The following is a 72,089-nucleotide window of genomic DNA, read 5'->3' on the forward strand; positions in this document are numbered from 1 at the left end:
AACTCCCAGAGTTCACTCAGACTCACGTCCATCGAGTCAGTGATGCCATCCAGCCATCTCATCCTCTGTCGTCCCCTTCTCCTCCTGCCCCCAATCCCTCCCAGCATCAGAGTCTTTTCCAATGAGTCAACTCTTCGCATGAGGTGGCCAAAGTACTGGAGTTTCAGCTTCAGCATCATTCCCTCCAAAGAAATCCCAGGGCTGATCTCCTTCAGAATGGACTGGTTGGATCTCCTTGCAGTCCAAGGGACTCTCGAGAGTCTTCTCCAACACCACAGTTCAAAGGCATCAATTCTTCAGCGCTCAGCCTTCTTCACAGTCCAACTCTCATATCCATACATGACCACAGGAAAAACCATAGCCTTGACTAGATGGACCTTTGTTGGCAAAGTAATGTCTCTGCTTTTGAATATGCTGTCTAGGTTGGTCATAGCTTTTCTTCCAAGGAGTAAGCGTCTTTTAATTTCATGGCTGCAGTCACCATCTGCAGTGATTTTGGAGCCCCCCAAAATAAAATTTGACACTGTTTCCACTGTTTCGCCATCTATTTCCCATGAAGTGATGGGACGGGATGCCATGATCTTTGTTTTCTGAATGCTGAGCTTTAAGCCAACTTTTTCACTCTCCTCTTTCACTTTCACCAAGAGGCTTTTGAGTTCCTCTTCACTTTCTGCCATAAGGGTGGTGTCATCTGCATATCTGAGGTTACTGATATTTCTCCCGGCAATCTTGATTCCAGCTTGTGTTTCTTCCAGTCCAGCGTTTCTCATGGTGTACTCTGCATATAAGTTAAATAAGCAGGGTGACAATATACAGCCTTGACATACTCCTTTTCCTATTTGGAACCAGTCTGTTGTTCCATGTTCAGTTCTAACTGTTGCTTCCTGACCTGCCTACAGAGTTCTCAAGAGGCAGGTCAGGTGGTCTGGTATTCCCATCTCTTTCAGAAGTTTCCACAGTTTATTGTGATCCACACAGTCAAAGGCTTTGGCATAGTCAATAAAGCAGAAATAGATATTTTTCTGGAACTCTCTTGCTTTTTCCATGATCCAGCGGATGTTGGCAATTTGGTCTCTGGTTCCTCTACCTTTTCTAAAACCAGCTTGAACATCATGAAGTTCACGGTTCACGTATTGCTTAAGCCTGGCTTGGGGAATTTTGAGTATTACTTTACTAGCATGTGAGATGAGTGCAATTGTGCGGTAGTTTGAGCATTCTTTGGCATTGCCTTTCTTTGGGATTGGAATGAAAACTGACCTTTTCCAGTCCTGTGGCCACTGCTGAGTTTTCCAAATTTGCTGGCATATTGAGTGCAGCACTTTCACAGCGTCATCCTTCGGGATTTGGAATAGCTCAACTGGAATTCCATCACCTCCACTAGCTTTGTTCATAGTGATGCTTTCTAAGGCCCACTTGATTTCACATTCCAGGATGTCTGGCTCTAGGTCAGTGATCACACCATCATGATTATTTGGGTTGTGAAGATCTTTTTTGTACAGTTCTTCTGTGTATTCTTGCCACCTCTTCTTAATATCTTCTGCTTCTGTTATGTCCATACCATTTCTGTCCTTTATCGAGCCCATCTTTGCATGAAATGTCCCCTTGGTATCTCTAATTTTCTTGAAGAGATCTCTAGTTTTTCCCATTCTGTTGTTTTCCTCTATTTCTTTGCATCGATTGCTGAGGAAGGCTTTCTTATCTCTTCTTGCTATTCTTTGGAACTCTGCATTCAGATGCTTATATCTTTCCTTTTCTCCTTTGCTTAAATAATCGCATTGATGCCCTCACTTTTAAATATCTTCTATGTTTTGATATAGACTTGATTTCTATCACCAGCCCAAAATCTGATGAACCCAGACTTAAGTATCCAAATGTCTCTTTAACATTTTGGTATCTCAAAATTAGCTGTCCAAAGCTGAGCTCTACATCTCTACCATATCTGAATGACTTGACTCCAATTTGCCCCCTCTCAGTAAATGATTCCACCATTCATCCAACTGCTTAGACCAAGAATCTCCTATAATTCTTCCCTCTCTCTCAAACCATGCATCCACCCCTTCAAGCCCTGCCTTCTTTCCTTTCCCCAAATTTATTTCTCATCTTTCCATTTTTTCCCACTACTAATATTGTAGTTTCAGCCGCATCAACTTTTGCTGAATTCCTGCAATCACAGCTGCTTACCTAATCTGTTTCCACTCTTCTAATATTTATTTATTTGGCTGTATCTGGTCTTAGTTGCAGCGCACAGAATCTTCATTGTGGCATGCAGGCTTCTCTCCCATTGTGGCGCTCAGGCTTAGCTGCCTCGTGGCACATAGGATCTTAGTTCTCTGACCAGGGATTGAACTTGCATCCCCTGCATTGGAAGGTGGATTCCTGACTACTGGACCACCAGGGGAGTCCCTCCACTCTTTTAAAATACAAATCATTTCATAGTACTCTGAGGATTAAAGGTCCTTTCCTAGCCTTGCAGTACCTGAACTCCTTTTCTGTCTGGAAGGCCCTGTGTGCTTAGATTTTGCCTACTTTCAAGAGGCAGATCTTCCTGCTCTTGCCTTTCCACTGGGCTCCAGCCACACCGGACTTCTTTCTCTCCCACGTGGGGCAGTATCTTTCCTGTTTCAGGGCTTCTGAACACAGAGCTCCTCCCCAAGCCTGGAACCGTATTCCCTTCACTCTCTCTTCAGCTCATTTTTAGTCTTGATGGCAGCTTACTGGCTTCTCCTCTGAGTTCTCTCTAAAACCTCTACCCAAATAGCTGCCTAGTTTTCTTCCTCACTTCACCCTGTTGGTTTCTTTCAAGACACTTGTCATAGTTAGCAACTATTTGTCTGCTTAACTTGTTTATTGTCTGCCTTTCTCAGTAGGTTGTATGACCAAGATCACAGCGATCATGTCTCTTTTAGTTACTGCCCTGTGTCCAATGCAATATACATACTCATTGAATCAATAGTAATGAATGAGATCCAAGCTAGGTGGTTGGACTCCTTGTTTGTTGCAGCCTTCCTATCAGTAACTGGAGAGGCTGAGGTTTTGGTTGCTTAGCACCTGAAACTCTTGTTTCATCTAGAAACACACCCAGGCAAGAGTGGATACAGCACGTTGATCTTGCTGGATCAGCAGTGGTTCTCCATCGCGTGGCCATAGTTGCAGCCTAGGAAAGGGCATGTGACCCAAGCCTGGCCAGCCTGAGTGCTTCTCCAAGCTTCTGCTAATTGAAGCTGGCAGAAAGACTTTCTTTCCTCATTAGCTGTGAGGCTATAAGATGTTTGCTTGAAGCTCCTGCAGCAGGGGGCCCAAGAGAACAAAGCCAGAGAAGGGAAGACAAGAGGCAGAGAATGGGGGTGTCCTACTGGTGTCTCCATCATGAGCAGCGCACTGAGCATGCGCCGTCGGGAAATGGCCACTGTGTGTTAGCTCGTTTTCCATCCTTGACTCATTACCTGTGTCACACAGACAGCTCATGGGCTGCAGGCTTTGGTCTAAAACTGTTTAAAGTGAAAACAGCTGCTTGCCTGAGCTGTCTCACCCCAGGTCCCCGGAGAACACAATTGGATCATGAAATATAAATGGTTGGACCAGGACTCTGGGGTGGAGGATGCGCTGCCTCCCTCAGCAAACATCAGCTGTCTAAAACCTGCTGCTCAAGATTTCTCCAAACCATTTTTCCCGTCTCCAGACAACCCCTCTTTGCTGTTCCAAGCATCTGAGAACTGAAATGTCCACATGAACTTGAATTTTCCTCTGGTCACTGCTACATGCATATAAGCCCCCTGGAGATGGCTGCTCCAGTGACTTCCATCTTTTGAGCTCCAGTTCCTCATCCTCTCTCACCAGTCACTCAATCTCAGCAGCTTCTGTCCTACAGAGCACTACCAGGTCTGAGGGGAGGGTCGTTTTGCCGACTTCCCAGGCCCTCATTTAGTCTCTTTCTCTTGCAGTGCCCCCATCCTTCTGCCCTGATCCCAGGCTCTGACCTTCAGACTCATTTTGACCCTTCTCTAACTTGCTCTACAGATCTAGGCAGCCACTGGTCCAGGTGACTTGCTGATTGATAGCTGTATCTAACCAATTACTCAGGACTCTCTTTCTCAAGTCTTGTGTAGGTGCCAGGGAGACAGAAAATAGAGCTGCTGTCTCTCGGTCTACTGCTTGGATCACTGAAGCAGAACAGCTCTGCCCCTAGCCCAAGACAGATTAAAGCTCCCTAAACTGCTTGTTTGTGCTTATTGCTCCTCTGGTGAGAATTCATCATGGTTCTCTGTCCTCCATAGAATGAAGTTCAACTTTAGTCTAGAGCTAGGCTGTCCAGTGGCATCTGCATGTAGCTACTGAACACCTGAAATGTGTTCACTCTGAAATGAGAGGTGTGATAAGTGTATAATACACACAGAATTTCAAAGACCTAGTACAGGAGAAAAAAAATAAGACTATGACATGCTTCATTAAGTTTTTTGTTAATTGCATGTTGATATTATAATGTTTGGATATGTAGAATTAAAGGATGATTCCAATTAATAATTTTTATGTTAAAATTTTAATAGAAATATTAGAAAAATCTAAAATTGACATGTGGCTTGCATTGTATTTCTGTTATCAGCCTAAGTCTAGAATATGAAGTTTCTCATAATTTAACTCTTAATGACTTAACATATTATCTCCTGTTATCCTTGCAATAGGCAAAGCTGGTTTGCATTTTTACACTGTCTAACTGTGTAAATGAGCTTCCTATGTGGTGCTAATGGTAAAGAACTCACCTGCCAATGCAGGAGACATAAGAAATATGGGTTCGATCCCTGGGTGGGGAAGATTTCCTGGAGCAGGATATGGCAACCGACTCCAGTATTCTTGCTTGGAAAATCCCATGGACAGAGGAGCCTGGCAGGCGACAGTCCATAGGATTGCAAAGAGTCAGACATGACTGAAGTAACTTAGCATGCATACAACACAAGTACTGTTTTACTGATGAAGAGACTGAGGTTCAAAGAGAAATGGGAACTAGATAGATGGATGTAAGGGTCAGCACCAGGCACACACACAGGCTTCAAGAGAGCCCTGTGTGGCATCACAACCACAATGCCTGTGTGCCATTGTCTTGTTACTTCTCATCCACCATTCCCCAGTGGGAAAGATACAGATGAGGACAATGAAATCAAGAAAGCCTTGATTGGACAGACCTGATGCTGGAGGATGTGAACTCAAGAAGAACATCTAATTGAGATCTATGTTGTGGGTACCATTTTGTGACTTAAGTTGTGAATGGATTTCTTGTGAATTCCAAGGGTATTATAGGCTATAGTGTTCAATATATATCAACCAGATCTAGGGTACATTTATGTTATTTAGGTCATCTATATACTGATTTAATATTTTAACCTACTTGATCTGTTGTAGATTAACAGAGGAACTAAAATTTTCCTACCCTATATATATACATTTTTAGCCCATTTCTCCTTGCAGGTGCTATAAATACTGTTTTGTTGTTGTTGTTGTTGTTGTTGACTGCTGCTTCTATGTGTCTGTAGCATTGATATTCATAACTGCTGTATATTCACTGTGAGGAGATACCCCTCGTCCAAGGTAAGGAGCAGCAGCTGTGCTTTGTTGGAGCAGCTGTGAAGAATACCCACGTCCAAGGTAAGAGAAACCCAAGTAAGACGGTAGGTGTTGCAGGAGGGCATCAGAGGGCAGACACACTGAAACCATACTCACAGAAAACTAGTCAATCTAATCACACTAGGACCACAGCCTTGTCTAACTCAGTGAAACTAAGCCATGCCCGTGGGGCAACCCAAGATGGTCGGGTCATGGTGGAGAGATCTGACAGAATGTGGTCCACTGGAGAAGGGAATGGCAAACCACTTCAGTATTCTTGCCTTGAGAACCCCATGAACAGTATGAAAAGGCAAAATGATAGGATACTGAAAGAGAAACTCCCCAGTTCGGTAGGTGCCCAACATGCTACTGGAGATCAGTGGAGAAATAACTCCAGAAGAATGAAGGGATGGAGCCAAAGCAAAAACAATACCCAGCTGTGGATGTGACTGGTGATAGAAGCAAGGTCCGATGCTGTAAAGAGCAATATTGCATAGGAACCTGGAATGTCAGGTCCATGAATCAAGGCAAATTGGAAGTGGTCAAACAAGAGATGGCAAGAGTGAATGTCGACATTCTAGGAATCAGCAAACTAAAATGGACTGGAATGGGTGAATTTAACTCAGGTGACCATTATATCTACTACTGTGGGCAAGAATGCCTCAGAAGAAATGGAGTAGCCATCATGGTCAACAAAAGAGTCCGAAATGCAGTACTTGGATGCAATCTCAAAAATCACAGAATGATCTCTGTTTGTTTCCAAGGCAAATCATTCAATATCACAGTAATCCAAGTCTATGCCCCAACCAGTAACGCTGAAGAAGCTGAAGTTGAACACTTCTATGAAGACCTACAAGACCTTTTAGAACTAACACCCAAAAAAGATGTCCTTTTCATTATAGGGGACTGGAATGCAAAAGTAGGAAGTCAAGAAACACCTGGAGTAACAGGCAAATTTGGCTTTGGAATACAGAATGAAGCAGGGCAAAGACTAATAGAGTTTTGCCAAGAAAATGCACTGGTCATAGAAAATACCTCTTCCAACAACACAAGAGAAGACTCTACACATGGACATCACCAGATGGTCAACACTGAAATCAGATTGATTATATTCTTTGCAGCCAAAGATGGAGAAGCTCTATACAGTCAACAAAAACAAGACCAGGAGCTGACTGTGGCTCAGACCATGAACTCCTTATTGCCAAATTCAGACTTAAATTGAAGAAAGTAGGGAAAACCACTAGACCACTGAGGTATGACCTAAATCAAATCCCTTATGATTTTACAGTGGAAATGAGAAATAGATTTAAGGGACTATATCTGATAGATAGAGTGCCTGATGAACTATAGAATGAGGTTCATGACATTGTACAGGAGACAGGGATCAAGACCATCCCCATGGGAAAGAAATGCAAAAAAGCAAAATGGCTGTCTGGGGAGGCCTTACAAATAGCTGTGAAAAGAAAAGAAGCGAAAAGCAAAGGAGAAAAGGAAAGATATAAACATCTGAATGCAGAGTTCCAAAGAATAGCAAGAAGAGATAAGAAAGCTTTCCTCAGCAATCGATGCAAAGAAATAGAGGAAAACAACAGGATGGGAAAGACTAGAGATCTCTTCAAGAAAATTAGAGATACCAAGGGAACATTTCATGAAAAGATGGGCTTGATAAAGGACAGAAATGGTATGGACCTAACAGAAGTAGAAGATATTAAGAAGAGGTGGCAAGAATACACAGAAGAACTGTACAAAAGAGGTCTTCATGACCCAGATACTCATAATGGTGTGATCACTGACCTAGAGCCAGACATCCTGGAATGTGAAATCAAGTGGGCCTTAGAAAGCATCACTACGAACAAAGCTAGTGGAGGTGATGGAATTCCAGTTGAGCAATTTCAAATCCTGAAAGATGATGCTGTGAAAGTGCTGCACTCAATATGCCAGCAAATTTGGAAAACTCAGCAGTGGCCACAGGACTGGAAAAGGTCAGTTTTCATTCCAATCCCAAAGAAAGGCAATGCCAAAGAATGCTCAAACTACCGCACAATTGCACTCATCTCACATGCTAGTAAAATAATGCTCAAAATTCTCCAAGCCAGGCTTCAGCAATATGTGAACCGTGAACTTCCTGATGCTCAAGCTGGTTTTAGAAAAGGCAGAGGAACCAGACATCAAATTGCCAACATCTGCTGGATCATGGAAAAAGCAAGAGAGTTCCAGAAAAACATCTATTTCTGCCTTATTGACTATGCCAAAGCCTTTGACTGTGTGGATCACAATAAACTGTGGAAACTTCTGAAAGAGATGGGAATACCAGACCACCTGACCTGCCTCTTGAGAACTCTGTAGGCAGGTCAGGAAGCAACAGTTAGAACTGAACATGGAACAACAGACTGGTTCCAAATAGGAAAAGGAGTACGTCAAGGCTGTATATTGTCACCCTGCTTATTTAACTTATATGCAGAGTACATCATGAGAAACGCTGGACTGGAAGAAACACAAGCTGGAATCAAGATTGCTGGGAGAAATATCAATAACCTCAGATATGCAGATGATATCACCCTTATGGCAGAAAGTGAAGAGGAACTAAAAAGCTTCTTGGTGAAAGTGAAAGAGGAGAGTGAAAAAGTTGGCTTAAAGCTCAGCATTCAGAAAACAAAGATCATGGCATCCGGTCCCATCACTTCATGGGAAATAGATGGCGAAACAGTGGAAACAGTGTCAGAATTTATTTTGGGGGTTCCAAAATCACTGCAGATGGTGACTGCAGCCATGAAATTAAGAGACGCTTATTCCTTGGAAGAAAAGTTATGACCAACCTAGATAGTATATTGAAAAGTAGAGACATTCCTTTGCCAACAAAGGTCCTTCTAGTCAAGGACATGGTTTTTCCTGTGGTCATGTATGGATGTGAGAGTTGGACTGTGAAGAAGGCTGAGCACCAAAGAATTGATGCTTTTGAACTGAGGTGTTGGAGAAGACTCTTGAGAGTCCCTTGAACTGCAAGGAGATCCAACCAGTCCTTTCTGAAGGAGATCAGCCCTGGGATTTCTTTGGAAGGAATGATGGTAAAGCTGAAACTCCAGTACTTTGGCCACCTCATGCGAAGAGTTGACTCATTGGAAAAGACTCTGATGCTGGGAGGGATTGGGGGAAAGAGGAGAAGGGGAAGACAGAGGATGAGATGGCTGGATGGCATCACTGACTTGATGGACGTGAGTCTGAGTGAACTCCAGGAGTTGGTGATGGACAGGGAGGCCTGGCGTGCTGTGATTCAGTCGGACACGACTGAGTGACTGAAGTGAACTGAACTGAGGGCTTCCCTGGTAGTGCAGGGGTAAAGAACCTGCCTTCTAATGCATGAGATGCAGGAGATGTGGGTTCGATCCCTGGGTTGGGAAGATCCCCTGGAAGAAATGGCAACCCACTCCAGTATTCTTGCCTGGGAAATCCTACAGACAGAGGAGCCTGCCAGTCCATGGGATTGAAAAAGAGTTTGACATGACTGAGCTATTGAGCACATGCATATGTATAACTGATTCACTTTGCTGTATACCTGAAGCCAATACAACATTATAAGTTACTTATATGCTGATAAAACTTTTTAAAATTAATAAAAATTTAAATATAAAGTAAAAAAAGAACAGTTGCAATTCTGACATTCAGGAGGACTTGTATTTTTGTTCTCAAGTTTACCTTTATAATTGAAACTTTATATAATATTGTGAGTGCTCTAGATAGAATTGCTTAGTTCTTTTGTATGAATAATGATAAAATTAATATGCTTCATATTCCTTACCCTCTCTTCCATCACCCACTTTTAATGTTTACCATTGTCTTATAAAGTTATTTACACATACGCCTTAACTTGGTTTGTCAGCTTTGAACTATATTCTTTGGCTCCCCTATTACAAATGTAACAAGCTGCAAACTTACCCTGCTTCTCATTTTCTCTACCCCTTCTTTCCATTTTTAATTACTTGTGTCATTTATACATTATAAAGGTATATAACATTTAAACTCTATCACCTCAACCTCCACCTTTGTTTAATAATTAATTTTTAAAAATTCATTTATTTATGGCTGTGGTAGGTCTTTGTTGCTTTGTACTGGCTTTCTCTAGTTATGGTGAGTTGGGGGCTAGTCTTTGTTGTGGTGTGTGGGCTTCTCCTTGCAGAGGCTTCTCTTGTTGTGGAACATGGGCTTTAGGCCCACAGACTTCAGCAGTTGCAGCGCACAGGCTCTGTACTTGTGGCTTGCAGGCTCCTGAGCACAGACTCAGTAGTTGTGGTGCACAGGCTTAGTTGTTCTGCAGCACGTGGAATCTTCCTGGACTAGGGATCAAACCTGTGTCCCCTGCATTGGCAGGCAGATTCTTTCCCACTGCGCTACCAGGGAACTCCAAAACTGTTTCTGTTTTTTTTTTTTTTAATGTTTTGGTACTTTGGCTATGAGGTATGTGGTATCTTAGCTCCCTGACCAGAGTTTGAACTCACATCCCCTGTATTTGGAAGCCGAAGTCTTAACCATTGAACTACCAGGAAGTCCTAATTAATCAATTTTTAATTGTTATTGAGCTATAATTGACATATAGTATTATGTTAGTTTCAGGTGTACAGCATAGTGATTCATTATTTGTGTATATTGCAAAATGATCACCACATTCAGTCTAGTTAGCATTTGATGTTTAATCTTAATTTTGTGGTTGTGGTCCATAGTACATAGTGCCCTTCACTTGCCTTTTTGTTGTTGTTTGTTTCCTCAATAATCACCTGGCTGGCTGAATGTTGATCTCTTGTACATTCCTGAAGAAGAGTTCATGGGACAACATTACATAAGTTGGAAGATTTCAAAGCTGTTAGCTTTGTTTGGTTTTGGAAGGACGTTCTTTGCTGGGTATAAAATCCTTGGCACACAGGTCTCTTTCTTTGACAATCTTGTAAATGTTAAGTACTTTATCTTCTTGTTTTGAACACTGAAGAAATCTGAGACATGTCTGAATTTCCCCATGTTTAATGGCTTGTCTCTTTGCCTAAACCCCCAGAAGAGTCTTTCTCTCTTTCCCTTCCTTTATTCCCTGCTCTCTCACTTTTCCCTTCTGCCCTCCCATCTCTCTCTCCCTCTTTCTCTTTCACCCTCCAACCCTGTGGGGTGTGTCTCATGGCTGACAGCTCCCATTTAATTTTCCCTGGTCCATGGTATACTCTTCTTCTTTTAAAAAATATTTATTTATTTATTGGCTATACAAAATCTTAAATGTGGCATGCAGGATCTTCCATCTTCTTTACAGTGTGTGAGATATTTAGCTGTGGCATGTAGGATCCAGTTCCCTGATCAAGGATTGAACCCAGGCCTTCTGCATTGGGAGCATAGAGTCTTTAGCCACTGGAGCACCAGGGAAGTCCATCCTCTTCTAATATGTAATATCAGGTCTTTTATGTATTCAGTTTCATCGTTTCTGTTTTCCTCTTTATGGACTTTGTTTTTGTACATGTTGGATCTCCTTTGCTGTTGTAGCTATCCTTTTCTTTTAATCCCCTTAAGTTCTATCTTTATTTCATTCAGTCCTGATTGCATTTCTTGTATCTGTCCTTTATAGTCTTTCTCGTAAACTTTCCAATTTTGTCTTAATTTTTCTGATGGCTTATTAAACTTTTGGTCAATCATTTTACAGAGTTCTGCTAGCTCACAGTTCATTTCCTCCTGTTTCTTGCTACAACTTCCCTGAATTCTGGTGTTTGTATTTTGTGATATTCTTTCAGAGGGATGGTTGCTTTATTAATTTTTAAAATATCATGGTGAAATATTTATGTGCTTTTTTACTTTATAGAAAGATTTTTGGGGATGAATGTGGTTCATCTGTTGGTAAATTTTGCTACTTTTCAAGTTTTTACCTTACAGCAACATTATATAGATGCAATGCCAGTTCATGTTAAAAAAAAATATCAATAAATGTGCTAAATGTTTTATTTCCAGCTATTTGCATACAGTTTTTGATGTATGCACAAATAAAAGCTTTCTTTGTTTTTCCCAAGATGGATTGATTGCTGGAAATATGGTTTTACTGTGTAGTCCTTTGTGTGGTCTTACTTCCCCTGTTTCTTTGAACCCCAGGGGTGCTCTTCCTATGCTTTCTGCTTCCCTTGGTCCCTGCAACTTGCTGCAAATAGGGTGGTAGCTTATACACTTCACAGTGAGTTGCTTGCCTTCAGGAATTTTATTTCTACTGGCACTTGTAAGATCTGCCATCATTATGTGCTTTCACAACTCAATTTTCCTTTTCCCCTTTCTTTCCATGTGATTTCTGTCTGATTTTAGTTGCTTTTGTCAACCTTTGAGTATATTTTGGAGTGTGCAGATTATATATTTGGTTTCATGTTTCACTGAAAATGGAGTTTGTGGATATACATTAGTTTCAATTCTGCTGCTCCTTTCACATGATTTTAATGGAGAAGAGGACAGCAAGCTGATGTGGGCAGCCGTGTTCATACCAAAGCCCTTACAATGACTTTATTTATTCTTTCAAATTGAAGTGCAGTTAATTTACAATGTTGGGTTATTTTACAGTGTTGTTATTTCCAGGTGTACAGCAAAGTGATTCAATTATGTATAAAAGCAGAGGCATCGTTGGTTATCCATTTTAAACATAGCAGTGTATACATGACCATCCCAATCTCCCTAGCTATCCCTTCCCCCTGGCAGCCACAAGTTTGATTTCTAAGTCTGTGAGTCTCTTTCTGTTTTGTAAGTAACTTCATTTGTATAATTTCTTTTTGGATTCTATATACAATGGATGTTACATGGTATTTCTCCTTCTCTGTCTGACTTACTTCACTCAATATGAAAGTCTCTAGGTCCATGCATGTTGATTTTGTATAGCACATGGAACTCTGTTCAACGTTGTGTGGCAGACTGGATGGGAAGAGGGTCTGGGGGAGAATGGATATGTGTGTATGTATGACTGAGTCCCTTTGCTGTTCACCTGAAACTATCACATTGTTAATCAGCTTTACCCTAATACAAAATAAAAGTTGTTTTTTTTAAAGAACCTACCTGAGCAGTGCATTAGGTATTGTGTCATCAGTTGCCAGGATAAGAGAAGTGAATCCCTGTTCTCCCTTCCATTTCATTCCGATCTTCTTAAGATGATCCTAAAAATTCAGCCTCACAAGGCTTAAGATGGGTACAGGTAACCAGCAAGTTGGGCAAAGCTATAATCAGACAAACAGATATCAGGTAACAAGAGGTGTGCCTCCAGATTGTTCAGAATGCAGGGACTGTGGGTGGGGAGAGGGACAATAAAAGCAGAGACATCACTTTGCTGACAAAGGTCTGTATAGTCAAATCTATGGTTTTTTCAGTGACACCAAAGAATTGATGCTTTCCGACTGTGGTGCTGGGGAAGACTCTCGAGAGTCCCTTGGACTGCAAGGAGATCAAATCAGTCAATCTTAAAGGAAATCAACCCTGAATATTCTTTGGAAGGACTGATGCTGAAGCTCCAATACTTTGGCCACATGATTTAAAGAGCTGACTCATTGGAAAAGACCCTGATGCTGGGAAAGGAGGAGAAGGGAGTAACAGAGGATGAGATGGTTGGATGGTATCACCCACTCAATGGACATGAGTTTGAAGAAACTCCTGGAGATGGTGAAGGACAGGGAAACATGGTGTGCTACAGTCCATGGGGTCACAAAGAGTTGGACATGACTTAGAGACTGAACAAGAGTGGTATACATATGTATATATTCTGATTGCTTCTGGTATTGGTGCTGATCTTCTAACTGCAGGGAGGTTTCAGCATTTCTGCTCTAAGTTTAGACTTTAAAATGTAAATAGACCTCTGCTTCAACCATGTGAAGCTGATCAACTGCTTTCTCTTCCTATTTGCCTTAGCAAAAGTTTTAGTGTCCCAAGAGAATGATGTATGTTATGACCAATTAAGTTTTCTTTGTTTTATTCATTTGTCCTTTAAGTATTTGTTGAAAGACTACTATGTGCTGCCATATTTTAAAAAATTGAAGTGTAGTTAATTTACAGGCTTCTCTGGTGGCTCAGTGGTAAAGAATCTGCCTGTCATTCAGGAGACTCGGTTTCGATCCCTGGTCCAGGAAGATACTGTGGAGGAGGGCATGGCTACCCACTCCAGTATTCTTGCCTGGAGAATCCTATGGACAGAGGAGCATGGAGGGCTACAGTCCATAGAGTCACAGAGAGTCAGACATGACCGAGCGACTGAGCAGCAGCGTAGTTAATTTGCAATGTTGTGTTAGTTTTGAGTGTATGGCAAAGTGATTCAGTTATACACATATACATTCTTTTTTACATTCTTCTACCATATAGGTTATTATAAAATATGGAGTATACTTTCTTGTACTATACAGTAGGTCATTGTTGTTTACTGTTTACAATGACTTTAAGGTTATCTCCCATCATGGATTCTTCTTGTTTGAAACACTGGAGCACTGAGGTCTTTGGGTTCTTGAAAGAGTCCCTATCTCTGCACTGACTTAATAATAAAGGAGATTACAGATTTTTAAAAGCCGCATATCTCTGGCTATCCAGAAAGTTAAAGAATATGTGTTTTAGCTAAATCTGAGTTAAAAATTTAAGCACTAAAATTTTCCACTGGAGCCATATTGGAAGGAGATCATTCCAAATACTAACATATTTTTTGCTTTCTTGGAGCTTAAAGAACCTACTCTATGAATATGATTGGATGCTAGGGGTTATTATGACTATATTGTACCAAAAAAGTTATTTCATTGAAGGAGTGGGAGGTATTGACATATATAAGAAGAGGCTCCAAAATGTATGTCTGGAGCTTTTGTCATACATAGTTTTTCCCCTTTTTTCTGGTGAGTAGATATTCTATGGGTGCCTTTTCTTATAGCTTTGTGTTTGCCTGTCATTGTCCTCCTTTGGATTTGATAAAGGCTCCGCATTCAGACAGGTTTTCCTGGTGGCTCAGATGGTAAAGAATTCACCTGCAATACAGGAGACTCCGGTTTGATCCCTGGGTCAGGAAGATACCCTGGAGAAGGGAGTGGCTACCCACTTCAGTATTCTTGCCTGGAGAATTACACAGACAGAGAAGCCTGGTGGACTACTAGGGTTGCAAATAATCAGACATGACTGTGCGACTAACACTTTCACTTTCAGCATTCAGACAACAAGGATTGCTGGAATTTTGTTGTTGTTGTTGTTTTTTAATTCCCTAAGTTGTGTCCAACTCTTTGTCTCCCATGGACTAAGCCTGCCAGGCTCCTCTGTGCATGGGATTTTCCAGGCAAGAATACTGGAATGGATTCCCATTTCCTTCTCCAGGAGATCTTCTTTACCCAGGGATCAAACTTGTGTCTCCTGTATTGGGAGGCAGTTGCATTACCACTGAGCCACCAGGGAGGAATTACATATTAATATATGGTAAAAGTAAATACATGTTGGGCATGACATGAGGGACTCTCCCATGAGGAAAGTGCACAGACTTGGTCATGTCTGCTTTATATCTGTTGCTTGGAAATCTGTTCTTGGATCTCAGCTGCCTCATTCCTCTTTGGGAGAAGAGAATTCCCAGGGCAACAGTTCATCAGAACGGCAGGTAGGAAAGTGAAGAATACACTGCAGCTGTGTAGGCAATGTAGGCTACATGGAGAAGGTCATTTGACCAGATTATGCCAGGTAGGTTACGTGTGTGGCCACTGCTAGGACCAAAGTTATCTTTGGCCAGGACATAAAGCAGAAAGGAAAGGTAGATGAATAGTTATATTTCTGACACATTGGATGATTTCGTGGTCTTGATTTTATATATGCTTCATGATATTATTGTAATTGAATATTGCAACTCTAATATAAAATGCCACCACTATATAGTCTCTTTTCTTTGGAAACACCATGGAAATTGCCTTACAGAGAAGGGGGTCTTTGTATTCTCATCTCCCTGTTGTCCCAGCGCTGGGGGAGGGGCAGATGTTTGCTATGCAGGCCAAGTGCACAGGGAGGGTTCTAAAGTTGTTAAGTGCAAGCTGCAAGATTCTAAGATTAATTGCGCTTCACTCTCCAGTGAGATTAGTGTATTATAAATCATAGAGGCATATCCCATCAATCTGGTGCCTGAATGCGGGGAACGTGATAACCCCTAACTCAGCAGAAATGTACCTTCATCCATTATGGCATCTCTCCTGGAATGAACCATGCAGTCCTCAGATAGGGCCAGGGCAACAGACAGCATTTTAAAAACATCTTTGAGATCACTTCCTTCTTTTATAACAGAGAAAGCATTTCTATGGCTCCTTGGTTTTATTCTACAATAACTTTAAAGGAGACAGATTTAAAGAAGTATTTTCTGGGTACTTAGTTTTGTTCAGCCCTTGGGCATGTTCTCTGGGGTTTTAAAATAAAAATATAAAGTAATCTCTACTCTCAACGAGCCTACCATTTAGTTGGGGAGAAAAGCCATTTTAATTATGATTATGTGATGTTGATACTAATTGCTATCATTTATTTGGCACTTACTATGTACATAGTGGGGCTTCCCTGGTGGCTCAGATGGTAAAGAATCTGCTTGCAATGCAGGAGACCCAGTTTGATCCCTGGGTGGAGAAGATCCCCTGGAGAAGGAAATGGCAACCCACTCCAGTATTTTTGCCAGGAGAATTCCAGGGACAGAGGATCCTGGTGGGCAATAGTCCATGGGATCACAAAGAGTTGGATGTAACTGAGAGACGGATCAACAACAGTGTGCATACCAATAGAATATACTAAGAAATGATTCATAGAACATATTTCAAAATAAATGCTGACAAGATCAGAAAAAGGAGGAATATGGATTAACTAGATTAGTCATGAAGGTCCCTAGAGAAGGTAGGTCTGTGCTGGGTCTTGTTCATAGGAAGGCTTTTGTGAGATGAGACAGGCTATATTTCTCAGTGTGAGGGTGTAGATTGCAAGAGAGAAGGTTAGCTGGAAGTGATGAATACCAGAAGAGGCTTGCAGGTGGCCAGTAGAACCACAAAATCTGCAGGAGTCTCTTGCTCTGCCCTTCTTTGCCTTTCCATGTTCCTTCTGCTATGGAAGTCATTTCCATTCCTCTTTGGAGCACCCTGCCTAGAGGAAGAAAATGCCCATGGGAACACCTTATCAAAATAGCAGATGAAGAGCTGAAGGCACTATAGCTACATAGACAGGCAGGCCACATGAAGATCATTTGATCAGATGATGCCTGCTAGGTTAAGTGTGTAGATACTGGTGGGGCCCAAAGTAGTGTGATGACGTTTGGCAGGGAGATTAAATAAGCTTTCCTCCCTTCCGCCCTTTTTTCTTCCTCCTTTCCATCCTCCTTTCTTTCTTTCTTTTTTTTTTTTAGTTCAATAAGTATTTATTAGACATCTGTTGTTGGCCCACCATAATCCGTCCATAATTCTTTTCTTGTCATTTACATGGTACATCTATTGTCTAACCATTGTCTTGGTTTTTGGTAAGAAATCAGTTTATGGTTTGAAAATTCTTGTTGCCTTTGAAGTAATATTGTTGGATTTTCTAATACATATTATCCTGAAATTTTCTTTAGCCTGCTCAATAGTAAATTTATTACTAGTTAAGAAAGATTTTAACTTCCTTGCCAGGATAATTTCTTGTTTAATAATTGACATATGGCATAAATTTTCTGAATCATGAATTAGATTATAAAATTTCTATTTATCCCTAACATGAAGCCAATAATCAACTATTTTTAACCATTATAATTATCAGAAGTTTCTTTAGTGGTGGTGTTCACTGACTTATTCTTTATTTCTTACATAAAAGTAAGAAAAACTGTCTATTTGCAATAAAAACAAAGGCAATGATTAATTATTTTGCTTAATTGCTCTCAACATAAATCAGTGAACTCTGTCTTTAACTGTTGAGAGTTTTTAAAATTCACTGCTCTTTATTTTAGAATTTTATTCTTTTCTTTCTTTCTTTTTTTTAATTTTTTCCTTTTAAAAGTTTTTTTTTTTTTTTTGATGCGGACCATTTTTAAAGTCTTTATTGAATCTGATACAATATTGCTTCTATTTATGCTTTGATTTTTTGGCCGGGAGGAATGTGGGATCTTTATTCCCCAACCAGGGATTGAACCTGCATCCCCTGTATTGGATAGTGAAGTCTTAACCACTGGACCACCAGGAAAGCCCCTATCCTCCTTTCTTATTGTGAATATTTCAAGCTTATCATTCTGTCCCCGCTCCTTTTAATCCCTCCTCTTCCTTCATGCTCAGCTCAGTTCTTTTAGCTACAATGTCATGATCACACAATGCTCATTCTACTTCATTCATATACTCACTCAGCAAGTGCTTATTGAGGATTCCATAGCATTTTCAGAAAATAGACAACCTTACAAGAGGATGGTTAGGACACAATTACAACATACTGTGACAAATACCTTGAAATGAGAAGCATAGGATGCTATGGGAGCTGCTAGCAAGAGGACGTACCTTTATTAAGGGGAGAAGAGTGTCAGAAAAGAAATGACATAAAATTGAGAACTTAAAGTGTGAGTGGAGATGTTCTAAATTCTTTCTAAAGCTGTTGAGGGGGACCCCTGTCTGATCTGGGGTGCTGCTAGACACTTCAGCTTCTTGGTTGCCTTTGGCTATCGCCACCATCACACACAGGAAATTAACACATATCAACACATATTATTCAATCAATACATATTTCTTGAGCAGTTCTGTGATTTACAAGGACTTCCCTGCTGGCTCAGACGGTAAAGTGTCTGTCTACAATGCAGGAGACCCGGGTTTGAGCCCTGGGTTGGGAAGATACCCTGGAGAAGGAAATGGCAATCCACTCCAGTACTATTGCCTGGAAAATCCCATGGACAGAGGAGCCTGGTACGCTACAGTCTATGGGGTTGTAAAGAGTCAGACACGACTGAGCAACTTCACTTTCTGTGATTTAAACAGTGTCCTGGGCTCTGTAAACCAAACAGCTGTAAACAAACAAGCAAAGCACCTGATTTCACAGAGCTTACATTGTGTTAAGGATGAGCAGACAGTGAATAAATACATATTACACATATGTAATATTCTGGATGTTATGGGGAAAAAATGAAACAGTAAGATGAGAGAATGTATGTTCTTGCATGTGTGTATGTGAGTATGTACTATTTTAAATAGGGTGGTCTGGGCTTCTCTATTGAGGGATATTTGAGCAAGAACTGATGAACTGAAGGAGTGAGTCACGTGGCTATCTGGGTGGTGGGGTATGGGGTGGGGAGGGGACAGCATTCTAGGCAGAGGGAGCAACCAGGACAAAGGCTCCCTAGAGGATGTGTGCTAGGAGTGTTCAAGAAACTTTAGAAAGGCCTGGTGGCTAGAGCTCCAAGAAGAGCATAGAGATGAATGATGTTGCAGAGGGCCCTGCAGGCCTCTTGTCCCGTGCAAGATTTACCTTTAAGAGGATCCCTTTGGCTGTAGTGTGGAAATCTGACAATAGAGGGGCAAGAGTGGAAACAAGGTAAAGTAGGAACTTATTGCAATAATCCAGGGAGGAGATGCTGGTAGCTTACAGGGTGGAAGAGGGAGAGGTGGCTGGATTCTCAAAGGCAGAATGGACAGGTTTGCTGATGATCTGGTGGGGGAATGAGAGAAGAAACAGCTCAATGATGACTCCAGGGATTTTGGCAGACTGGATTTGCCACTGACTGAGATGGGAAAGAGCATGGGAAGAACAGGTTTGGGGGAGCAAAGGCATGTTAAGTTTGTTATGCCCGGCAATCATCCTAGTGGAGACCTTATACAGGCAGGTTGTTCCACAAGTTCAAGGGAGAGTTGGGAAGTTGTCATTTAAAGCCATAAGAGAGGTTGCGATCATCAAGTGGGTGAGCCCAGGGAGAGAAGAAATGAGGCCTCAGAGCTGAGCCTTGAGTGGGGGGCTCTATGGTTTACAGGTTGGGGAGTTAAAAGGTCTAACAAGAGATGAAGAGGAAGCAGCCAATGAGATAGAAAAGTCGAGGAGTACGTGTTACCCTAGAAGCCAAGTAAAGAAAAAGTGTTTCAAAGAGGATGGAATGACCACCTCTGTCTGACACTGCTGAGAGGTCAATGGAGATGAGGTCACTGGGGACCACAGCAGGTGTGATGGAGTGGTGGGCCAATGCCTGATAGAGTGGCCTCAAAAGAGGACAAGAGGAATAAAGGGGAGACAGTACTAGAGTCACCTCTTCCATGGAATTTTGCTGCAAAAGTGAGGCAGAGAAATGAGGCTGTACCTGGTGGGGGAGGTGGGGGGATGTGGAGCCAAGAGAGGAGTATTTCCAAGTGGGAACAAAGCATTGCATTTGTAGGAATGATCTAGTAGAGAGGAAAAGTGATGATTCAGAAGATAGTGACAACCTCTGGAGCAATGTCCAGCAGGTGAGAGAATGTGGGATCCAGTGACCAGGCCGGAAGGAGCAGCAGTAACAGGAGGGCAGATGGTGGGGACCTGGGGTGGGGGGTGTATGAGTTCTCCTCTGTGGCTTCTATTTTCTTGCTGAAATGAGATGTTGGGTTCTCTCCTGTGCATGAGGATGGGGAGGAGATGTCAGAGGTGTGAGGAGAGAGGAAAAGGGAAAGTGGCTATTTAGGAGGGTGGGAGAGCATGAGACATTCCTGGAGGCAACATCAAGAGTCAGTTTTAGGGAAGTGCTCGTGAATTAAAAAGTGGTTCAGGAAGACTGGGTCAGGACAGTGTTTAACTGGATAAACCAGATCTTAGCTGAGAAAAGAAAAGACACAAAAGGCAAAGGAGAAAAGAAAACATATACCCGTTTGAATGCAGAGTTCCAAAGAATAGCAAGGAAAGATAAGAAAGCCTTCCTCAGTAATCAGTGCAAAGAAACAGAGGAAAACAATAGAATGGGAATGACTAGAGATCTTTTCAAGAAAATTAAAGATACCAAGGGAACATTTCATTCAAAGATGGGCACAATTAAGGACAGAAATGGTATGAACCTAACAGAAGCAGAAGATATTAAGAAGAGGTGGCAAGACTACACAGAAGAACTATACAAAAAAAGATCTTCACGACCTAGATAACTACAATGGAGTGATCACTGACCTAGAGCCAGACATCCTGGAATGTGAAGTCAAGTGGGCCTTAGGAAGCATCACTATGAACAAAGTTAGTAAAGGTGATGGAATTCCAGCTGAGCTATTTCAAATCCTGAAAGATGATGCTGTGAAAGTGCTGCACTCAATATGCCAGCAAATTTGGAAAACTCAGCAGTGGCCACAGGACTGGAAAAGGTCCGTTTTCATTCCAATCCCAAAGAAAGAAAATGTCAAAGAATATTCAAACTACTGCACGATTGCACTCATCTCACATGCTAGCAAAGTAATGCTCAAAATTCTCCAAGCCAGGCTTCAACAGTACGTGAACCATGAAATTCCAGATGTTCAAGCTGGTTTTAGAAAAGGCAGAGGAACCAGAGATCAAATTGCCAACATCCGCTGGGTCATAGAAAAAGCAAGAGAGTTCCAGAAAAACATCTACTTCTGCTTTACTGGCTATGCCAAAGCCTTTGACTGTGTGGACCACAACAAACTCTGGAAAATTCTTAAAGAGATGGGAATAGTAGACCACCTCACCTGCCTCCTGAGAAATCTGTATGCAGGTCAGGAAACAATAGTTAGAACTGGACATGGGACAAAAAACTGGTTCCAAATAGGGAAAGGAGTACATCAAGACTGTATATTGTTACCCTGCTTATTTAATTTATATGCAGAGTACCTCATGAGAAATGCTGGGCTGGATGAAGCACAAACTGGAATCAAGATTGCCGGGAGAAATATCAAGCAGATGACACTACCCTTATGACAGAAAGTGAAGAAGAACTAAAGAGCCTCATGATGAAAGTGAAAGAGGAGAGTGAAAAATTGTCTTAAAACTCAACATTCAGAAAACTAAGATCATGGCATCTGGTCCCATCACTTCATGGCAAATAGATGGGGAAACAGTGGAAACAGTGTTAGACTTTATTTTTGACCTTTCAAATCAGTACAGATGGTGACTGCAGCCATGAAATTAAAAGATGCTTGCTCCTTGGAAGAAAAGCTATGACCAACCTAGACAGGATATTAAAAAGCAGAGATATTACTTTGCCAACAAATGTCCGTCTAGTCACGGCTATGGTTTTTCCAGTAGTCATGTATGGATGTGAGAGCTGGACTATAAAGAAGCTGAGTGCTGAAGAATTGATGCTTTTGAACTGTGGTGTTGGAGAAGACTCTTGAGAGTCCCTTAGAGTGCAAGGAGATTCACCTAGTCCATCCTAAAGGAAATCAATCCTGAATATTCATTGGAAGGACTGATGTTGAAGCTGAAACTCTAATACTTTGGCCTCCTGATGCAAAGAGCTTACTCATTTGAAAAGACCCTGATGCTGGGAAAGATTGAAGGGAAGAGGAGAAGGGGACAATAGAGAATGAGATGGTTGAATGACATCACCGAATCAATGGACATGAGTTTTACAAACCCTGGGAGTTGGTGATGGACAGGGAGGCCTGGCATGCTGCAGTCCATGGGGTCACAAAGAGTCAGACACAACTGAGCAACTGAACTGGAACCCTTGCAGTGAGTGTTTTTGAAGAAGGATTCTCCAGACAGTATTAAGCATCACTATCAGCCTCATGACTACAGGAAAAACCATAGCCTTGACTAGATGAACCTTTGTTGGCAAGTAATGTCTCTGCTTTTGAATATGCTATCTAGGTTGGTCATAACTTTCCTTCCAAGGAGTAAGCGTCTTTTAATTTCATGGCTGCAGTCACCATCTGCAGTGATTTTGGAGCCCAGAAAAATAAAGTCTGACACTGTTTCCACTGTTTCCCCATCTATTTCCCATGAAGTGGTGGGACTGGATGCCATAATCTTTGTTTTCTGAATGTTGAGCTTTAAGCCAACTTTTTCACTCTCCACTCTCACTTTCATCAAGAGGCTTTTGAGTTCCTCTTCTATTTCTGGCATAAGGGTGGTGTCATCTGCATATCTGAGGTTATTGATATTTCTCCTGGCAATCTTGATTCCAGTTTGTGTTTCTTCCAGTCCAGCATTTCTCATGATATACTCTGCATATAAGTTAAATAAGCAGGGTGACAATATACAGCCTTGACGTACTCTTTTTCCTATTTGGAACCAGTCCGTTGTTCCATGTCCAGTTCTAACTGTTGCTTCCTGAACTGCATACAAATTTCTCAAGAGACAGATCAGGTGGTCTGGTATTCCCATCTCTTTCAGAAGTTTCCACAGTTTATTGTGATCCACACAGTCAAAGGCTTTGGCATAGCCAGTAAAGCAGAAATAGATATTTTTCTGGAACTCTCTTGCTTTTTTGATGATCCAGCGGATGTTGGCAATTTGATCTCTGGTTCCTCTGCCTTTTCTAAAACCAGCTTGAACATCATGAAGTTCATGGTTCACGTATTGCTGAAGCCTGGCTTGGAGAATTTTGAGCATTACTTTACTAGCGTGTGAGATGAGTGCAATTGTGCGGTAGTTTGAGCATTCTTTGGCATTGCCTTTCTTTGGGATTGGAATGAAAACTGATCTTTTCCAGTCCTGTGGCCACTGCTGAGTTTTCCAAATTTGCTGGCATATTGAGTGCAGCACTTTCACAGCATCATCTTTCAGGATTTGAAATAGCTCAGCTGGAATTCCATCACCTCCACTAGCTTTGTTCGTAGTGATGCTTCCTAAGGCCCACTTGACTTCACATTCCAGAATGTCTGGCTCTAGGTCAGTGATCCCACCATCATGATTATCTGGGTTGTGAAGATCTTTTTTGTACAGTTCTTCTGTGTATTCTTGCCATCTCTTCTTAACATCTTCTGCTTCTGTTAGGTCCATACCATTTCTGTCCTTTATCGAGCCCATCTTTGCGTGAAATGTTCCTTTGGTATCTCTGATTTTCCTGAAGAGATTCCCTAGTCTTTCCCATTCTGTTGTTTTTCTCTATTTCTTTGCATTTATCGCTGAAGAAGACTTTCTTATCTCTTCTTGCTATTCTTTGGAACTCTGCATTCAGATGTTTATATCTTTCCTTTTCTCCTTTGCTTTTCACTTCCTTTCTTTTCACAGCTATTTGTAAGGCCTCCCCAGACAGCCATTTTGCTTTTTTGCATTTCTTTTCTATGGGAAGGGTCTTGATCCCTGTCTCCTGTACAATGTCACAAACCTCATTCTATAGTTCATCAGGCACTCTATCTATCAGATCTAGGCCCTTAAATCTATTTCTCACTTCCACTGTATAATCATAAGGGATTTGATTTAGGACATACCTGAATGGTCTAGTGGTTTTCCCTACTTTCAAGGCTATGGTTTTTCCTGTGGTCATGTATGGATGTGAGAGTTGGACTGTGAAGAAGGCTGAGCACCGAAGAATTGATGCTTTTGAACTGTGGTGTTGGAGAAGACTCTTGAGAGTCCCTTGGACTGCAAGGAGATCCAACCAGTGCATTCTGAAGGATATCAGCCCTGGGATTTCTTTGGAAGGAATGATGCTAAAGCTGAAACTCCAGTACTTTGGCCACCTCATGTGAAGAGTTGACTCATTGGAAAAGACTCTGATGCTGGGAGGGATTGGGGGCAGGAGGAGAAGGGGACGACAGAGGATGAGATGGCTGGATGGCATCACTGACTCGATGGACCTGAGTCTGATTGAACTCCGGGAGTTGGTGATGGACAAGGAGGCCTGGCATGCTGCGATTCATGGGGTCACAAAGAGTCGGACATGACTGAGCGACTGATCTGATCTGATCTGATCAGCCTTATGTCAGGAGCGCAGGGGTATATTCTCAAGTGTGTGTGTGTTTGTGTGTGCATTTGCATGCACTAAGTCTTGTCTGACTCTTTGCAAAACCATGGACTGTGGCCCACCATGCTCCTCTGTCCATGAGATTTTTCCAGGCAAGAATACTGGAGTGGGTTACCTTTCCTTTCTCCAGGGGATCTTCCCGACCCAGGGATTGAACCCGTGTCTCTTGTGAATCTTGAGTTGGCAAGAGGAATTTTTACCACTAGTACCACCTGGGAATGCTCTCCATCTCTCAGGGTCGTGGGGTTGTAGAACTCCAGGGGGTGCCATGAATATTTATGCTTCCCTCCTGAGTCTGCTCAACTTCTATCTCTTCCAGGTTAGTCCCTTCTTTGGCTACAAGCCACACTCAGTTTCCTTTCTGTGAATTCCTAACCTATAGGGCAGAGTTGCCAGATTTAGCTAACAAAAACACAGGATGTCATTTAAATATTACATGGGACATACTTGTACTAAAATGTCATCATTTATCTGAAATTCAAGTTTAATTAGGCATCTTGCATTTTATCTAGCAACCCAATGAGACTGGGAAACACACAGTTAAGCATTTATTCAACAAACCTCCATGGAGAGGGAACATGCCTTCTCCTGGACACTAAAGTAGAAGCATCAGGCCTGGACCCTGTGCTTTGGGCTGGGAGGCACCAAACATGTATTTAGGTCACCAGCCAAGTAGGGTCTCAGAAAAAACACTGCTAAAGGTTCAGCTTGAATAACTCCTCCAGAATTTTACAACCATAATATCTAAAGGATCACAATAAACTGTGGAAAATTCTGAAAGAGATGGGAATACCAGATCACCTGACCCACCTCTTGAGAAATCTGTATGCAGGTCAGGAAGCAACAGTTAGAACTGGACATGGGACAACAGACTGGTTCCAAATAGGAAAAGGAGTACGTCAAGGCTGTATATTATCACCCTGCTTATTTAACTTATATGCAGAGTACATCGTGAGAAATGTATGTCCTGGCACTATGGGAGCTCAGAGCAGGGAGTGCAGAGTATTTCTGAATTGTGAAATGACTATCTGCGTTGGTCTTTTATTTTCCCTTAAGCCTTCTTGAAGGTGCAAATCATGCTGCCCTCAGCTTGGTGTCCATCTGTCCCCTCCTCTCAGCTCCACCTACACTGGTGTGGTAGGGACTCTGGAAATATTTGTTGGTGGGTATATTAATGCTATTGGCAGCCTCAAGAAACGTTGATGACATTCATGGGTGATGTTTCTCCAAGGTCACTGAGTTCCAAAATACTCTAAGTACCTATAATTTCAGTATTTCTGATTTATTTGTAAAGACTAAGGCAAATGTGTTTAATTTATGAGACCCAAGGTGAGCTTTATAGATACCCTAGGAATAAGAGCAAATTGAAAACTCATTTACCATTCACAGCTAAGTATACATTAGTATGCCAACTAAAAGTAAGTTCCAACTGATGAAGCACTTAATAAATGACCAATATTTTTTAACCACATGTCATACATTATCTAACTGAATTCCACAAACCTCTCTGAAAGTTAGATATTATTAACCTCACATTACATACAAGGGAGTGGAGGTGTGGAGCAGATAAGAAATTGCCTAAAGTCACCTAAATAGTAATTAGTTGACCCTGGGTTCAAGTTCTGGATCGTCAGATTTCAAAACCCATGCTCAAAATAAGTAAGCATATTTCTCAACATAAAAAGCTGGGGAACAGAGAAGAGGCCTGAGACCATTCGTTCATTCAGATAATTACTGAAGTGTGGAGCCTGGAGAGGTGTGAAGAACAAGGCCCTGCCCTCAAGAAGGTCACAGTTATATAGAGCTGAGTACAGTGAGTATGGTAAGTGTTCTAGCAGAGGCTAGGTCACATAAATGCTCGGATAACACAGAAGAGGCAGAGCTAAAGTCGTCTTGGAATAGGGTGATGGCTTGCGAGGGAATCAGAGAGGAGAAGCCGTTTTGCTGTGCCAACTGAGAAAGCTTATTTAGGTCTCACCCAGCATTTAATGGGCCTGTATGGCACTTTACCCACATCACATACGAAGGAAACAAGTATTTTTGAAAGTCTGCTTGGTACAAAGTGCTATGCTAGGCACTTTTCATGGACAGAGGTTAACTTCTTGACAAGCAGTCTCCATTATACAGATAAAGATACTGAGGCTCAGAGTGGTTGAGATTTTCCTAAAGTGGGAAGTTATTACTTATTGAACAAATTCAGGTATTTATTTATTCACTCAGGGAGCACTGGTTGAACCCCTACAATGTGGTTGGTGCTGACCAACAATGGTGGGCCAAGGAGAGCTAGATCTACCCCTGAGGCAGGAGATACATGGGCTCCAGTCTAGATATTTACAACTAGCCTCTGGTTTGCACTTCAAAATAGAAGTAACAACAAAAACAAGGTCAATAGCCAAGCTTTGTCTCCTGACAGCTCTTCAAGATAACAGTCATGGCAGGAGCAGAGAGGGGCTAACCCCTGCTTTAGTAAAAGATCAAGAGGTCATATATTTCCAATCCTTGGGGCAAGGGAGACATTGCACATGTGCAGAAAGGCTCCTTGGGGGTCAAAAAGAAGGGCATCACCCCAAGGCTGCCCCATAGGAATCTGGGCTGGAATCCATCTTGGACAAAGTTATGCACGCATGTTGGGGAGGGTCCTAAGGCAGGTTAGGTATGGTAAAGAAATCAGACAATTGGTCAAAGGTAAGCAAAGACCCAGAAGAACTGCCCTATATGAAAGGTTTAACTGCCTCTTTACCATGCTCTTCCTTGTTAGGGAGGACACCCACACCCTTTCTGTCCTGGTATGCATCTCTGCCTTGATTTGTCTTAATGAAACAGTTTCTCTGTGTGCTCTCCCACTTGTTGTTGTTCTGTGTCTCTAATAATAAACTTTTTAACCTACATTTACAGTTTTTACCTCTTTGAGAAATGCATTTTTCTTTGGGGCCAGAGCCAGGGAAAATTTTCTTCTAGCCTCTAGCCCTTGCTGGTCTCATGGCTAGGATTCCTGGTTTTCATCCAGGCTACCCAGATTCAATTCCTGGGCAGGAAACTAAGATCTTACTTCAAGCCACCACTCACTGCTGCTGTCTTTTCTAGATCACTCGCACAGAGACTACCATCCAGTGGAAAGACGAACATTAACTATATATCGGGTGGTGCTAGTTGTCAAGTATTTGCCTGCCAATGCAAGAGACACAAGAGGCGCAGTTTCATCGACCCATGGGTCGGGACCATCCACTGAAGTAGAAATGGCAACCCACTCCAGTATTCTTGCCTGGAAAATCCCATGGATGGAGGAGCCTATAGTTCATGGGGTCTCAGAGTCGGAAACAACTGAGTACACACACACACACATACACACATATGGAAAACAATACCTCTTGTGAGAAGTTTCAAATGAGAGTGACTGGAAAAACCTACGGATCTGTAATTGGGATTGTCCTCTGTTCTCTTCCCATGCAGGCTTGTGCCCAGGTTACAGGGCGAAGGTACCTTCAGTCAAAATCTCCAGTATAGCACCACTGAACATGCACGACTGCTGTGCCCCAAATCTGTAGGGAGCACGGCAGGGACCCAGAGGAGAGAGGAGCAACGTGGGGAACTCTAAAGGGTAATGGAAGAGACCGTTCACATGCATATGTGAGACACCCTTGGCAGTGCTCCATAGAGTACTATAATTCTGGAGGGGAGAAAAATCTGAGCTGAGAAATCCACTTTTGTGCTCTAATTCTTTTTTAAAAAACTTAATTGAGTGATGTACTTAAAAAAATTAATGAATTAGTTTATTTGTTTGACTGTACCAGGTCTTCGGAGAAGGCAATGGTACCCTACTCTAGTACTCTTGCCTGGAAACTCCCATGGATGGAGGAGCCTGGTGGGCTGCAGTCCATGGGGTTGCTAAGAGTCAGACACGACTGAGCGACTTCACTTTCACTTTTCACTTTGATGCGTTGGAGAAGGAAATGGCAACCCACTCCGGCACTCTTGCCTGGAAAATCCCAGGGACGGGGGAGCCTGGAGGGCTGCCGTCTATGGGGTCACACAGAGTCGGACACGACTGAAGCAACTTAGCAGCAGCAGCAGCACCAGGTCTTGGTTGCAGTAATCAGGATCTTTAGCCTCAGCATGCTAACTCTTAGTTATGACATGTGGGATCTAGTTCCCTGACCAGGGATTCAACCCAGGCTCCCTGTACAGGGAACTCAGAGTCTTAGCCAGTGGACCACCAGAGAAGTCCCTGTGCTTTAATTCTGATACTAATTTTATTTTTTTTTAAAACAAAGGTCAGTGTTAGGGAGAGCAGGCTTTCAGGAAGCTGAAGAGCAGGGCTGCCATGTTGATTTAGACCTTGGTACCCAGAGTGTGCAGAACCGGTCCTTGTGACCACATGCTGACTCTGGGTGGGTGTGGTGCAGAATGCGCTCTGTGCTAGGGCGAGACTGGATGGAAGCACTGGGCATCAGGAAGCCACAAAGACAAGTTCAATATTCCCTAAGACCAATTCTTCCCCCTTATCACTTTGATCCTGGGAGGACCTCTGTACATAGTGAGGATTTCTCAGTTCATTTAAGGTTTTGGTCGCAAGCAATAGAAACAGATCCCATCTAATGTAACCAACTGATCGAAAAATCTCAATTCATTGGAGTATAAACATCAAATGTTGTATTTCGTCCAACTATACCTGTGATTCCCAAATCTTAATGTTCTTATGAACCACCTGAGGATCATGTTAAATGCAGATTCTGCTTCAGGCTAAAGGCAGAAATTCTGCTTGTCTAATAAGCCAATGCTGCCAGTCTGTGGGCCACACTTGGAGTAACAGGCAAATCAAGTTTATGCAATGTCCCTTGCCCCTTTGTGGTTCTGTAAACAGTCTTGGTCCTGTTTGAACACTTTGCAATATTTGCAGGTTCTACTTTTTCTGGAGGTCAAAACTTATTCATCCTGTTCCTTATTTTAAAAAATTTTAAATAATGGTTTCAAGAATTTGTTAGTCTCAAACATTTGGGACAAATTCTCCTTTCTCCAGTGAAGGCTAGAATTATGGTCCTACCTTCGTAGATTGGGGAGGAGGTGTGAGGTCTGGTCCTGAAGTTAGCCCTGCTCCCTGCAAGAGCATCTCATCAGGGGTCTTGAAGTCAGACAGGGAGCAGAGGTGGGGAGGGGAAGTCTCTCTCTTTTGGCTCCTCCATGACGGCCATGGGAAGTGTTGCAGATACCACTCTGCTTCAGGCAGCTCCAGCCATCACTGGGGCCCTTTGCTGGCTTCTCCTGATGGTGCTGTGTGGGGTTTTGGGGCAGTGCTCACTATGGCTCCTCTATCTCTTGAGAACAGACCAGAGGGTCAGGCTCCCCTCCCTTTGGCTCCTGGAGGGCTACCCTTTTGTCAGGCTGGACATTCTCTCGTGTGGCCTTGGAACCAACTATTCCTGTGGAACCAGCCTCTGTGTCTGGTGCTGGGTCCTGGCTCTGGGGCTAGTCAAGGGCAGCAGCCATCCTGGGTTCTCCCTCTCATGGATACGATACTTGGGACCAGTGTCGGGCCACTGAGCATCCCACAGCAGGCTTCCAGGCTTGGGTGGGAAGTGGGCCAAGACTCCTCATAGACTCTCTCCACCTGTCACACTCCATGCCCAGAAGCCAGTTTCTCCCCTCCTGCTTCCAGGAACCAATGGCACCCCACTCCAGTCCTCTTGCCTGGAAAATCCCATGGATGGAGGAGCCTGGTAGGCTGCAGTCCATGGGGTCGCTAGGAGTCGGACAGGACTGAGCGACTTCCCTTTCACTTTTCACTTTCATGCATTGGAGAAGGAAATGGCAACCCACTCCAGTGTTCTTGCCTGGAGAATCCCAGGGACGGGGGAGCCTGGTGGGCTGCTGTCTCTGGGGTCGCACAGAGTCGGACACAACTGAAGCGACTTAGCAGCAGCAGCAGCAGCTTCCAGGAACCACTACCTTAGGAACTCAGTCAACACACCTGACTTGAGATGTGTGCTTCTCTGTGGAAGATTTCCCTCCCAGGGGAAGTGATCTCAGGGAAAAGAGAGGAAGGCAGAGGTGAGTCTCAAACAACATCATCACCATGTTGGGGCTGATGGCTTCCATCTTGCAGATGTCCTATCTCTTTTTGGCCCACAATGGGCTGGATGTCTGGATGTAAATCTCTCCTTTGTTGTTGTTTTTCGGTTGCTAAGTCATGTCCAGATCTTTGCAACCCCATGGACTGTAGCCTGTCAGGTTCCTCTGTCCATGGGATTTCTCATGCAAGAATACTGGACTGGGTTGCCACTTCCTCCTCTAGGAGATCTTTCTGACCCAAGGATCAAACCAGCTCTCCTGCATTGACAGGCAGTTTCTTTACCACTGAGCCACCAGGGAAGCCCTATAAATCTCTTCTTAGTCTATGCCATTGGGTAGCACTGAGTAACAACGCTCCCCCTAGTCCCTGTGGACAGAGCCCTGGTTGCTGGGCAGAGCAGCTCTACGGTGAAGACATGCTTGGCAGCCCCAGGTGTCTGAGGCTATCAGCTCTGCTCCTGCCACAGGGTCTGGCCTCATGCTTGTCATTGTCATCCCTCACATTCACCTGGTGAGATTGGAAACCTGAGCCATTACAAAGCAGACAGATCTTTGTATTTGTGAAAGGTCCCAATTAATATTTCATGGAGAAAAGATTAATAAAACATCATGCAATTAGCTGCTTCCCTTCAGCCGTCACATCTCATTAAGGCTGGCAGAGGCAGTCCCCAGGACTCCTGAGCCAGTGGCTGGCCTGGGCCCTGGCTTGTGCAGCGGCCCTGCTGGTTTAGGGGAGCCACAGCCCCAGTTCTGCCTTGTCTGGGGAAGAATTTTCTCTCGTAAGTGATGTGATAAATGAGGTTGGCTTTCAGCAGGACGGCTTTCAGCAGTCACCCTTTGACCTGTGTCCCAGAACGTTCCCATCACTTCCTCATCTGTAGTCTTCTGTGTACTTGGTGCTGCGCTAAGTGCTGGGGAAGGAGCAGTGGTCACAGCTCCACTTCTGAAGCCCCTGCCAGATGGATCCCATCAAAGGCTCTGCTTATCCCTCTGAGTCCCTTCCTATCTGGTGCTGCCCACCCCCCATTCCTCCTGCCCACTCAGCTCTCATCTTCCACCCTGTGAAGACCCTGAAGGGTTCATCCCGCACTTTTGTGCCTTTGCTCTCTATTGTAGGGGGCCTCCTTCCAGGCTTTCTTCTCTGGACCCCAAGTTATACAAACAGACCCCATCTCCTCCCCCACTTCATGAAGAATGGCACAGAAAAGGCAGTGCTGGGGGGCCATGAAAACTCTGTCTCAACGCCTCCTTCTTACCTGGGCCCAGATCAATCAGGTGAGCCCAGGTTCCCCATCCAAAACTTTCTCTTTTCTCCTCGATTTTTGTTTCTCTGGAGTAGAATGGTTAAGAGAGGAAAATAGGTTTAAACATGTGTCTGAAGTACTAGGAGGGTAGCAGGTAGCCTTGGGCAAGTGACTGCATCTCTCCAAGCCTCAGGGTCATGCCCTGTGGAAGGGGAGGACAGTACTGACTGTACAGCGTGGGGGAAGGCTTCACGATCTACACTTTCCAGAGGGAGGCTGCCATGGTTACTTGCGATGGTCTATTTGGGTACCTGCTTGGTGGGCATCTCACCCAGGGGTGCTGGGCTGAGTGGCTGGCTCTGCCAGCTCCCAGGGGACAGGTCCATCCCTGTGAAGCAGGGCACGAGCACTTTTTTGCACCTTGTTGATGCAGATATTGTTAAATGGTGACACTGTCCCTGCTTTCATGCTGGCGTCTCTGTGCAAGGCCGTGGCCTTGGTCTGAGATCAACATGTTGATGTGGTCCTGAAGCCCCAGAGACAGGAGCTGACAGCACCTTCTGACTCCCATCAGACTGCATCAGCTAGTGTCCTCCTAGAAAGCTGTGATTGCAATGAACCCCAGTTAGATGTGTGGGATCGAGAGCATCAGGCCAGAATGTCACACTTGGCAGCCTGATGGTCTGTTCATGTGTCAGGCCACCTTCTCTGAGCCCTTCAAGGCTGGATGCAAGAAAACTGGTTATCGGTGAAGCATCTTCAGAGCCAAAGTGACAGAGGAGGGCATGCACTCATAGCTTTGTTTGATCTACCCATGCAGGCAGTTGGCATTGCTGTAAAACGAACAGATTAGGAAATGCAATTATCTGGATGATTGCTTCAGCTTGCTAGCCAGCTTCACCTCTGTGGATAAGAGTGAGGAGAAGGAGGAGGAGAGGGAGACGAAGACAGGCAGGGAGAGGAAGGGATAGAGTGGGGAGAGACAGAGAGTGAAGAGAATGAACTAGGGAGGAATTTGATTTTGACTCGGTTGTGGAGAGTTTGGGCTATGTATCTCCATCCCAGTCCAGTGCAGCTGGAATCATCTAATAGTTATTTTTTCTTCTTCTTTCAGTCTTTATTGAATTTGTTACAATATTGCTTCTATTTTATGTTTTGGTTTTTGGCCATAAGGCATGTGGAATCTTGGTTCCCTGACCAGGGATTGAACCTGCACCCCCTGCATTGGAAGGCCAAGTCTTAATCACTGGACCACTGGGGAAATCCCTTATCTGATAGTTTTTGTCACAGACACGATGAAAACAGACCAGTTTGTTGGGAAGGTCATCGAAGGTCACTGTAGTGAATGCTGTTGGTGTCCAGCCTAAATCTTTGTTTTTACATTGGTACCATCTCCTAGCTACTGAGTGTTTGCTGCTAATAGCTCATAGCTGTCCCCTTTTTCTAAAGCATTGCCCTCGGCCAAAGTGAGCCACTCTGTCTGAAAAACAGCATGCCCTTTCCCTTGCCCCTAGGTCAATGCCTGACACAGGAGGCAATGAATCCGCTTTGCTTTGGTGTGGGACAAGTTCTGGTATAGCTAGTGTCATTTTTAAAGAAGCTGCTAAACTGGCAGAAGCATTACAGTTAGAGAAGACATATTTCATATCCAAAATATGTACCTAGTCTAGTGAAACATGTTGCCACCCACCCCTTGATGAAAGAGATGCAATGTAATCAACTTGCCACTAGGCGGCTGTCTAGTCCCCTTAGGGAATTGTGCCACACTAGGGACTTAGCAGCAGCAGCAGCAGGGGCTTGGGGCTGGCTGTGCTATTACTAAGTTAGACCTTTGGTAGGCCTAGAGAATCCCAGGGATGGAGGAGCCTGGTGGGCTGCCGTCTATGGGGTCACACAGAGTCGGACACGACTGAAGTGACTTAGCAGCAGCATCAGATAGTAGCAGTAACTAAGTCAGCCTTAGTGAGGGGACGTTCATGTTGTTGAACTTGTGTAGAGCTGCCATTCCTGCCAATATCCCACTTTGTACATCATCTCTAGGGTGAACATTGAGGTGATTGACATCCATAAAGCATTCCATCTTGTCCATGTTATGAAGAGTCTCCTCTGTGGTAGATATTCTTTGGTGAGTATTCACATAGAACATAAATACCTTTCCATCCTGTGCCCATTCATAAAAAAGACTCATTTCCCATATCCTTCACAAAATTTACTAAGTTTGTGGTCACTTTGAATTTTTTTTTTCTGTACTAGACTTTTTCGTCTCTAATTCTGGCATTCCAGTGTCACAAAAGTTAGACCTTCTGATATTTTCCCCATAGATTCTTGAGGCTATATTCATTTTTCAAATCTTTTATTTTCTTTGTTGTTTAGACTAGTTAATTTCTGTGATATAATTTTGCTTTCTCTTTACTCCATCATCTCCATCAGTTTTTGAGCTCATTCAGTGACTTTTAAATTTCACGTATTCATATTCTCCTTTTTAGAGCTTTGTGGCATAGTTGGAAATCAGGGAGTATGATACTTCCAGCTTTTCTCTTCTTTCTCAAAGTTGCTTTGGCTATTCGGGGTTTTTTGTGATTCCAGACAAATATCAGGATTATTTTTGCTACTTCTGTGGAATATGCCGTTGGTATTTTAGCAGAGGTTGCATTGAATCTGTAAATTGCTTTGTGTAGCATGGATATTTCATCAATATAAATTCTTCCAATCCATGAGCATGGTACATCTTTTCACTTATTTGTGTTATTTTCAATTTCTTTTATCATTTTCTTACAGTTTTCACAGCACTGGTCTTTCACCTACTGATCAAATTTATTCCTAGGTATTTTATTCTTTTTGATAAAATTATAAATGAGTTTGCTTTCTTAATTTCTCTTTCTGAAAGAGTATTATTAGTGTATAGAAATGTTACATATTTTTGTATATTAATTTTGTATCCTGCAACTTTACTGATTTCATTTATTAGTTCTGACAGTTTTTTGGTGGAGTCTATAGGGTTTTCCATATATAGTATCATGTCATCTGCAAACAGTGATAATTTTATACAAGTGACCTTCTTGATCACTTGTAAGCAGATTTTTTTTTTTTTTTTAGCACATGCTATGCATGTCATTTGCTACCAGAGTCTTTGGAAATATGAGATTTTTGCTTAAATCATGATGTCTGTTGAGGTGTAAATGGCAGTTGGTGCCTACAGTAACCAAAGGATGTCTTTAGTATTACAGAGTCCCTAAGTGGGTCCTAAAACTACTAGTGTGGCGATATATAATCTTCTCTTCTTAAAATATACAAGCAACTCCTACAGCTCAACTCCAGAAAAATAAACGACCCAATCAAAAAATGGGCCAAAGAACTAAATAGACATTTCTCCAAAAAAGACATACAGATGGCTAACAAACACATGAAAAGATGCTCAACATCACTCATTATCAGAGAAATGCAAATCAAAACCACTATGAGGTACCATTTCACACCAGTCAGAATGGCTGCGATCCAAAAGTCTACAAATAATAAATGCTGGAGAGGGTGTGGAGAAAAGGGAACCCTCTTACACTGTTGGTGGGAATGCAAACTAGTACAGCCACTATGGAGAACAGTGTGGAGATTCCTTAAAAAACTGGAAATAGAACTGCCTTATGATCCAGCAACCCCACTGCTGGGCATACACACTGAGGAAACCAGAAGGGAAAGAGACACGTGTACCCCAATGTTCATCGCAGCACTGTTTATAATAGCCAAGACATGGAAGCAACCTAGATGTCCATCAGCAGATGAATGGATAAGAAAGCTGTGGTACATATACACAATGGAGTATTACTCAGCCATTAAAAAGAATACATTTGAATCAGTTCTAATGAGGTGGATGAAACTGGAGCCTATTATACAGAGTGAAGTAAGCCAGAAGGAAAAACATAAATACAGTATTCTAACGCATATATATGGAATTTAGAAAGATGGTAACAATAACCCTGTGTATGAGACAGCAAAAGAGACACTGATGTATAGAACAGTCTTATGGACTCTGTGGGAGAGGGAGAGGGTGGGAAGATTTGGGAGAATGACATTGTAACATGTAAAATATCATGTAAGAAACGAGTTGCCAGTCCAGGTTCAATGCACGATACTGGATGCTTGGGGCTGGTGCACTGGGACGACCCAGAGGGATGGTATGGGGAGGGAGGAGGGAGGAGGGTTCAGGATGGGGAACACATGTATACCTGTGGTGGATTCATTTTGATGTTTGGCAAAACTAATACAATTATGTAAAGTTTAAAAATAAAATAAAATTAAAACCAAAAAAAAAAAAAAAAAAAAACAAATAGTAATAATAATTTTAGACTCTTGTCCTTAAGTAAAGGGATCCAAAAACTATTGCAGTCCAGCTTGGAAAGTTTCTTGCATATCCACACTAGGGAGGGAGGACATTATTCTCATCTTCCTGTTTAAAGCTCCTTTGTTTAGCAATCCTATTTATTTAATGTTTTGTCATATGTATACTTTTAATAAAAAAGAATTTATATTTGGCTTTTACCACTCATTGGAGAAGGCAATGGGAGCCCACTCCAGTACTCTTGCCTGGTAAATCCCATGGACGGAAGAGCCTGGTAGTCTGCAGTCCATGGAGTTGCTAGGAGTCGGACAGGACTGAGCCACTTCCCTTTCACTTTTCACTTTCATGCATTGGAGAAGGAAATGGCAACCCACTCCAGTGTTCTTGCCTGGAGAATCCCAGGGACAGGGGAGCCTGGTGGGCTGCTGTCTATGGGGTTGCACAGAGTTGGACACGACTGAAGCGTGTCCAACTGAAGCGACTTAGCAGCAGCAGTAGCAGAAGCAAACAAAAATGTTAAATAGAAATGTGATCCTTTGACTCCTACCTAAACCAAAGTGTTAGTCGCTCAGTTGTGTCCGACTCTTTGCGACCCCATAGACTGTAGCCCACTAGGCTCCTCTGTCCGAGGGATTCTCCATGCCAGAATACTGGAGTGGGTAGCCATTCCCTTCTCCAGAGGATCTTCCTGACCCAGGGATCGAACTGGAGCCTCCTGCATTGTAGGCAGATTTTTTAACATCTGAGCCACCCGGGAATGGTTACCCACTCCAGTATTCTTGCCTGGAGAATTACATGGACAGAAGAGCCTGGATGGTGTGTAGGCACACCAACTCTCTGGGAGAAAAAAGTAAAGCAAAGGGAAATTGCAGTTGGAGTTTGCCTTGAACTCACAATTTTTTCCCGGAAAAATTAATATAAAAGGTCATAACATTCAAGTCTGCCTTTTTCTGAGACAGTTTGCTGGGGCCTGTGGGGATTCAGATGTAAGTTTCAGGGAACCCCTTTGGCTTTGGTCAGTGAGGAGAAAGTTCAGAACTGGGACCAAGGACTTCAGATAAGGAGACATTCTGCTAGTTAGGGAAATGGTTGGGTAGAATGCAGATTATAGTTAGGTGTTGCTTGGATTTTGTGTTTGACAGATCTAAAAGGCATGTGAGACCTTGGTCAGTCTTTGTCACCTACGGCTTTGAAAACTTGCATTTTGTCCTAATTGAAAATAATTGAAGTACCATTTGGTCCAGGGAGAGGGACAGCCCCAGGGTTGATGGACTTGTCTAAGCCTCCCAAACTTTTCTTTCTTTCCCTAGGGTCCCTCCCGAGGCAACATTCTTATGGTAATCCTAATTGAGGGCTCAAGTTTAAAGAAGCACCATAATGAGTGTTTGAAGGAGAAAGTTAAGAAAAAATTGCCTTTATGCCTTTTTTTTCTGACCAAGCCCCTTACTAATTAGAGTCCCCAGACAGGATGGTTCAAGTCATTTGGCACAAGATTACCTTTGGATTAAAATGTCCCCACCCCATGCCCCCAAACAAAAGACAGAGTGCCAGTGGGAGGGACAGTACTGGGAGGGGGCTTCTTATAGTGGTCTGGGGTAGAAAGAACCAAAGACCAGTGTTTTGAGTCAAAGCCAGTGTCAACACCAAGACCATGGCACGGGGGGAGGAATATAAAAGATGGCTTGAGTGGACATTGACGTGTCAGGCTTGGGGTGGAAGAAATGGAAGTGTTTCTGGAACAAAGTGAGGTGGTCCTAGGTGGTTGCTGGCTGCCACTGGTGTGGGTGAAGTTTAGCTTTGTTTGTTGGAGTAGAGTTGGGGACTGGTGTAGATAGGCTTGTTAGGTGGTCCTAAAGGCAGAGGATACAGTCAGACAATATTGAGGTGGACTCTCAGGATTTATTTCCCTCTCTTTTTGTCATGGTTGCGGCTGTGGCACATGTGGTCAGTCACTTCAGTTGTGTTTGACTCTTTGTGACCATGTGGACTATAGTCCATCAGACTCATCTTCCATGGGATTCTCCAAACAAGAATACTGGAGTGGGTTGCCATTCCCCCTCCAGGGTATCTTCCCCACTCAAGGATCAAAGCTGTGTCTCCTGCATTGTAGGCAGATTCTTTACTGCTGGGCCACCTGGGAAGCCCTAAGGCTGTAGAATCTGTTGTAAATAAACAGCATTTTCAACTTGTACATTTTCCCATTTACAGCTATAAGTATTGCTTTAACATATTATTTTATACAAATCATATGTGCTGAATGGTTTAAAAAAAAGCATAACAACTTCAAAAGCATAAAAGAGAATTAAGAAGAAAATAAAATATACCAGGAATAAGGCCACCCAGAGATAACTGGCATGGGTATTTGGATGCAAAGAAACGATTGTTGAACATATATTTTCAACCAGGTGAGCTGACCAGGTGAGCCATGCTGGGTAGGTATGAACCATATAAGCCAGGTAAGCTACCATCCAGAGCAGATCTCCAGCTGGACTGTTGACTGGAGAAATTTTCAGATACATTGCTCCTCAGTAGATGCACCCTGTTAGGACTTGCCTGGTAGCTCAGCTGTTAAAGAATCTGCATGTAATGCAGGAGACCCCGGTTCAATTCCTGGGTCGGGAAGATTCTCTGGAGAAGGAAAAGGCTACCTGCTCCAGTATTCTGGCCTGGAGAATTCCATGGACTGTATAGTCCACAGGGTACAAAGAGTCAGACACAACTGAGTGACTCTCACTTGGTTAGTGGTCTGACATCATTTTGTCAGTATCACTGGTGTGTTTCATCCTATGGAGCATCTGATACCATTTGGACATGAGACCTGAGACAGTAAAGCCCCAAACGATCCAATTAATGAAATAGCTCTGCTTTGTGTGCAAGTCTAAGGAGGCCTATTTTCAAGTCAATGTCATTACAGTCACTCAGTGGGGGAACATAATTTTCCAAGCATCTTCTGCCACTAAAACCTTATTATGATGATGTAAAAAAATATCTATGAGACGTGCACATCAGAGGATAGCGAGAACCCCAAACCATGACGTGTCCAATGAACTGTTTAATTGGAAAGGATTTTATTGGAGATGGTGGCCGCCCTCCTGACTCTCCAACTATGATGGGAAGTTATGGAGTGTCGATCATCATCAACGCTGCCCACAAAATGGCAGGATGAAATCATATAAATGCAAATTATGCTGTAATTAAAGAGGAAAGAGGCAAGAAGCAAAAACATTTAGCTGAGTACAGCCTTCAGAGTCCTCTGTTGCCTTTGAGAGTCCAGGAAAGCTCTGAGGGTTTGCTTTGAAATCATCCCTTTAAGCTGTTGATGGGGGCAGGAGGTTAATGAAGAGAGCTGGTGCGACATTTCAAACTGACAGTCACTAGGGGTGTAGATTGTTGGGACGCTGACCCCTCCCTGCAAGAAGAAGAGCAGGCTCCCTGTTATTTACTGAGTCTCCCCACCACTGTTAATCTTCCAGGGACCCAGAACTGGAGCTGATGGAAAAGGAAGAAACCAAGAGTGTTCTTCATATGGGGAGGTGGTGCTAGGACTGTTTTCATGGCTATAATGACATCTATTTAAAAAAATTAATTAATTAATTTTTGGTTGTGATGGGTGTTCGTTGGTGCACATAGGCTTTCTCTAGTTGCGGAGAGTGGGGCTACTCTCTAGTTTCTCTCTAGTTGCTCTCTAGTTGCGGTGTGCCGGCTTCTCGTTGCAGTGGCTTCTCTTCTTGTGGAGCACAGCCTCTAGTGCGTGGGTTTCGGTAGTTGTAGCACTCAGGCTCAGTAGTTGTGGCTTCTGGGCTCTAAAGCACGGGCTCAGCAGTTGTGGAGCACAGGCTTAGGTGCTCTGTGGCATGTGGGATCCTCCTGGACTAGGAATCAAACCTGTGTCCCTTGCATTGACAGGCAGATTCCCATCCACTGTTCCACCAGGGAAGTCCCATGATATCTATTTTTAACTTAATTTTTTTGGTAGTTCTGACATTCAAGTCCAAAATAAAGCAAAATAAACAAGTGAAACTTCCTTTTCCACTTTTGGCTCCTGCCCAGTCCCCCATCCTCCAACCACAAGAGCCATTGTGATTAGATTTCTGGGTGCCTTCCAGAGTGTCCTTGTACTTATATGTACAAACATTGATATATATATATATCAATATATATATATCGATATATATATATATATTCATTCTAATTTTCCACCATTTTTATTTCTATCTTTTTAAATTTATTTATTTTTGGCTACACTGGATCTTTGTTGCTGTACATGGGCTTCTCATTGCAGTGGCTTCTCTTGTGGCAGAACGCAGGCTCTACGGAGATTGGGCTTCAGTAGTTGGTAGCTCATGGGCCTCATTGCCTCGCAACATGTGGAATCTTCCTGGACCAGGGATTGAACCCATGTCTCCTGCACTGGCAGGTGGATTCTCAGCCACTGTGCCACCAGGGACGCCCTCTCTCCATTTTTATGTGGAAGGTAACATGTGATATTTTATACCTTGCTCTTTTTATTTAATATGTCATGGAGTCCTATCCATACCAGTGCATAGAAAGCATCCTTATTCTTTTCTACAGCTGCATTTTACTCCATGGATGTACCATACTTACTAATCCTCATTCATGGACATTTAGTTTATTTCCAATTTGGCTACTACAAGCATTTCTGTTTGAGAGGTCTGCTTATCCCTGGATTCTGAACTCCATAGGGACTATGTCCCAGGCCTTATTCATAACACATAATATGATTTTCAATACCTAATGGATGCACATAAATGTAAATAGTGAAATTCAGTTAAATTGAACATATATCCATACAAGGCAGTCATGGTGAACATAGCTGTAGCCTGCCCATTGGGGTGATTTCAGTAGGCTTTATAAGAACCTTTTTTCCCTCCCCCACTCAACACCAGATGTTTTCAGATTTTTCTGGATCATAGCTGGAATCCCTCTATTCCTTTCATCTCTTTAGCTCCCTGTTCCCACTAGTTAAAAGGTGAAAGCTTTACCCTGGTGCCTGCCAGTCATGCACCTCTCAGTGGGGGTCTTCAGACCTCCCTTTCCCTGGCTACGTCACACCTTCTGCCCATTTAGGAGGCAGAGGGACAGACACTGACAACTGAGTCAAGTCATAACTGGCTCTCATTCATGCTGCCAAGTAGTCAGTTACTTGGTTGGTCCAGGACTTAGAACAGAGACTCTTGGCTCAAACCTTGGCTCATCAAACCTAGACTGGTGATTCGTTTCTTATATGATGTTATACATGTTTCAATGCCATTCTCCCAAATCATCCCTACCCCTCCCTCTCCCACAGAGTCCAAAAGACTGTTCTATACATCTGTGTCTCTTTTAGAGGAGAGTTCAGGATTGGGAACATGTGTACACCCGTGGTGGATTCATGTTGATGTATGGCAAAACCAATACAATATTGTAAAGTAATTAGCCTCCAATTAAAAAAAAAAAAAGACAAAAAATCTTGGCTCAGACACTTCCTAGTGTGTGGCATTAGGCAGGTCACTTAATCTCTGTGTTTCCATTTATTTGGTCTGTAAAATAGAGATACTTACATTTATACCAACCTCATAGGGTTGCTAATGGGATCAATGAGCTAAAGTATTGAATACTTACGACAGTGCCTGGCACACAGTAAGTGCTGTGTAAGGATTTACTGTCATTGCAATTGGCCCTCAGGAAGGGCAGGAAAGTGGGTCTCTGCTGCTCTCTGGTCCTGTTCTCTGCTCCCGAGTCTCTGCCAGCACTTCCAGGCAACCTCTTCAAAGCTGTGCAGGGTTGGCACTTTCCTTCCTGCTTTCCTGGTGCAGAAATTTTGGGTCATGTCCTTTGACACCAGACTAAGGAGGGCTTGCATGAACTTCACTAACATTACATGCTCCTTCTCTGTGTTCCATTTGCCTTGTGTTTCCTGGGAATTAGTACACAGATCTTTGATGAGTTTTGCTTAAGAGTAATAGAAAGTAGCCACAGCCTATTAATTCCATCGATTTCCAAGTTAGATGGAAAAAACCATGTCTTGATGATAGCCCAGGGTTCCATAGATAGATTTGATTGAGGTTTTCCTGTATTAGTGGTTTTTTTCAGATAGGAAAGGGAGTGAGAGGTAGGGCATGGCTTGTATTATTGCAAGGTTCCTACATTTTTATATAAAATCATACAATTCTAACTTTAAGTAGACTGAAAAATTTAAGGATGTATATCATAATCCCTACAACAGCCACTAAAAATATAATTGAAAGAGACATAGTTAAAAAGCCAAAGAAGAATTCTAAAAATTATTAAATTATTTCGAAAGAAAGCAGGAAAAGAGGAGAAAAGGAACAAAAACCAGAGAACACAAACAAATCACATAAAGATGCTTGATGGCTTAGTTGCTAAGTTGTGTCCAACTCTTATGACCCCATGGGCTGTAGCTCACCAGACTCTTCTGCCCCATGGGATTTTCCCAGGGAAGAATACTGGTGTGTATTGCCATTTCCTTTTCCAGGGGATTTTCCCCACCCAGGGATCGAACCTGGGTCTCCTGCATTGCAGAAAAATTCTTTACCAAATGAGCCACCAGGGAAGCCCCATATATATTTATATTGATAATCACTACTCAAAAATAAAATAAATGAATCATTGATACATGGAACAATATGGATGAGTCTCTAAATTTGTCTAGAATAAGAATAAAAAAGAATGCATTCTGTGAATCTTCATTTTCTATATCTATATCTATCTATCCATTCATCTAGCTAGCTAGCTATCAAATTCCACTTATATGAAGTACTGAAGTTCTAAACTGAGTCTATGGTGGAAAAAATCAGCAACTTTATTTGGAAGGGGACAAGGATTTAAGTGGAAGGGCATAAGGGGATTTTCTTCGGTGATATTTATGTTACTTATCTTCAAAGAGATTTGGGTTGAATGTATACATGCATGTCAGATTCACCAAATGGTACACTTAAGATTTGTGAGTTTCATTATACATAGGTTTACCTAGACAGAAAAAAGTCAATTAATGTTAACTTTAATTAAAGTTCACATGCTAAAGTATTTAGGGTGAAGTTTACTGATTTCTGTAATTTATTTGCATAAAAATAAGGTAAATGATGGATAGAGAGATGGATAGATGGTAGATTTGTAATAAAACAATTATAATTAAATGTCAGTGGTAGAATTTAGGTAGTGAATAATAGTATGCATTTTTCAACTTTCTTGTATATTTGAAAGCTTTTATAATGAAAAATTGTTTTTAAAAAAGGTGAAACAAAGAAGGTAAAACCTGAGAAAATTTGTTGTCAGTACACCTGCACAACAATTGCTGAGAAAGTTTCAAGTGGATGGGAAATGATACCAGGTGAAAACGTGAATCTACAAGGAAGAAGAAACTCTGAAAATGGTAAGTAGTACGTACTGTTTTTCCTTTATTTTCTACGTTCCTAAAAACCAACTGACTGTTTAAAGCAAAAATGATGACAAGTGTATTGTGGCATTTAAAATATATGTAGGAGTGAAATATACAACAACAAGAGTACAAAGGCAGGAGGGGGTGTGAAGAGAAATACACTTTGTTTCTTTGTTGTAAAGGAGTGATGTAATATTGATTCCAGACAGAATGTGATAAGGATATGTGCTTCAGTTATGAGAGCAGTCATAAACATAAAGAGCCATAATTTAAAAACCAATCAATGGAATATAGAAATGAAAAATGCTTGAATAACCCCTAAGGAAAGGTGAAAAAGAAGAAGAAAAACAGAGTAGATAAATAAAAAATGAGAATTACATTAACTGTAAATGGACTAAACATGCTGTTTAAAAGGCAAAGATTCTCAGACCAAATAGAAAGCAAGACCTAAGTCTATGATGTTTAAAAGTTATACACATGAAATACAAAGACACAAGGGGGTTAAAATAAAAGGAAAGAAAATATATGACGTGTAAATACTAAGCACAAGAAAGCTGGTGTGGCTATATTTCTACCCCAGAAGGAAGATTTACCAGAAATAAAGTGGGTAATTTCATAGTGAGGGACTGATTTTGGTTTAAAGATCTCTAATAAGGATTCTGAATTTCAATGAAAATTGTTGCCTAAATCAATTGTTTTTGTTTGTGTTCTGCATTTTTTATTTCTCTTCCTCTCACATCCCATCTAATTTCTTCCTCTCTAATATTATTAATTTGTTATCAGGTGCTTTTCTCATTTTTATTTCTTAAAAAACTAATTAGCAAAAATAAAATAATATTTAAATAACTGCCCATAGTTTCCCTTTTGTAACAATACCTCTGCCTTTTTAAAATTTTGTTCCTTTGTGGTCCTGGAGCATATTCATAAACAGCTTTGTAGCTGAAATTATAACATGGATACAATTTTGAATTCTGGTCTTTCTCTTGTATCAGTAAAACACCCTATTTATGTTGCATGTATTATGGCAAGTTTTCTCAACCTTGACACTATTGACATTTTGCACCAGACTTATATGTGGGGAGCTCTCCTGTGAATTGTAGAGGTTAGCAGCACCCCTAACCTCTAATTACTTGGTTCCAGTAGTCTCCAACCCCTAGATGTGACAATAAAAAATGTTTCCTGACTTTGTCAAAAGTTCCTTGAGAGGTAAAATCATCCTTGGTTGAGGACCACCAATTTCTGTGAGTCATTTGTATCCACTGCCTAACATTATATACATTTAGTTAAAGACTCATACTTTGCCAAACTATTTCCTATTACTGGACTTCTATATTATTTATAACATTTTACATTTTAAATTGCACTACAAGAGGCATGCTCATAGCTATTTCTTTCTTCTAGGCTATTCATTTCCCATGGAGTAAATTCCTGGGAGTCGGGTGTGGGAGGTCAAGGGCATTTGATCATCCTCTTTTGAGGACTTTAAGGAGCACTAATAGTGCTCCTCAGAGTGAGCGAAAGGTGGGGCTTTCCATGGTTTCATGCTCTGAATTAGTCCCTTGCTAATATAAATCACCTGGATCATTTAGGACCCATCTGTGTCACAGAAAAAAGTACTAGGTGACTTATACACTTTGGTGGTGGGTCGACAAATTAGTTATCTGGGCTATAAATTATTGGAATGATCCATAAATCAGATCTGTATTATATAAATCAAAAGACACAGATGTACGATGGGAATTTAAGAACACTAATTTGTAAAACTCATTATGATAGATTGCACCACACTGCAAAGGAAAACTATGGCACATCCATCAGACCTCCTCACCCAAGGAGATACGAGAGTCCCAGACTGGCACCAAGATAGCTAGGAAGTAAAATCAATAGACTCTGCATGGAAGGGGAGTATGGGAAAAATCTTAGTGGTTCTTGCAAAACATATTGCTAATGTTTAACTTTCAAGAAACTTCTAAAGTGAAGTTTTCCTTTTTTGTATTTTTTTCCTCCAGAGTATCTGGTTCCACTGGGTTTAGGGGTGGTTTAGAAAGAAGTCAGAGCTTCCCTGATGGCTCAGATGGTAAAGAATGTGGCTGCATGCAGAACCAGGTTGGATCTCTGGGTGGGGACGATCCCCTGGAGAAGGGAATGGCAACCCACTCTAGTATTCTTGCTGGAGAATCCCATGGACAGAGGAGCCTGGTGGGCCGCTGTCCATAATATTGCAGAGAGTCAGAAACAACTGAGAAACTAACATTTTCACTTTCAGAAAGAAGCTGAGTTTTTTCTTGTCTCTGTGCATACTGCTTCTCCAGCCTGAAATTCCCTCCAGTTCTCTCTTTTCTTCACTTATATTCATCCTCTCGGTTCTCAGTTTGAATGTCCTTTCTTCAGGGAGCCCTCCCCTACAGTCCCAAATGGATCAGGTCATCTTGTCAATGGCTTCCGTAGCTTCCACTCTCTTATCACGAATGTCTCCATTCCCATCTATTATTCATGCCATGATCGTGCTCGTGAATGAAAGCATAAGCTCCAGAAGAAAAATAGGAGCGTCTGCTTTGTCCTCTGCTGTATCTCTAGTTCCTAGTACATTTCCACAGATGACATATGCTAGGGTTTCTGCAGTAAATGGAGGACAGGAGACAGGAGGGTCCCACATCTAGGATCTGGGGGCTGTGAGTTGTCATTTCTAGCAGATGCTGGGTCAATGATACATAAGGTAGTGATAGTATTTTCTAAATTTTCTCAGGTGCTTTATAAGAACTTATTAAAGATTCTAACAAAAGGAAAGTTTGTGTGTAGGTAAATTTGAATAAGTTACATATTTCTTTCCCCACTAGGAGACCTAAGATGCACCTCACCATAGGAAAGGCTCCTCTAGTTAAAAATGTTAAAATCTTTTTCACTGAGGTCAGGGTATCCAAACAGGGGAAGGTTATCTGGGTGGTGACTTTTGCAGGATCCAATCGCCAGCACCTGCTCAGCACAGATTTCTTAGGCATTTCATGGGCTCCCCATGTTGGACCAGCTGATGCCAGAGGCACAGGCTACATAATCTTTTCCCACTAAGAGATCTTGTCTTGTTGCGGATATACATACTTACCTGTAACTGAAATCCCAGCTGAAATTTCAGGGGTACAAAACAAAAATTAATTTTTTTCTAACCACAGCCTTCAAACCTGCTCTGTTGTATTTCCCTTCCCCAATTCATGACAACAGTTCCCACAGACCCTGTGATTTAATGGTCCCTTTAGCTGTAGAAATGGTTACCCTGACAATCGAGACACACTCAGGCAGCAGCAAGTGCTCTGGCATGTATGCCCACTTGAACCTCCCTCCCATCCAAAGCCACTCCTGCCCCAGGCTTCGTTGTGGTCTGTGACAGGGCTTCTTTTATTCCCTCTTCATCTTCATCTCCAGCTTTTCTGGAGTAGGCAGGCAAAGGGGAATTAAGACAAGGGCCCAAACCCTTGTTCTTAATGGGGCCTGCCCCTGTGGTCCTCTTTCTGCTCCCAGGACTGAGCGTGGATGGTCTCCAGGGACAGGCAGGGACATGCTGGCTGTCTTGCAGGTAAATACGTGGGCTTTTCTGAAGCCCCTCAGGAGGGGGTTCCTCATTGCCCAGGTCCCTGACCCCTCGTGACATTCCTGCCCACCCTCCTAGTCTCTTTGTGGTGGAGCCCCGTGCCCTGGTAGCCTGTGGCTGGGCTGGTGCTCCCCACTTCCTCCCATGGCACTGGTTAGGACCATGGGAGGGGCACCCTTGTCCCTCCAAACTCTGTGCCTCTCTCACCTCATGAGGCTCTTCTGGGCTGTTTTGCTCAGCCTCCCACCTTCAGAATTCTCCAGGTGACACTCAGGAGACTGTGGTCCCTCCCTCCCAAAGTACAGGCAATGCTTGGCCAAGCCTCCCAAGAACAGTCTCCCCACATTCTGTACTAGGGCAGCCTTGGGGCTGGAGTCCAGCTGGATGGAGGGGTGGACAGGCTCCCTTTCGGCAGCACCCTCCACCTTTCTGAGTAGTGGCCCCAAATCCCTCTTCACCTGGCTCAGCTGGATCAGGATACCCACGTCCCTCTTCAAGGCCATTTCCTCCAAGGGCCCCATCAGTGACCTTCTTTGACCTTCTGGGCTGCATATATGCATACATGAGAGGGTGCAGTGGTGGGGTCAGTCTTATAGGATCTCTAGCTTGTTTCTTCAGAGAAGACAATGGCACCCCACTCCAGTACTCTTGCCTGGAGAATCCCATGGATGGAGAAGCCTGGTAGGCTACAGTCCATGGGGTCGCTAAGAGTTGGACATGACTGAGTGACTTCACTTTTTCACTTTCCTGCCCTGGAGAAGGAAATGGCAACCCACTCCAGTGTTCTTGCCTGGAGAATCCCAGGGACGGGGGAGCCTGGTGGGCTGCCATCTATGGGGTTGCACAGAGTCGGACACGACTGACGCGACTTAGCAGCAGCAGCAGCAGCAGCTTGTTTCTTAATAAGCACCTGGGGGCTTTCTCCATGATTAGGAGCACTTAACACTAAAGACACTCAGCCATGGGACTGTGATTCTGAGCTAAGCAGGAAAATCTCACTCATCTTTCTGTTCATGCACAGATGAATGGGCAGTGTCAAACCACCCACGACAGTGGACTTGGCTGGAGGTCTTTGCAGTGCTCAAGGGATGTTCAGAGGTAGGCCGGGACAACAGAACTGCAAGTCTCGGGAAGTTTCCTGTGGGAGTTGGGACCTCATATGTGTCTCAAAGAATTTTTTTTCCTTAAAAAAATCACATTATAAAAGTTATATATGTCTCTTATAAAAAACAACCACAGGATAAAATGAAACTCCCATCCCTCCAGTCTCACCTTCAGTTTGCTCTGAAACAGTTTGCTCTGCATTGCCCCCAGATCTTTTACAATGTATATATAAACACACATCTGAACCACAAATAAAACACAAAGTTGTTTTTATTCTTTTTTTAGAAGAGTATCCCATAGGTACCAGCTTGAAGGATTTTGAACAGTCTTTCACCAAATACTTGCATGTGGCTGTGGGTTGGGGGTGAGACTGGCTAGTCCCCGAGGGCAGGGAGACAAGGCAAGCTGACCACATGTGGAGGAACGGGGCTGCTGGATGTGGCTGTACAGGTTGAGCTCTGTCCAAGAACACCTGCCCAGGTCCTGTTGCCCAAGCAAAAGCCATGATTGCGTGCATCCCAGCAAGATGCCCTGGATGGAGGGATACTTTTTCATAATTAAAAGGCATTGGCTCCCTCAGAAAGGTTCAGCCCATAGGCAGAGCGAGGGAAGGGAACAGACCACCCTAATGGTGGAGCAAGGCTGGAGGGTGACCCCAGGCCACATGTGCGGGGAGATGGGAGATCTCCACACAAAGGGAGTGTGAACTGTGAGGCTGGGGACCACTGGGGACTCAGAGGAACACCTGGCTCCTGCCCCTGGGAGCTGACAGTTTACCTGGGATGGAACTCACACCCCTGAGATCAGTGTCAATGAACTGACCAAACAGACCGTGGTGTTGTGCTGAAGTCAGAGATACAGCTGGTATTGTAGAGATCAGGCTCTTCTGTGTGGGGGACATGCTCGTTTAGGTTTTCTGATGGTCAGTGTCACTCCTCTGTTCAAAACCCTTCACTGGTCTGTCTCCCATCGCCTTCAGGGGAAAGAAAACCTAAACTTCTTTGCGCGGCATCTAAGGATGGCCCTTTGAGATCTGACTGCCCTCTATCACTCCCATGCCATTTCCTGGCCCTTGGGTGTTCTGGGATGTTCCACTTACATGGAGCCTTTCAGAGTCCCTGAAAGCATCCTGGCCTCCATGCTCTGCAGTCTCTCGGCCTTGTCAACATGTTGCCATCAGTCTAGGGGGCCACTATGTGCTCCCTCCACTGCCCCTCCCTCTGTCTGGCTAACTCTTGTGTACATGTGTGTTCAGTCACTAAGTCCTGTCCAACTCTTTGTGACCCCATGGGCTGTAGCCCACCAGGCTCCTCTTGCATGGGATTTCCCCAGGGAAGAATATACTGGAGTGGGTTGCCATTTCCTGCTCCAGGAGATCTTCCTGACCCAGGGATAGAACCTGTATCTCCTCTATTGACAGGTGGGTTCTTTATCACTGAACCACCAAGGAAGCCCCTAACAAACTTTTTCTTAGTTTATAACCATTGCATTCTTTGGCATTGCCTTTCTTTGGGATTGGAATGAAAACTGACCTTTTTCGGTCCTATGGACACTGCTGAGTTTTCCAAATTTGCTGGCATATTGAGTGCAGCACTTTCACAGCATCATCTCACATGCTAGTAAAGTAATGCTCAAAATTCTCCAAGCAAGGCTTCAGCAATACGTGAACTGTGAACTTCCAGATGTTCAAGCTGGTTTTAGAAAAGGCAGAGGAACCAGAGATCAAATTGCCAACATCCGTTGGATCATCAAAAAAGCAAGAGAGATCCCGAAAAACATCTATTTCTGCTTTATTGACTATGCCAAAGCCTTTGACTGTGTGGATCACAATAAACTGGAAAATTCTGAAAGAGATGGGGATACCAGACCACCTGACCTGCCTCTTCAGAAACCTATATGCAGGTCAGGAAGCAACCACTGCAGATGGTGATTCCAGCCATGAAATTAAAAGACACTTACTCCTTGGAAGGAAAGTTATGACCAACCTAGATAGCATATTAAAAAGCAGAGACATTACTTTGCCAACAAAGGTCCATTTAGTCAAGGCTATGGTTTTTCCAGCGGTCATGTATGGATGTGAGAGTTGGACTGTGAAGAAAGCTGAGCGCCAAAGAATTGATGCTTTTGAACTGTGGTGTTGGAGAAGACTCTTAAGAGTCCCTTGGACTGCAAGGAGATCCAACCAGTCCATCCTAAAGGAGATTAGTCCTGGGTGTTCATTGGAAGGACTGAGGCCGAGGCTGAAACTCCAATACTTTGGTCACCTCATGCGAAGAGTTGACTCATTGGAAAACACCCTGATTCTGGGAAGGATTGAGGGCAGGAGGAGAAGGGGATGACAGAGGATGAGATGGCTGGATGGCATTACTGACTGGATGGACATGAGTTTGGGTAAACTCTGGGAGTTGGTGATGGACAGGGAGGCCTAGCGTGCTGTGATTCATGGGGTTGCAAAGAGTCGGACACGACTGAGCGACTGAACTGAACTGAACTGAACCACGGCAATCCCTGTGGGGTTTGGGAATTTGCCCCTAGGATCCACCTTCAATCTTTCTTTTAATTTTTCTTTAAAATCTTTATTGGATTTGTTACAATACTGCTTCTGTTCTATGTTTTAGTCTTTTGGCTAGAGCCATGTGCATGTGCGATCTTTGCTCCCCCACCAAGGATTGAACCCACACCCCCTGCGTTGAAAGGTGAAGTCTTAACCACTGGACCTCCGAGGAAGTTCCTTTCTTTTAGTTTAAGTGGAGTTGAAAGCAGCCCTCTTGGTGACCTACAGTCTCCTATTCTGTTATTCGTTCCTAAAACTTCATGGCAGACAGAAAGGAGAAAGAAGGTCCAGATAACTCAGTGTGGGTCTCAGAGAGGGAGGCCTGCGTGAAGAGACATTGAGCCTTTGGACAAATTAAGCTTTTACGTGCAATGGCAAGCCATTACATGCTCTGTTGAGGTAGAAAATGGCATTTTTCTTTAAGCTCCGTTATGTTTGAAAGTTATTTGAATAAAAGTATACTAGTACAGCCCAATCAATTCCTTGTTAGAATGACTCTATGCTTCTGAAACATTGTCTTTGAGGACACACGTATTTAATCTTGGAATATCATTCCGTTTGCTGACACCATTCAGCCTCGGTGTTCACTTGTAGCTAGAATGAACATAAAGGAAATCCTAATTGTGTTTTTAGAATTAAAGCCTAACAACAACAAAAAAGTAAGACTTTGTCTCAAAAAGAAAAAGACTTCTTATATATGGTGCCTTCTGGGTACCCTGGAAAGCCTAAGATCGTTTCAATCATCCAAGCAGGTTAGGCTATTTTGCTGGTGTTGGCTACGAGTGATGGATGTGTCCTTCCTGGGCACAGAGGAAGGTGGGTGATGAAAAATGGTGACCTGAGTGCCTGCACTGGATCCTTCCATCTGCCCCCTTGCTCCCATCTCCTGCTTAGTGAAATTCATCAGGTGAGCACTGTTCTAATGGCTGCTCCAACCAAAACAGTAAAAATCTATCAGGGAGCTACCTATTTGTATCCAATTGTGTTAACTTCCTACCAATGTGTTTTCCTTCTGCTCTGCTCTTAACTTCCTGTGATGGATGATATAAGAAACATAGATGGGTAAAGCCCTCTATGGTATTTATTGTAGCTGGTTGGTGAGGATATTGTCCACTAAATCAGGGGACCTTGTTTGAAGAGCCATATGAAAAATTTAAAGCTTGAGCATAAGAAAGGCATTGTTTCATCTGGAGAACTACTATGCTTTATTTTTCATGGACAGATTCAATTTTGTAATTGATTGTCTTGCTTTGGCTGCCAGGAAACTCAGAGCCCTATTTGCAGTCCATTTTTCCTGTTCTAGTGTATGACCCTGTGAACCTATATTTATGCATGCTGTCCCCTTTATCATCTTTCTATTTTATTTGCACTTCTTTTCTGAAAGATTTTTATTTAGTGTATACCTGGCAGGCTACGGTCCGTGGGGCTGCAAAATAGTTTGACATGACTTAGAAAGTAACCACCAACCACAAAATATTTGTATTCATATCTCCAGCTCTAGGCACTTCTATTAAGCACACACAATGAGTAGAACCCAACAGGGTGCTAGCAGGAGATAAGTATTTATATGTATTTTTTTTTTTCCCCCACCACGTTCCCATCAGACCTGCTGTGTGTCTTGGACTTCCCTGTGCCTTGGATGAAATCCCTGTGAAGTTCAACAACTTTCCTTGACACTCTTAGGGGAAAACATTTTTTATTCACTTTCCATCATGAGAAGTCTCATTTTAATCGTTACAATGTTCACTCCAGAGCAGTAACCAAAATTCAGAACGTTTCCCCAGGTTAAACTTCTCCAGCTTTGAGCTCACTTCTGGATGGGAGCCTTGGTGGGGAATTGTGGACTGGGGGTGCAGTCAGTATCACTTTTGCCTTGAATTGTGCTTCTAGCCACCTCCCACCCTTTTCCCCAGCTTGCCCCTTGCTCCTCCTGAACTGGATGGAAGAGAAGGAGTAGGAAAGCTCCTACCTGGCTGAGGTTGCTTTGTCCTAGGTTAGACAGAATCTTGGTCTTTGCAATATGAACCTCAGCTTCCATAATGAAATCTAGAGGGCAAGACACAGCACACATCTCTGCCCCTGCTACTGCTGCTGCTAAGTCACTTCAGTCGTGTCCGACTTTGTGCGACCCCATAGACGGCAGCCCACCAGGCTCCGCCATCCCTGGGATTCTCTAGGCAAGAGCACTGGAGTGGGTTGCCATTTCCTTCTCCAATGCATGAAAGGGAAAAGTGAAAGTGAAGCCACTCAGTTGTGTCCGACTCTAGCGACCCCATGGATTGCAGCCCACCAGGCTCCTCCGTCCATGGGATTTTCCAGGCAAGAGTACTGGAGTGGGGTACCATTGCCTTCTCCACTGCCCCACTGTTGGTCAAAGGTGTTTGCTCCTGGGCCACCTCAAGCCAAATCTCTCACACACTTGTTTAGACTAAGGTGTCTAGTACCTGTTGCACACTGAGAGCACAAAGTCAACTTCCCAAATGATTCTTAAGATGCCCTTTTTGGATCTTGTTGACATCACTATTTGGCTGTGGACATTCAGAGAGCAACCTAGGAGGGATTTTGGATAGAGGTGGGCCAGAGTAAGAACAAAATAAAGTAAGGCTCCTAGATATCAGCACTGTGCCCTGAAGTGGGCAGGGGAGGGAATGGTGAACTTGTGAAAGACAGGCTGGGCCAATGCAGTGGCTCTGGGGAACCAGCCATAGCCAGGTGGTGATATGTTATGGGTTGAATTGCGTCCTCTCAAAAACATATGTTGAGGCACTAATCCCCAGTATTCTGAACATGACCTTAACTGGAAACAGGGTCTTTACAGATGTAATCAAGTTAAGATGAGGTCTCTAGAGTGGGCGCTAATCCAGTATGACTGGTGTCCTTGTAAGAAGAGAAGACAGAAACAGATGTAGACTGAGAAAGGGTAATGAAGGTGAAGTTGGAGGCAGAGATGGGAGTGATGCATCTTTAAGCCAAGGAGCACCAAGGATTGTTGACACCATCAGAATCTAGTGGAGGAGAACTGAACTCCCTTGAGCCTCCAGGGGGAACCAACCCGGCTGGCATCTGTTTTTCTTTTTTTTTTAATGACTTAAAGTACCAACAAGTTTGATTGCATTCTTTTTTTTTATCAATTAGTTTATTTTTGTCTGTGCTGGGTCTTTATTGCTGCATGCAGCTTTCTTTAATTGCAGCAAACCAGGGCCACTCTTCGTTGCGGTGTGCGTGCTTCTCATTGCAGTGGCTTCTCTTGCTGCAGAGCACAGTCTCTAGGGCGTGTGCGCCTCAGCAGCTGCATCACATGGGTCTGGTAGTGGCTGCTCCTGGTTTCTAGAGCATGGGCTCAGTAATTGTGGCCCATGGGATTAGCTGCTTTGCAGCATGTAAGATTCTTCCGGACCAAGGATGGAACCTGTGTCCCCAGCATTAGCAGGCAGATTCCTACCCACTGTGCCACCAAGGAAGTACCCCCCACCAACATCTTGATTTTAGACATCCTTTTTCCATAATTGTGACAGATACATTAAAAATTTTCTAATTAGCTTTAATTTTTTTAAAAAATTTGAAATTTATTTGTTTATTCATTGGCTGCCCTTGGTCTTTGTTGTGGTACATGAGCCTCTCTGATTGCGAAGCCCAGGCTCTAGAGTGTGTCGGCTTAGATGCCCTGCAGCATGTGGAATCTTAGTTCTTCAAGCAGGGTCAAACCTGTGTCCCCTGCATTGGAGATGGATTCTTAACCACTGGACCACCAGGGAAGTCCCCATTTTGTTGTTTTAAGCCATCCATCTCTGGTAATTCACTGTGGCAACCCAGGAACTAACACTGAACAGGGTGAAGAAATTCCATCAGCTCTGTTCTCTTGCTTTCTTCTCTCATCACGGTGCTTCGCACTGGACAGACACTCCCATGCCCAGAAGCCAGAGAGCAAAGGAACAGCTGGGCAGTCACCTCGAGGTCAGCCTCTGGACAGGGCAGGGTGGGGAGTGGAGGGAGGGTGGTTGCAAGTGGAGAATAAGCCCAACCAGCTCTGCTTCCGGCTTCCATCTTCTTCACGGTCAAAGTCAGGGGTGGTGGTGGGGGGGGTCCATCCCAAAGGCACTGGAGAAACTGCTGCCTCAACCCCTCTTTTCTGCTCTTTGAATTTGGTTTTTTCATGAGCATGAAAGACTTGGAGTGCAGCTGGCTCCTCAAAACTGTGTCTTGGGTCAGAAGTCGGCTTTCCCAGGAGAATGAAGTTATAACCTGGCGAGGAGAGGTATGTTCATGGTGAAGAAGGTGATGGTGTGCACACTAAAAGCATGGGGAACCATAAACTCGAAATGCTGGTCAAGCTCATTTGTAAGCAGGCAAACTCAAGTCAAAACTGCACGGAGATGAATCACATGTCACCCTTCAGGTCAGCAGGCTCCCAGAGCTGCCTACTGCTCCTTTCAGGGCTGGCTGTGCCTTCCACCAGCTGTGGAGACTCAGAACAGCACTGGCATATGGTAGGTGCTCCACAAATATGGTTTCCTCTCGTTTCCTGGCTCAGCCTTTTCCCCATCTCCCCTAACTAGCATTGTGAAGAATGTGACAGTGAGCGCTCAAGACACAGCATCAGGGTATCAGTGCATCAATGCTCTGTAGAGGTCACCTATACTGATGGGAAGCCAGGCCGATTTCCCACTGAGTGCTCTCGGCAGTACATCCTCCAGAGGCCAAGCGAGAGCGCTCATGTGAGAACTGACTGCATTCAATTACGTGAGTCTCCAGGGAAGTGGAAGGGCAAGGTGGTGGCTGAGAGTTAAGAACAACATCTGCACCTTATGACAATTGCATCAGAATCATAATCCCATTGAGAGAGCCCATAAAAGTTGAATGAGTGCAGCTGTAGTGGGTGCTCTGCTTGTATGTTCTCAGATGTTTTCAGCATTTCCACCATTCCCAGTCCAACACCCAGGAGTCAGCACCTGCATCTTTTTTGGGGTTGCCCTTGGGCCACTGGGACCCCATTTTTCTCTGTGCACTGCTGGGCTGGAAGTGCCATTGAATTAACATCCTCTTGGGGTCAGCCATTAACCACTGGCTGGTGGATGTTCAGGTAGAAGTCTCCCAGCCCCCTGGAGCTTTGGCCAGGATGTGTGTGTTAGTCACTCAGTCATGTCTGACTCTTTGCAACCCCATATACTGTAGCCCTCCAGGCTCCTCTGTCCATGGGATTTTCCAGGCAAAAATACTGGAGCTGGTTGCCATTTCCTTCTCCAGGGAATCTTTCTGACCCAGGGATCAGACCTGTATCTCCTGCTTTGGCAGGTGGATTCTTTATGATACCCTTAATAGGATGGTACCTGCTTTATTTGGAGGAGGGCATGGAAATCCACTGTAGTATTCTTGCCTGGAGAATCCCATGGACAGAGGAAGTCTGGTGGGCTACAGTCCACAGGGTCACAGAGAGTTGGACATGACTGAAGCAACTTAGCATGAACCATGCATGCACCTGCTCTATTATTTTGTATCACATGTATTTGCCATGATTCTTATTTTTATGTAAGTGGGTATAAAAATAAGCATAAAAGCTCATGGGGATGCAGATGGCCAAGTGCAGGGGAGTCTAACTGGGCACAGATTTCTAAAGTCCCCATTCCTTTTCAACCAAGAAATTCAATCCTAATATACAATGTGTGTAAGTTCTCCAAAGGATACCTCTGGTGTGGGGCTGTTTGGGAACCACCAGCATGGTAAGGGATGACTAGATTTGCATTTTAAGATCGAGTGGACTGAAGTGTTGAGATGAATTTTGGGGGTGGGGGTGTTGGGAGTAGGAGGATCAGTGGGAGGCCTCTGGGAGAGCAGGGGACTGGGGTAACTTGGAGTAGGGACCAGGAGACATGCAGAGAAAGAGAGGCTGGTGGATTTAAGACCTATTTTAGAATTAACATCAATGGGAAGTCCTGCTGTCATTCTTGGGAACATTGAGACCCTCAGGGATAGTCCATTCTATACTTTGCTTCTTCAAGTCTTGCTCTCTGGACTTCAAGAAACCTTCATCTCCTCTCCATTTCAGCCATCTATTCCAGTGGCCACCCCACAGTTCCTACCCTCCTTTCACATGGATCTCTTCTATTCTGATTTCCAAAACTGTGGTTATACTCTGACCATCCCTCCCAATCTTTATATCAGTCTCACTAGGCTCTTCCCACAGCACCTGCTCTTTGTACATATTGAGATTTCAACCCCCTTGATCATTCTAACTTCTTTCTATTTTCACCCTTTATGTAGTCACTTCCATTCTACCTTAGAGTCTATCACTCAATCTCTCTCTTGCCAAGATTTTCTCTCTCTTTCATACTTCTCCTTCACTACCATCCATGTAAGAGAACATGCTCTACATCAGATGGCTCACTCTGGCTGTCTACTTTGTCCAAGTGTGACTGGGCACAATTACACAGTTTGGCTGGTTGGGCCACTAGAAACTCATGACTTGTGACCTGAGTTAGGTGCCCAGCTTTGCATGGAAAGATCATATTTCCCTGGCAGAGCTCCCTTCTATTCCTCTCAGAAGCTCATTCATACTTTCTCCTTTCCCATCCAATCCTCTACGCCAATACCTTTCCATTCACTGTCGGGGGTTGACTTGATCTCTCACTGAGCCGAGAAAATACTTGCTCAGAAGGGCATCCTTCCAAAACTTGCTCTATCTCCGAAACTCCTTACACCTCCACTCACTTTGTCTCCTTCCTACTGGTCTCACAGGAGAAAGCTCTCTTTTCTGGTGTAAGGCCACTTGCTCCAGTTGGGTCCCAATTTTTCCTCCTTCTGTACATTCTGTTTAAATTCTGACCATCACATTTTTCTCATCTTGGAAGGGTCCTTTGATCATCCTCGACCCCTGCTCTTCTCAGCTGGACAGGATCCCTTCCTGGTTGCCCCATTTTTAAGGTCCCCAGCCCCTGTGTTGATGCTTTTGAACTGTGGTGTTGGAGAAGACTCTTGAGAGCCCCTTGGACAGCAAGGAGATCCAGCCAGTCCATCCTAAAGGAAATCAACCCTGAATATGCATTGGAAGGGCTGATGCTGAAGCTGAAGTTCCAATACTTCAGCCACCTGATGTGAAGAGCCAACTCATTGGAAAAGAACCTGATGCTGGGAAAGATTGAAGGTAGAAGGAGAAGGGGATGACAGAGGATGAGATGGTTGGATGGCATCACCAACTCAATGGATATGAGTCTGAGCAAACTCCAGGAGATGGTGAATGACAGGGAGCCTGGTGTGCTGTAGTCCATGGGATTGCAAAGATTCGGACATGACTTAGCTACTGAACAACAACCACCTCTGTATTATATGACTTCAGAGCTCAAGCCATAAGGCCAGTTGGGGGCCAGGGTTGGATAAGAATTCTAGACCCCTGTTTCACTCATGCACCAGGTTGGCCCTGGCCACATTGCTACCAAGTATCTCTTAGAAAACCTGGACACCTGAGGAGAGATTGAGTTTTCTGAATTGTCATCAACATTGACCTTAAAAAAGAGGCCTGGGAAGAAGAAAAGAGGATTTATCTCTCAATTTCAACCCTGTGAACTTCAGCTGGAGAATTGTGTTTAGAGAGTTTATTCTGCATAAGCCTATTACAAAAATAATTCAGCTACATAATTGCAGGGGGAAAATTTTATTCTCTTTCTGTGATGGCTTGGAGGAAAAATAGAAGCACTGAGAAAAATTTCTACTTAGGAAAAATAACCAGAACTTCCCCAAAATGCTATGTAATTTGGTTGTGAGGTGCTTTGGAAAAAAAAAGGTCTATTTATCTTAAGCCCCTAAAGAAATATCTTCATGGAGAGATTATTTCATTGAAATTTATTTTAAGGTATTATTTAAAGAACGTTGGTCTTTACTACCCACTAATCAGATTTCATTTGATCTTACTTTGGTTTCTTTTTAGTTATGGGTAATTATTTTAAGACTGCTGATTGCCTGCTATAAAGGATTGGATTTTATGTTATAAAAACATTTCAAATGATCTATGGGGCTGAACACTGTGGGGGAGACTGGGAAAGTTCTGGGAGGCAAATTGCTTTAAAGTCGATTGGGTTTTGTCTGGGCTGTGACAGTTCAGAAAAATGAAAATGGAGCAGCTCTGGAGCTTTGCTTCAGAGGCAGAAAGTTCCTCAAATGTGGCAGAGGTTTTAAAGGTGGTAGCAGATTGGCCGGAATCTCTGGAGATGGGGTATGAGTCAAGCCCACTTCTGGGGAGGCCTGAATGTACTGCTAAATGAAGAGGACACTGCACCTCTCACAACGTGGGTTTCTTGGGGCCCCAGAAAGAGCTCAGGTGGAAGGATGAGTCCTTGCACACTCCAAGTGCTTTCTTCTGGTGAGAATCTTCCTCTCATTTCCCAAAGTTCAACGTCAAGTGCAAGCAGACAGGAAGGCTGGGACATGTATGTGGAGAACCCACGTGGTGTAGACAGTCATATGCCTACAGTCAGCATGGACTGACAGGATGGTGGGACTTTGAACAAGTCACTCAAATGCTCCAAGTCTCAGTTTTCTCAGCTGTGCAATGGGAGAAATAAGGCTGTTGTAAGGAATTAGTGAGATGGTGCACATAAAGCATTCAGCCTGGTGCATGACCCATGGTAGACAATGCATGTCATTCTTGTGGGGCTTCCCAGGTGGCGCAGTTGGTAAAGAGCCCTCTTGCCAATGCAGGAGACACAAGAGATGGGGGTTTAATCCCTGAGTTGGGAAGATCCCCTGGAGTAAGAAATGGCAACCCACTCCTGTCTGAAAATATTCTTGCCTGGAAAATTCTCTGGACAGAGGAACCTGGTGGGCTACAGTCCATGGGGTCACAAAGTGTCAGATATGACTGAGCACATCATTCTTGTTAGTATCTGGTAAATGGATTCATAAATGCTGTCTTGGGAACCATTCTGATAATTAACTAAGGTAACTTAGGTGAAGGACTTAACACAGTGTAGGGCCCGCAGCAAGCACCCAGTACAGGGTAGTCACCCTTAGTGGAAGTACCAGTAAGATGTCTGAGCAGCTATTTGCCCACCTTTCTGAGCTCTCACCCACCCCGCCTCCACTTCCCTCATGGCCCTCCAGCTGCGCTGGCCTCCTGTTCCCCCACGTGCCCAAGCCCAGTCCCTCCTTACCTCCTGTATCTGCACTCAGGGCTCCTTCTCATCACTCAGGCCTCAAATCGAAAGCTACCTCTGCAGAGAGAACCTCGGGCTCGAAAGCCTCTCCACCCCAGCCCTCCCCAACCCCTTCCACCATCTGTCCTGTGTGGTGCAACATAAGCCAGTAGTTCCTCAGGCTGTCCCAGGTGCTGTCCCAGGAGACCATCACAGCCTCCTGGAGGGACCGATGCTCTTGGGGCTTTGGGCGAGACAAGCCAGAATCAATGGGGTGAATGAACACCCACCTTGGAGTGGATTGTGCCAAGACCCACATCCCCCAGCACTTCATGGAACCAGCTCCTGAGGGATTCTGGAGTCATCTGTGTTTGATTTATACAACTTTCCCATGAACAATTGCTTTGGGCTAGCAGCGGATGGCTGCTGCTGGATTATCTTAATGTCTTCCTGGAGAAACTTTGTGCAGGTTATTCTTCTTGCTAATAAGTATCATATCTATTTATCTATCTGCCCAGGAACAACAATTCAACACTGCCACAGTTGTCCTTGATGGAGAAAACCCTGTCTTTCCCGAGACGTATGTGTGTGCAATCCAGATGACTTATCATGAGTCTTCCTGGACGCTGGCTGTGTGCATTTCTGGTGTTCTGTCTAGATTAGAGAGTAAATGGGGCAGCCCTTGCATGTTTGCAGTGACTCTGTGCAGGGGACTCAGAGGTCTCCATAGCTTGCTGCTGCTGCTGCTGCTGCTAAGTCGCTTTAGTTGTGTCCAACTCTGTGCGACCCCATAGACAGCAGCCCACCAGGCTCCGCTGTCCCTGAGATTGCATAGCTTAGGGCAATACAATTGCATGAGTCTTCTTTCTACCCACAGCATCATGGCTCACTATTTTCTAAGGCTTTCAAACAAAATAGTTCTACCAGCATATGTGCATATGTTAAAAGGTAGAGTGGAGTAGTGGGGAAAAACAAAGCAAAACTATAAACATGGATTCTGAAGCTGAGATCAAAATTTGGATCCTGGAATTATTTGGCCTGCTAGCTGTGTGGTCTTAGCCACTGTGGTAGACAGAATAATGGCCCTCTGAAGAATCCATGCCCTAATCCCTGGAACCTTTGAATGTGTTACCCTGCTTAGCAGAAGACACTTTGCAGATGGGACCCAGGCAAGAATCTTGAGAAGGGGAGATTATCTTGGATGCTCTAGGTGGGCCCCTTGTCATCACAGGCATCCGTGTAAGAGGGATGTAGAGTCAGAAGAGATGTGGTGATGGAGAGAAGGGTGAGAGAGAGAGGTGAAGGAGGAGAGAGGGAGAGACAGGACAGAAAGAGAAAGAGAGAGAGAGCTACATTAGAAGGTGTTATACTGCTGGCTTTGAGGATGGACAAGGGGGCCATGAGCCAAGGAATGCAGGTAGCAGTTAGAAGCTGGAAAAAGCAAGGGAAAGAATTCCCCTAGAGCCTCTGAGGGAAAATGGCCTTGCCGACACCTTGATTTTAGCCTGGTGAGGCCCATTTAGATTGTCTGACCTCCAAACCATATGACAATACGGCGTCTAGTTTGAAGCCGCTCTTTGTGGTACTTTGTTACAGCAGCAATAGGGCACTGATACCAGCCTGCTTTCCCTCTCTCAGCTTCTGTTCGCTCATTTCTAATCAGAGAAGGAAAGGCAGGTCAGGAACTGCTTTTCTGTAAGGTTGCTGGGTGGATGAAGGAAGTAGTGAGTTTGCGGAGGTCTGGTAAGTGGGGAAGAGGAAGAAGGAAGCAGGGAAAGGCTTTGGGCATCAGGTACTCTGGACCGGGGGTCCCCAGCCCCCAGGTTGTTCCCCATTGCTGGCGTTGCCACCTGAACCACCACCCCTCTCCTTTTTAATAAATTTCAATCCATTGTGGAGCAATACTTTTATAAAATACAATAAAAATGAGTCATTAGAAAAATGAAATGGAAAACACACGTAATCCAAGCCCCACTCTTTTATTGTTAGATTCGGTAGTCATCAAATCACTCTTAGAATTTCTCGACACTGACTCTCATATTCTGTCCTCCTGTCACTTCTTGTGGGTCGGGAAGACAGCCTGGTCCCTGGTGCCAGCCCACTCTCTGAGCCAATCGCTACCTAGAGGTGAGTGTAAGTTGCGGCCAAGGTCTGGGGTGGTCAGACTGCCTTGCAGATGAGGCGATAGCCAGGCTGAATTCTGAGGTATCCGAGGGTGTTTACCAGGAAGAAATGAGCAAAAACAGAACAGAAGAAATAGCATGCTGGAAGGCATGGAGGCAGGCAGAAAAGGACAAATACCATATGATACTGCTTATATGTGGAATCCAAAAAAAGATACAAACGAACTTATTTACAAAACAAGAATAGACCCACAGACATAGAAAACAAACTTAGGGTTACCAAAGGGGAAAGGGACCATAACTTAGGAGGTTGGGATTAACAGATACACACTACTATATATAAAATAGATAACCAACGAGGACCTACCGTTTAGCACAGGGAACTATACTCGGTATTTTGTAATAACCTATAAGGGAAAAGAAAAAAGAATATATACACACACATCTACACACACACACACACACACACACACACACACACACACACACACCTGAATCACTATGCTGTAAACCTGAAGCAAACACAACCTTGCAAATCAACTACATTTCAATTTTAAAAAATGTTAAAAATAGAAAGGCACACAGGTAAGGAGTACATCATACCTCAAATATGAATTTACCTGCTGGGATTCACACAGGCTGAAATTTGACCTGCCCTTGAATCTTGATAAAAAGGAGACTACAGCATGGTATAGAGTTAATGAAGAGGACATGACCTCTCAACTTAAAATCTTGCAGAAGCTCCCCCCTGCCTCTGGAGTCAAGTAACGGCTCTCACTGGAGCCCTGGCACTGCTCCTTGATCCAGCCTCACCTGCCCCAGCCCCTGTGCTCCAGGCCAAGGGGAATCTGTGCCCATTCATCAAGACACATCCTTCCCTAGGACCCAAGATGTGGTTCCTCTGATGGGCATGCTCTTTTGCCTTCTCCTTGCCTGGTGAATTCTACCTGTCCTTCAGGTCTCAGCTTGAGCAACATTTCCTTGAAGACCATCTCTTCCCTCTCAGTTTTTGTCTTGGTACAGATTTTGGTGGCCACCTAAGGCAGGAACTTCTCTGGTGGCTCAGCGATAAAAAAATTTGCCTGTAATGTGGGAGGTGCAGGTTTGATCCCTGGGTCAGGAAGATTCCTTGGAGAAGGGCATGGTATCCCACTCCAGTATTCTTGCCAGGAAAACCCAATGGACAGAGAAGCCTGGCAGGCTACCGTCCATGGGGTTGCAAAGAGTCAGACACCACTGAAGTGACTGTGCATGCAAGAACAAGGCAGGGTTTTGCCTGTTTCAGTGCTCTGTGAATATTTAGTGGTCAAATGAATAGACATGCTGTATTTCTTTCCCTAGCAGGCACCACCGTTCCAAAGACAGCTTTTATGTTCTTATCTGTTTAATGTTAATATTCTCACTAAACTATGACTATATGGGGTCAGAGATCATGTATGTTTTGCTTTCCACAGTGTCTTGCACACAGAAGATACTCAAATACACATTGGATAAATATTTGAGTGATTGACTGAGGAACTGAATGATGGGAGTTGGGTGGGCTTGGTGGGGCAAACCCTGCTGGAAGAATTTGATTGTCTTCCTTGAAGTTGCTTGAGACTGAGGGCAACCATAGCTGACATTCAGAGGGTTCCTCCACCCCTAAAATCTCCTGGTGTGATCAATGGTGAGACCCAATGATCAAATGAAGGAACTTTTTAGATTGCGAGAGGAATTAGTGAGGTAAAGTTTACATTTTCTAGAGAAACAAAGTCTTAGCTTTTCCAATGCAAGCAACTTCATGCTCAAAGATTTGAATTTATTTAATTTTAGGAAGGTCTTGAATATTTTCTTCAGCTAGAACGACCACATTTGATAACAGCCACCAAGCAAACAAAACCCACAATAAAAACAATAACATCAACAAAACAACCAAATGACCCAACTGTATGAGCAATTAATCAACCAGGAGGCAACATCAGCTACTCCTGGGACACATGTGATACGAGGAGTTGGTTCTCGCATGTATTAAGTGCTTTATATATGTTAGCAGATGTGACTATGTGGCTTTTGTTTTCTTAGATGCAGATGGTATTCCCTGGTTCTCCTGACTTGGCAGGATCTGCAGCTTCTTGGAGCAGACATAACAGCAGTTGGGTCCTTGGGAAGATGGGGCTAACTTGGAACTGCAATTGCTTTGTGCCTAGCTCGATGCAATGTGCCATGATGACTATGAGGTCTGAGGAGGGCCCCCTGATCACCTCCCTGGAGCCCCTCTGAAGCTATCGACACTGGCTCTCCAGATGGGGGTAGGTTTCCAGCCAAGGATGCATAGTCATAGCCTTTTCCTCTGTTGGGTAGCAAGGCTTCCCTGGGATGTGAATTCCTCAGGCTCAGTGGACAGGCTTCTCTTTTGAGCCTTTATGGTCTCTAAGGCAAGGCCAGCACTCAGCTGTGTGTGTTAAAGACTCACTGAGTAGCTATTCCCTAGACACCAGTTCATAATCCCAGAGAGGAAAAATGATCGTGTGGAAAGAAGCCAACAGGAGGGGCATTCAGAGAGCTGGGACCAAGTCCTAGATCTGTAATCTCTCAATTGCAGGTCTGAATGGAAAAAAGGATGAGGAAGAAGAATTCTTCCTGGCTAACGTAGAGTGAGAGGTTGTTTTTTCCTGCCTTTGGACTTGAACTGAAGCATCAGCTCTTTGTAGATATTGAGCCTGATGGTTTTTTAAAAAAAGATGGTGGGTTAATAGTCTATTTTTAAAAGTTTTATTGGAATATTGTTGATCCACAGCGTTGTGATAGTTTCCACTGCATAGCATAGTGATTCAGTTATACACATACGTACATTCATTCTTTTTCAGATGCTTTTCCCATAGAGGTTATCACAGAATATTGAATAGAGTTCCCTGTGCTATATAGTAGATCCTTGCTGGCTATCTAGTTTATATCTAGTAGTGCGTCCCAAGTTCCTGATTTATCCCTTCCCCTCCCAAAGCCTGATGGCTTTTGGCTTTTGGACTGGAACTCCCCCATTAGCTCCCCTGGTTCTCAGCCTTTTGGACTCAGACCAGAGCTACACCACTGGCTGTTCTGGGTCTCAGCCACACACACACACACACACGCACACGCACACTCACACAAACACACACACACACAGAGTTGATTCTGTTTCTTTGGTGAACCTAATACAGCACAGTCATAAAGTAGAGTGATCAGCGTGGTGATGGAGGTCGAGTGCTTTGTCACAAAGATTCTACCAAGACAGGAAAGTGGGCCTTTGATCCCACTGTTTGGGAGTCCTTGTGGCACATGAACCCTCCCTAGCATCAGAGCAGGCCCCAGAATGGCAGCCTGCCCTGCCCTGGCAAATTCCCAAGACCATGGCTTCCACTGGGTCCAAAGCTTTGAGGGGGTATCAGCAGATGCAGAGGATCATTCATTTAGCAAATGTACATCAAGCATCCTTTATGGGATGGACCTTATTATAAGAATACAGTCATGAATAATGCAGACGTACAAGTCTCCTCTCTTACCGGGCCTTTGGAACAGCAGGGATGGGAGAGCCGGCAGTGAAGAGCAGTAATGTTGCGTGAAGACCATTAGGCATCATGTTGGCTTCCTGCGGCAGTAACATTCGGTAAGAAGCACATTCCAAGCAGAGGGCCAAGCCAGGGTGGAGGAAGGTGCAGAAAGAGGGTGACGGGGCTGGGCCTGGCGAGCACGACAGGGTGGTCTTTGGTGAGGCTGGAGGGCTGGGCCACCAACAGATAGGACAGATAGACCAAGGAAAAGCGCTTAGACTTACTCCAAGTGGCGAGAACATTCTTTGGAGGGTCTTGAGTAGGGAACACTGTGATCGGATTCATAATGGAACACAACATCCCTGTCATTGTCGTCCAGGTGAGAGCTGAGGGCGGCCCGGACTGGGGTGGGGGCACTGAGGAGGGACAGGCACGGCAGGTGGGGTGTATTTTGGAGGCAGTGGAGCTGTGGCTGATGAGTTTTGGGGGTGGGGTACAAAAGAAGAGACAGAGTCAAGAGAGAAACCTGATTTCCTAGGAAGTGGTGATCTGGCCGTCTCTGAGTTCAGCAGAGGCCCCGACTGGAGTCAGTGATGGCATCCACCACAGAGAGGTCAAGGCCAGCAAGCTCTGAGCGGAGGCCATCCTGGCCAGTCCCCTCGTCTCACCCGAGCACTGGGGCAATGCCCTCTGACCTCCTCCTAGTTGCTCTAACAGCCGGCCAGAGCCATCTCTGGAAGCAGGTCGCTAAGGTCACCTCTGCAGCTCACTAAGGAAACTCGGGGCTACCATCTACTTCTTTCTTTTCAGGCTCACCTGCCATTCAGAATAGCTCTGCCTCCTAGGGTGGGAAGGCTCCTCAGTTCCTGGGTGTCTTGGGTGTGGGGCAGAGGTCATCACAAGCCTTGGGGTGAGTGTGGATGGGGCACGGTCTTCTCCCGGCACGCCAGGCTCTCACCTGGGATCTGTTCATATCTGGAAGACCTTGGCCCTCTTCTGGGTTCTAATCCTGCTCATCCCCAAAGTGTATTCTGCCAGCCCTTCCCACCCCAGGCCTCCCCTCTAAGTGCCCACAGCCTCTACATTAAAGTGAGTTGTTTCTTTACTTGAGGGTCATCCTTTCTGAGCTGGAGAATTTCTCGAGGGCAGGGACCGTGTCTCCTTTCTATTCCCAGTGCCCATCCGGGGGGCCTTGTCCCTGTTTGGAGTGAAGCCGACAATGGATCCACCGCTGGCCACAGCAGCAGTGGGCGGGCGAGATTTTCAGCTTCCTTTCCCAGCACTGTTCAGTTTCCTTTACACACCCAGCAGGAGGACGACAGACCCCAGCTCTGTCTTCTGTTTCTTGATTAGGAAGACCTAGTTCTGAGTTCAGGTTGTAAATGAGATGCCACGATTGTCTTTTGAATAAAAGGCCCCGATTTGCTTGAATTTAGGCGATAAGTATTCTTCTCTGACCTGTTTGGCATCAGGTTCAAAGCAGACTGCATCAGACGTTCTATGATACAGGCTTGGTGTTGGGCTAAAATTCAAATGTAGTCCTACTAATGGGAAAAAATCTGGAGGCTTTAATCACAGCTTGTGATTCAGCCTGATTGACAGTGTTTCCTTTTTTTTTTTTAACATGCCTGTTTTTCATGTGGAGTGATAACTCCTTTTTCATTTTGCTCCTGTAATAGGAAATGTTCTCATTGTGGAGGTAAAACTCTACAAGCAGCCCATCGAGTAGTAAAATGCAACTAACTTGCCTGCCTGGAATGATCATCCCTGGGAAGTGTCAGTCGCCCTCGGGGTCCATCTTGAAGGAGGTTTGCCCAAACTGCCAAGCTTGGAGGTAATTTGTTCATCACTTGGGGAGACACGCACTCAACATCAATGTCTTTCCTCTCCCCCAAATGAAACCTTAGTCTGGATGTCAGCTCTGAGAACTTCACTCCGTCTACCTCAAGGGAAAAAGGACTTGGTTAGAAGCATCTTGGGTGTGTTGCTGAGTCCAACCTCAGAGATAAAGCTGGGCAGCAGGGCCAGAGCTGGTCTGAATGTGGTCCCAACCCAGGAATCTCTATTCCTTGTCCATCTTCAGTTTTTTCTCTTTGCCCTTCTGTCTTGCTGTTTTCCAGCCTTCTTCTGTTCCCCAGTTCTCATGATGGGGCCTGGTCACCACTTCCAGCTCCCGGATTTGCAAACTACACTCCAGCCACCAGTGCTCAATGCAGTGCTCTCTCCCTGGAGCATCCATGGTAAGCAGAGGGTGGGGTGCGTTATCATGTAGAGCTTCTACAACATCCTGGATGGAGTGGGGAAGGGCCAATTCCTAGAAAAGTCATAGTAGAAGGTAATCTAAGGGGTGTCCATTACATTGGTAGCAAGAGCCTAGAGTCATCCCACAAGTGGACAAGAAGCTCAGGGACTCCTGCCATGTTAGGATTCAAGTTCTGACAGGGAAACCCATAAATATCTGCTTATGAAGAAAGGGTTGTGTTTCCATGTGAAGCTGTAACTAGATCTAGTGAAGCGAAGTGAAGTGAAAGTCTCTCAGTCGTGTCCAATTCTTTGCAACCCCAGGAACTATACAGGCCAGGGAATTCTCCAGGCCAGAATACTGGAGTGGGTAGCCTTTCCCTTCTCAAGGAGATCTTCCCAACCTGGGGATCAAACCCAGGTCTCCTGCATTGCAGGCGGATTCTTTACCAGCTGAGCCACAAAGGAAGCCCAAGAGTACTGGAGTGGGTAGCCTATCCCTTCTCCAATGGATCTTCCCGGCCCAGGAATCGAACTGGGGTCTCCTGCATTGTAGGCAGATTCTTTACCAACTGAGTTATCAGGGAAGCCCTAAGTCCCTGACATTTGCCACCTCATTCTGAGAGCTTGTGCTGTTGATTTAGTCTTGAGGGGTCAACCCTCCCCACACACGTGGTTCCCTTTCCCTCCTCAGAGTGGCTCTTCCTTAGGTGATATCCACAATATCCCAGCCACCTGATGCTGTCCCTCAGAAACATTGCTTCTGCACCACAATCTCTCAGCCAGACAGCACCCCATCTTACAGATGCAGAGCTGAGGCTCTAGGTTGGGGAACTTGTGAAGGTCACATAGCCAAGACAAAGGGGGACTGGGACAAGCATTCACATGTTTCTGGTTTTAAAGCCTTTATTTCTATTTTTTTAAATTTAAGTTTTATATTGGAGTACAGTTGATTTCTAATGTGTTAGCTTCAGGTGTCCAGCAATTCAGTTCTTTATATTCTTTTTCAGATTCTTTTCCATTATCGAGTATTAACAAAACATGGAGTTCCCTATGCTATACAGTAGGTCCTTGTTGATTATCTGTTTTATTTATTGAAGATTTATTTATGTGTTTTATTTTTGGCTGTGCTGGGTCTTCATCGCTGTGTGTGGGCTTTGCCTAGTTGCGGCAAGCAGGGGCTACTCTTTGTTTCCGTGTGAAGGCTTTTCATTGTGGTGGCTTCTCTTGTTGCCCAGCACGGGCTCTAGGGTGCTGGGACTTCAGTAGTTGTGGCTCTTGGGCTTAGTTGTTCTGGGGCATGTGGGATCTTCCTGGACCAGGGATCGAACCCATGTACCCTGCACTGGCAGGTGGATTCTTAACCACTAGACCACAAGGAAGCCCAATTATCTATTTTGTTAAAGCCTTTATTTCATAACGCACACTGACAACATCATATACAGCATCATATCTGGAGACCAGGTTGTTAGCAAGGAGAAAACGAAAATGATGGAGAAGAAAGTGGGCTCATAAAGAGATAGGATGTAGAAATGCTTGTGTGGACCAGATAGGCTTTCTGGCCACTGGGACCTCAGATGGGCTTATAACCTGTTCCATGCCTTGTGGACGGCCATGGTCCTGCCCTGGATGTTGTGAATTTCCAGGTCCCCTCGTCACCCAGGTTCTTGGCCCTGTGGGTGCTTTCTCCTTGTGACCTAGCCTTGAACCAGAAAAGGAAACACACTTCTTTTCTTAGGTAATGCCTTGAGCCTAAGTAAAACCTATTCACACAAAGTGTTCATTAATGTGAACATAGGAATATAATCCTTCCTTGAACACTGGGAAGTGGGCAGATGATGGTTTCCAGCTGGCCATTCAGATAGTCTGAGTCACTCCCATGCTTACATTATGTATGATGACCATGCCCAGGGACATTTCCATGCACTCCTCACCCCATAGAGTCTCCTTGCCTCTCACCAGCTGCAGACCTTCCCTCTCCCCTTTCCTACCTTCTCCTGAATTTCAGACAAAAAACATGCAGTTCTCCATTTTATTTTGCCTAGTAGCTCATGGATGCACACTTTCTGCCCCTTTCATAGTCCTTGTGTGGAACTATGGCTTCTCCCTTACAAAATCCTGTTCCCCTGTCTGCCCCTGGGGCTGCTGCCTCTGTTCTCCCAGTTCCAGCCTTGTCTGTCCACCTGGAGCTGTGGCTACCCTTTTGCAGCCACTCCCACAAGTTTCTGCTGTTTAAAGTCATTTTTCTCCAACAGCACAGCACTAGCTCAGCTCTCCCTGCCCAGAGCCTCCAGAAACAGCCATCCTTGAGGGGAGAGGGAAGGCATTCCTTTCCTGCAGTTGGAGCAGCCAAGAAAGAATGCGGTGGCAGGAGGAGCTTGGGTGTCCCAGGAGCAGTGGGGAGTGGGGCAGAGGAGCCTTGGGTTGGGGGAATGAGGGAAGCTGATGAAGGGCTCGGACCTGCCTGGGAGGGGGCGCCACAGTCTGTGCAGGGAGCAAAGACAACAACAGACTTGTCCTTGTCTCTTTGGCTATGCATGGTGTTTAGGGGCTGGTTCTTAAATATTTCTATGCCTCAGCCCTAAGCACAGCTCATAGAGGCAAATGGTAAACACATGCTGATGAATAAGTGCAGGAATGGGTTTTGTCAATTGTGAAAGGGATTTAAGGTGCTAGGGAGTAGGTGGGTCCTGAAATCCCTCTCCACTTCAAGGTCGGCTCCGCGGTTCGGAAAAGCAGTCCTGGGGACCATAGTCCATGGACTAGTGAGGCCCACCAGCGCCTGAGGAGTTAGCCTGCCTTAGTAGTCCTTGTGTTTCTGCCCCCATCACATACAAAACGTGCCCCAGAGGAAACGGCTTGCCAATAGAGATCCTTGTCTCCACAAGGTGGCGCCATTGTTCCAGCCAAAGACCGCAGAGCCTGTGGGCAGGACCACATGGTTTGGAACTTGGAGTTGACTCCAAACTCCTCCAACCTGTCAGGCTCTAATCTCAACGCAGTGATATATTCTAATCCCATAACAAGGGGATTAACAACACCACTGTAGCTAATTTGAACTGAGAAAATCTGTTTCACAGAGTGAATTCCAAGACGCTTCGTTCCCTCAGCTGGAGGAGAAGGTGGGAGCAGTTTCTGCGGAGTCACGAATCTGCTTGCAGGCTGGGCTGTGCACACACGTGTAGCCTCACAGAACCGCAGCGCTCACTGCCTCCAGCCCCCGTGCGCCACCTTGGTGGGTGTCACACAGGCAGCAGGGGACAGATGGAGGGAGGGTTCCCTACCTAAATTCCCATCACTCCTTCCCTTGGCTTCGGACGCCCCTCTGCTCTTCTTCACGTGTTCACATCGTACACTTTCTTCAAGGTCCAGTTCCCAAAGAGGCTCCTTGTGCACCGCCTACCGCAGGGACTAAGACTTTCTCTGAATTCTGGAAGCTCTTCTGACTGGATGACCGCTGACAACTAGGACAGGGACCCACCCATTTCTGTACCCTATGCTTCTTGACTCTGCATCGGGCTGGCAATTCGCTTGAGACCTGTACTTGGAAGTTCTTTCCTGCACACAGCGAGCACTGGGTTCATATTTGCGGATGTGGAGGAGTGAAGCAAGACATTACTTCCATAGTCAAGGATCTGGGAGATGTTCAATAGCAAAGCATAGAAGGAGAGTTCTGTGGGTCATTACTCTTATTCTCAGATAGCTATAGATTATGGTCTTAGATTGTAATCTGTAAACTAGCAGCATGACTTTGTATTAATACTGTTATAAATAACATTAAGAACAGGTGCATTTATTGAGTTCCTGATATATAGTAGTCCCTGTGTTATGCCTTTTACAAACCTACTTCATTGAGTTCCCCCAACTATCTAGGAGGCATTATTTCCAATTTCAACAGGAGAAAAAGTAAGGCTTAGGAAGATTAAATTACCTGCTCAAGTTTCTAAGTTGGTCCTGGCCAAGCTCTGTGGGGTTGGATGTGGGACTGGATAACTCAAGTCACTTTCATAGGGACTCATGTGCTGGGGCCATGTGTGGCTACACTTCATCAGATCTGACTCCTGAAGGGCATGGAGAGCATTGCAGTGGGAGGACTGGCCTGGTAGAGGCCACAGTGGTGCATCTTGAGGACCTTGATTGAAGTGAAACCCTCAAATTGTCCTTCAGTAAGAACCAGACAAAGCCCAGAGTAGAATATATTTGCCCAGTAAAATTTGTGCAAAATCATTGCCCACATGGTATGATTTCATAGTCACCAGGGGGACTTCCCTGTTCCCAAATATCTCCCTCTCTGGCCTGTTATGGTGCCCCATAACACCATTAGTTCTCATTTCCTTTGAGTCTGAAATGTTTTTCAGTCTGTCAACACTTTCTGTGACTTCCC

Source organism: Bos indicus x Bos taurus, chromosome 1 (genome assembly GCF_003369695.1).
Source record: "Bos indicus x Bos taurus breed Angus x Brahman F1 hybrid chromosome 1, Bos_hybrid_MaternalHap_v2.0, whole genome shotgun sequence".
In the NCBI taxonomy this organism is placed as follows: Eukaryota; Metazoa; Chordata; class Mammalia; order Artiodactyla; family Bovidae; genus Bos; species Bos indicus x Bos taurus.